General features: G+C 38.9%; 4 protein-coding genes across 4 annotated transcripts; 3 read left to right on the forward strand and 1 right to left on the reverse strand.

The window, feature by feature from the left end:
- Positions 1 to 3,882: 3,882 nt before the first annotated feature.
- umps (uridine monophosphate synthetase) lies at positions 3,883 to 10,733 on the forward strand. Its single transcript, XM_067603161.1, has 10 exons — positions 3,883 to 4,125; positions 5,901 to 6,054; positions 6,401 to 6,525; positions 6,656 to 6,843; positions 7,002 to 7,099; positions 7,380 to 7,540; positions 7,624 to 7,741; positions 7,872 to 8,047; positions 8,151 to 8,265; positions 9,142 to 10,733. Exons 1-10 carry the CDS (start codon positions 3,964 to 3,966, stop codon positions 9,318 to 9,320), a joined length of 1,476 nt encoding a protein of 491 aa, XP_067459262.1. The 5' UTR covers positions 3,883 to 3,963; the 3' UTR covers positions 9,321 to 10,733.
- A 12,149-nt stretch (positions 10,734 to 22,882) lies between these two features.
- cryba2b (crystallin, beta A2b) lies at positions 22,883 to 25,923 on the forward strand. The gene is made up of 5 exons (XM_067602621.1): positions 22,883 to 22,975; positions 23,839 to 24,024; positions 24,926 to 25,067; positions 25,306 to 25,448; positions 25,557 to 25,923. The coding sequence occupies exons 2-5, from the start codon at positions 23,867 to 23,869 to the stop codon at positions 25,702 to 25,704; spliced, it is 591 nt and encodes a 196-aa protein (XP_067458722.1). The 5' UTR covers positions 22,883 to 22,975; positions 23,839 to 23,866; the 3' UTR covers positions 25,705 to 25,923.
- A 5,482-nt stretch (positions 25,924 to 31,405) lies between these two features.
- fev (FEV transcription factor, ETS family member) lies at positions 31,406 to 34,597 on the forward strand. The gene is made up of 2 exons (XM_067603163.1): positions 31,406 to 31,651; positions 32,909 to 34,597. Exon 2 carries the CDS (start codon positions 32,968 to 32,970, stop codon positions 33,448 to 33,450), a length of 483 nt encoding a protein of 160 aa, XP_067459264.1. The 5' UTR covers positions 31,406 to 31,651; positions 32,909 to 32,967; the 3' UTR covers positions 33,451 to 34,597.
- Positions 34,598 to 42,250: 7,653 nt separating this feature from the next.
- On the reverse strand, positions 42,251 to 45,830 carry cdk5r2b (cyclin dependent kinase 5, regulatory subunit 2b (p39)). Its single transcript, XM_067603164.1, has one exon. It carries the CDS (start codon positions 45,079 to 45,081, stop codon positions 44,188 to 44,190), a length of 894 nt encoding a protein of 297 aa, XP_067459265.1. The 5' UTR covers positions 45,082 to 45,830; the 3' UTR covers positions 42,251 to 44,187.
- Positions 45,831 to 72,089: the final 26,259 nt, after the last annotated feature.

Below are 72,089 nucleotides of genomic sequence, written 5' to 3' on the forward strand. Positions count from 1 at the left end.
TTTAACGGGTAGAAACCTCAAGCAGACCCCGGCTCTTGGTGGGCGGCCATCTGCTTTGACCGGTTGGGTTGAGAGAGAGAAAGAGAGAGGGAAAGGGGGAGGGGGGACAGAAGAAAAACAATGACAACAACAAACAACAACAAGCACAAGCAGCAACAGCCAGGGAAGGATGCCATCAGGACTGTGAAGGACCGCGAAGGTTCGGCCCGGGAGTCAGGTTTTTCTGTGAGATGAGAAAGCACAAAAAACTCCGGGGAAGAAGCAAAGTTAGTGACATGCATTGATGTTACATGAATGCATACAGATGGAGAGGAGGAGGAGGAGAGAGGAGCTCAGTGCATCATGGGAAGTCCCCCAGTAGTCTAGGCCTATAGCAGCATAACTAAGGGCTGATCCAAGGCGAGCCTGGTCGGCCCTAACTATAAGCTTTATCAAAAAGGAAAGTTTTAAGCCTACTCTTAAACATAGAGAGGGTGTCTGCACCCCGGACTGAATCCGGTAGATGGTTCCATAGAAGAGGAGCCTGATAGCTGAAGGCTCTGCCTCCCATTCTACTTTTAAAGACTGTAGGGACCACCAGTAAGCCTGCATACTGGGAGCGCAGTGTTCTAGTGGGATAATACGGTATTATGAGCTCTTCAAGATATGATGGTGCCTGACCATTAAGGGCTTTGTAAGTTAGGAGAAGGATTTTAAATTCTATTCTAGATTTTACAGGAAGCCAATGTAGTGAAGCTAAAATGGGAGAAATGTGGTCTCTTTTTCTAGTTTTAGTCAATACACGTGCAGCTGCATTCTGGACCAGCTGGAGAGTCTTTAGAGACTTGTTAGGGCAGCCTGATAATAAGGAATTGCAATAATCCAGCCTAGAAGTAACAAATGCGTGAACTAGTTTTTCTGCATCTTTTTGGGACAGGATGTGCCTGATTTTTGAGATATTACGTAAGTGAAAAAAGGCAGTCCTTGAAATTTGATTTATGTGGGAGTTAAAGGACATATCCTGATCAAAGATAACTCCCAGATTCCTTACGGTGGTGCTGGAGGCCAGGGTAATGCCATCCAGAGCAGCTTTATCATTAGATAATGTGTTTCTAAGGTGTTTAGGGCCAAGCACAATAACTTCAGTTTTATCTGAATTTAGTAGTAGAAAATTGCAGGTCATCCAGGTCTTTATGTCGTTAAGGCATGTTTGGAGTTTGTTTAACTGATTGGGTTCATCTGGCTTCATTGATAAATATAGTTGGGTATCGTCTGCGTAACAATGAAAATTTATGGAGTGTTTCCTAATAATATTACCTAAAGGAAGCATATATAAGGTGAATAGAATTGGTCCAAGTACAGAACCTTGTGGAACTCCGTGTCTAACCCTTGCCTGCACGGAGGATTCATCATTCACATGTACAAACTGAAATCGGTCTGATAAATAGGACTTAAACCAGGTTAATGCAGTTCCTTTAATGCCAATTAAATGTTCCAGTCTCTGCAAAAGGATTTGATGGTCAATTGTGTCAAATGCAGCACTAAGATCTAACAGGACAAGTATAGAGACAAATCCTTTGTCTGATGCAGTTAGGAGGTCATTTGTGACTTTCACCAGTGCTGTTTCTGTGCTATGATGTGCTCTAAATCCTGACTGAAAATCCTCAAATAAACTATTGTTATGTAGAAAGTCACATAACTGATTAGAGACTGCTTTCTCAAGGATCTTGGATAGAAATGGAAGGTTAGATATAGGTCTATAATTGGCTAAAACACCTGAATCAAGAGTAGGCTTTTTAAGAAGAGGTTTAATTACAGCTACTTTAAAGGACTGTGGTACATAGCCTGTTACTAAAGACAGATTGATTTACCAACTTTTATGTAAACAGTGTCACGGCTCTTGTCAATCAGATGTAATTGTCTTTTTAATAATGTTAGATTTCATTTTTGTTTCGAGTCAATGCGACTAAACAAGATGATGTATCGTCTCCATAGCAACGACTCTCTGTGCTTATGTTCTAACTGCTGGCTTTTCAGGGTTTTTTTTGTAGCTGGATATAATTTGCAGCATCTTAAAATATGAATGAAGACAGTGGTAGTGAGTTACTTGCTACAGTTGCATTTTTTAGTATTGATGAAACGGTGAAAACATGAAATAAAAACAAAAAAACAAGAGGGTCGAGGCTCTCATTTCCTCCATCCAAACCATTTCAACCAGCAGACAGTTTGTAAATGACTTGACCAGCTGACTTTGCTACAAGCTGATTGACTGTTGAAACAGGTGACGTGCCTTATGTTCTAAAACCAGCCACCGGTGACTTGCTAAGCTGAGTCACAGGTGATGCCACTAGCCGGCTTCAGTTGAGCTAAGATGGGCCAGTTCACACGGTTGCAACTTTTCCCTGCAACGTTTTAAAACAGTTTAATCTCGTCATGAATCTTTGGCCTGAACTGGGCTTTGGGCTTCCATTACACATTCAAAGGGAATCTATTAAAGATACGGTTTTTGAGGGATTGAAATGAAAGTAAAAAGTGTGACTACCAACCAAGCGGGTAGCTCCTGGTCTGAAAAGTGAAGCCAATGCGGAAGTGCCTTAAACCTGCATTCTCTCTGTTGACAGGACACCTTGAACTGCAAACAAGGTCAGTTATGACTCTTTCTATTATGACTTTTTGATCCATGGAGATTTTATATTTGTAAAACTTTCCTCGAGCCAATCAACAATCTGTGATGTCATCACAATGTAAAGTCTATGGGCAGAGCGGAAACTTGCGGGCGGAGCCAGCGGGAGAAACACTACTACATATTCAGTGGGCCGCACAAAACACAGAAGCAAATATGCCATGCAAGCAATTCTTCTAGGATTGAATGGGTGCCATTTTTGGTCTGGTATCCAGCTCTTATAATACATCCATGGTGACATCACATTGACTACATCCATTTTTTTTTTTTTACAGTCTATGCCAGCCATTCTCAACCACTGGGCCGTGGCCCACAGGTGGGCCGCAGAGTGCCATCTAGTGGGCAGCGCAGTCAGTGGTACTGCCAAATGGTTAAAAATGTATTCATTTTTGGTTAATTACAAAACTAGATATTTTTATATCTAGATGTGCTCAAGAATTCACAAAAAAAACGTCAAATTAAAATGCTTAATTTCAATGACCAGTTACATGTTAATATCACCACGCCAATCATGACACATCATTAGGTAGAGACAAACGTGTTTGCCACTGTTAGCTAACTAGCTTTCTCTGTGGATCCTGCTTCAGAAGACACATCTCTATCCGCTGTGTTGGGAAATGAACTGATGGAACTATCAGCAGACAGCAGCCGGAAGCTTCAGCTCACACAAGTTGACCTTGCTTCACTCTGGATACTGGCTGCAAGTCAATATCCCTCTCTGTCAAAATGGTCAATCAAATTTCTGCTGCCTTTCACCACCACCTATTTAAGTCAGGGCCTATTTATGTGCCACCTATTTATGTACAGTCAATGTGACTGTCACAAAATCAAAGGCAAGGAACAAACTGAAAGCAGCTACTGCACGTCAGCCTCTCACCCATCCGACTATGACTTGGAAATTTTTTAGAGTTACAAAAGGTTGAGAACCCCTGGTCTATGCTGCCAACCCCATTGTTCCCTATTTAAAATCTGTGAAATATTAGTATTAGTTGTTTTATTTATTTTTATTTTCATTTTACTCCCTTTTATTTATTTAATTATGACTATTTTGTTTATTATTTTGATTGTAATTATTTGTTTGGTAGAAATATTAGAGATAGAAAGATTAGAAAGATAATATCTTTAGTCCACACTCCAGATCAGTTGGTGGCGCTAATGCACCCGAAAGCTAATGCCAACTGCCAATAATAAGTGAAAGAAGAAGAAGGAGGAGGACGTGGTGACGTTGCTGCCTCAGAGGAAGCTCAGAGGAAACGTAGAGTGGAAATCAGAGTAAGAGGAAGCGCGGGCCAACTCTCCAAATGGACAACAACACGGACAACGTTTGTATCGACAGTTTAATCCTGAAGCTGCACGATGTGAACGCGGTGAAATTTGGAGAATACAAATTGAAGAGCGGCATGCTGACACCCATTTATATCGACCTGAGAGTGCTCGTGTCCTACCCCGCGCTCATGAACCAGGTAAGCACGTGCTGGTGTCCTACGCGCCGCGCGACCTGATGTTGGACTTTAAATAGTGTTTGATAAAGGAGACAAATTAGTGACACCCTGCAGGTTACGTGGCACATACTCACGTTATAAATGTCAATTACAGGGTGTTGGGTGTGATTTGGTTTTGATACGCACGTGGGAGCTTATCAGCACTTAAAGTTTGAAAGTCCAAAAGTCACACTAAAAGAATTTCAGTGAATTCAGTGAGCAAACTAGTTTTTACAAGAAAACTATAACTTTACGAATTTTGCAGCTGTTGAATGAGCCTGTCAATAAATTGCACAATAATCTAGAAACTTCCATCAATGTAATAACGCACTCCAATACAAAACCACTTACTAAGCTTTAATAATGATCAGTTAGCTGTATCAGCATCTCTTTAACACAGTGTCAACAACATTGAACATTATTACCTGTACAGATATGCACTTTATAGAAGGGCTATTGCAATAAATTGAACTAGACTGGGCAACAAGTTTGCTTTAAACTGGTAACTCTTTGAATACTCTCATGCAAAATGTTATGATTTCTCTTATTCAGTTAATTGATAAGTTATACCTACCAACCTTAAATTAATATAAGGTTGCACAAATTACCCTAGTTTTGCTGAAAGTAGTTGAATTTATATCCTTTTAAAGGTATCAGTTTAACAAGTTACAACTAATCATTAACATCCCCTTTTATAGTGTTTAAACATTATCAGGGACATACAATGTGTTGGAACTTGTAGGAATGATGGAAAAATGATACGTCAGCACATGTGTAGGTGCACTGGATGTTCTGGTCTCCTGTGTGACTTGCTTTTGTCATGCAGCCACCACATTTACATTTACATTGTTTGTCATTTGGCGCTTTGACACTTTTATCCAAAGCAACTTATAAATGAAGCAAGACAATCAAGCGTTAAGCCTCTTTCACACATAGTTCCCGGTAAATTACTGGGTTAACCTTTCAGGTACCGCTAGTGATTTTCACTATTCACACATGCAGTTACATTCAGGAACATTTCCATCTTGTGCTTTTTCACACAAGCCATGGCAATGCCGGAATAGATGGGGCAAGGGACAGTTCAGTAGATGGCTGTAATGTAACACTTATGGATGCCAACCACCATAAACTCAGCAGAAGAAGAGGGCAAAACTTTGAAACTAGTGATTCATATTAGTGCTGATCTAATATGAATCAAGATTATGTTACTGCATTGCCTGTTTCTCGCCTCAAATGTTTCCAGAAACATATTTTAGTGTACTGTTTCAACTCGTAGTACGTCACCCAGACGTCAAGTCTTGTGATTGCTTCACTCGCTCCATGTAAAACTGTCTTTCGTCAGATGAACGTAACCCTTTACATGTTTGTCCCTGCAATCTTACTGCGTTCATTGACAACACAGCTGTACCGGCATTTTCCCTGAAATGTTACTGGGTCTTGAGGTGGGAAACTGGTGATACAGATTTCCCTGAATATCAATCCCTGCTCCCATTCACACATGAGCCCATGCAGGAAATGTTCCTGAACATTTCAGGGATAGACTGCATGTGTGAAAGGGGCTGACGAGTTACAAGTGCAATGACACAGAAGATGCACTAGACAGAAGATTTTTAAAATAAATAAATAAATAAAAAATCAAAGTTGGAAACAGCTGGAAGTAGACAGGTCCATAAGAAATAGCATAAACAACAAGAAAGTAGTGCATCAATCAACTGCTGCCACTTAAAAATCTTGTTTTTCTCTTGTTACATCTCCAGGTGTCAAGCCTCATCTACCAGAGAGTTCAAGACGAGGGGCTACAGTTCGACTCGGTGTGTGGCGTTCCATACACAGCCCTGCCTTTAGCTACAATTATCTGCTCTAGACATGAACTGCCCATGCTTATCAGGCGCAAGGAGGCCAAGGACTATGGTAGGTGGCAAGAAGGATAGTCAGACTTTAACAAACTTTCAGGAATGCTGACCTTGTTGAACTAGTTATTACACGTGAAAATATTTGTGTTCAAGAAGTGCCCCATTGTGGATCACTTGACTTTTAATCTGGATGGCTATATCTGTCATTGCAGAAGCTCATTTAATAAGAAACAACCTGATCTTTGTGTTCACTCTCCACAAAGTCAGTCTGGCCACATGTGATTGAAGCAGTTTCAGGAACTTTTTCCAGGAGCTTCTCTGGGTTAATAAATAGTCGAAGAGTCAAGCATGTCTGTTTGTTTAGGATATTAGTACTGATAAGTTTCCTCATGTAACCCCGCTAGGGACCAAGCGTATGGTGGAGGGCCAATGCCGTGAGGGGGACACATGTCTGATCATTGAAGATACGGTGACCAGCGGCACCAGCATCCTGGAGACTGCTGAAGTGCTCTACAAAGAGGGACTGAAGGTGCAGTAGCAACATGAAAACATTAGTTATGATAATATGATTTGGTTGGCAGTGAGTCCTTTTCCTGATCTTAAAAACTGGCCACAGTGGATGTAATTCTCTTTTAACATAATTGGTTTATTTGTTAAAGGTGACAGATGCCATCGTACTGATGGACAGAGAGCAAGGTGGGGTGGAGATGTTGGCGTCTCAGGGAATCAAGCTCCATCCTATCATCTCCATGTTCAAGCTGCTTAACGTGCTGCTGGCCGCCGAACGCATTGACGCTCAAACCGCCCAGAGTGTCCGCAAGTTCATCCTGGACAATAACACTTTCAGGTACAGCGTGACACAAGAGGGAGAGGATCTGCTTCCTGGCATGTAGTGTTTATAGATTTGTCCTGTTATTTATTGTTGTTGTTTATTTATGATTACAGTGAGTTCATATTCAAAGAGGTCATTTATGATTATAAAGAATTTGATTATGCCTCTTTCAGCCCGAAGGAGGAGAATGGCAATGGCATTCCTGCCACCAAGAAGCCATGTTTGGAACAGAACCTGGAGCTGAGCTACGCAGACAGAGCCAAACTACCAAGTATGTAGTCTTCAAACTTAGTCAAATGCTCTACCAGTATGGCTATCTAAATATAAAAGACAGTATTTCATTGTTGCATATGAAAATACATTCCACTTGAAAATATTATGCTAGTTGTAATATTGTAGTAAATGTTTTGAAAGTATAATTTTAATTTTATCATCAAGGCTCTAGACAAAACACTTAATCTTGGACAGTGTCAGTGATACTTTTCATTTGTTGCTTCATTTCTTGAACGAACCTCTTCATATATAGTTTTCTCTTTTCCTCTCGTCTTCAGACATTCATCCCCTGGCGTCAAAGCTGCTGAAGATCATGGAGGAGAAGCAGTCTAACCTTTGTGTGTCTGCTGATGTTACAAGCAGCGAGGAGCTGCTCCAGCTGGCGGACTCTCTAGGTCCGAAGATGTGTGTGCTGAAGACTCATGTAGACATCCTGAAGGTAGGAGTGAAACCAGTCCGTTTCTCACAAAGACAAAATCGTCAGGACAAATAAACTGATGCTTTTGTTCTGTCTGCTGAAAGGACTACACTGTGGCCTTCAGCCAGAAACTGCAGGCTTTGGCTGAGAATCACAACTTCCTCATCTTTGAAGATCGCAAGTTTGCTGACATTGGGAACACAGTCAAGCATCAGTATGAAGGTGAAAAGATTAACATTATTTTTGTCATTCCATGTTTCATGTCATCTGTTTTTTTTAAATGACTCTTACAAACTGTGTATTGTTAATATTTGAAGTAACTTAGCGGTATGTACATGTATCTCTTCTCCAGGTGGTTTGTACCAGATCTCATCTTGGTCCCACATAGTGAATGCTCATGCAGTACCAGGGCCTGGTGTTGTGAAGGGTCTGGGTTCTGTAGGAAAGCCTCTGGGCCGAGGCTGTTTGCTCATAGCACAGATGAGCTCCCAGGGGTCTCTGGCCACTGGTGAATACACAAACACAGTGGTAAGCATGTCACTAACTAACTTCAGCAAGTTCCTTTCCTCAAAAGTTGCAGTCTATCTAATTATTTACAGCACTATTTTATCTCTGCTATCTGTCTTTATAGGTGAAGATGGCGGAGGAGCAGTCAGACTTTGTGATTGGGTTCATCTGTGGCTCTAAGATCACCAAGAGGCCAGAGTTGATCCACATGACCCCCGGGGTGCAGATGCAGGCTGGAGGTGATTTAAATGCTTTTTAATTTCACTTCCTTGGCTATTTTTTTTAAATGCTTTTAATTATTTTCACAGAAATCTAGCATTTTACATTTACAAGTTAATCAAAGGAAACTGAAAGCATGTCTGTAAAGGAAAATTCCACCTAACATGTTATACCAATAATCTGCAATGTTCATGACTTTTAGGAGTTGATTCATGATGTGTTGTAATGAACCTACTGCGTCTCAACCCTAAAGGCACATATTGGACTGTGTGGTCCATTAGTATTTGGACAGTGACTCATCCCACCACATGAGCTCTGAAATAAAACAATTACTATAAGGTTAAAGTGCTGACTATCAGCTTTAAGGGTGTGTGTGAGCTGTTCACACCCAAACAGTGATCAGGGTATGACATATTAGTCCTTGTTAGACACAGTACTCCAATTTTAGGACAAAACACAGGACAATAATACATTTTTTAAAATTTGTGTAATTGTCTTTGTGGACCAGTGTATTAAAAATGGCTAAATTACTGTTTATTTCATACGGATGTAAGGATCTTCTGACTAAACCTGAGTCAGCAGATTAATGTCATTGTTTCATTTTAAATCCAATGCACTAAAGCCAACACAACAATACAATGTGTGTAAATGTTAGTGTTCATGGATAGATTTTAATTATGTAACTTCTCTTTGAAGCCTTGAACTTAGACCACTCAAGCAGAAATGTATCAATGATATGTTCACTTTTCTGTATGTTGTGATGTTGTGATTCCTCTTGAACACAAGGTGGTGCCGTAGTACAAAAAATGATTGCTGGCTTTGCTCTCAGTAACCAGTGACTGAACAGTTAGCACCTCCTTCTCATCCATCCCTCTCCCTGTCTCCCTCCACACCAGGAGATGTTTTGGGCCAGCAGTACACCACGCCAGAGGAAGTTATCTGCAACAAAGGCTCTGATGTCATCATCGTTGGACGGGGTATCCTGGAGGCTCCTGATAGGCTGAAAGCTGCTGAGGCGTACAGAAAGTCGGGCTGGAAGGCTTACATGAAGAGACTGGGTCAGAGTGGCCAATAGGAGCAAAATATCTTCATCTTTACGTCTAATTGAAAATTTAAGCTACCACGCTAACGAGGACTGCTGCAGATGATCAGGGTTTTTTTGTTTTTATTTAGATTTAGATCTTCCAGGAACACCAGTGTGCACATAATTGTATACATAGAAATATATGTAGACATGTGCGTCTGTACATCACACTGCCACATCAAAACACGGGTTCCTACACAGTTTAACATGCAAGGGGGCAGTTGAGGGGAATGTAACACTTTACCAGTGAACATTTTTATGTATACTCTTGATTCTGTCCTATTAATAAGCTGCTCAACTTGACCCGGCATCTGATTTGCTCTGCTCTGGTACTTCTGACAAGGTCAAGTATTTTGGTGAAGGGTTTAGTATTATTTACAGGTAACCATGGAGAGTTGCAAATGGAAATAAATCCATGATTGTTTTCTAAGTGAGTTGTACTGATAGTGTGCAGTAGCCTGCTAAACGCTAAATGCAAGGTGTCATTCCCTTGACAAAGACTACAGCTTCCAGGCAAACTGAGGCTTTTCTTTGTCACAAACACACCATTCCTCTGTCTCCTTTCTTATGACTGCAGTATTAAAGTTAAAATTCAGGGCATTTTGCAGCATGCAATCAAAAATATTTTGTATTCAGAGTCAGCCAATTGGGATTTTCAGTAATACTGTAGAGACAGACATTTTAATTCCTCAAAACCTTATTTACTTGTTACATAAACATTTCTAGTATACAGAACAGGTCGATCAGTCACAGTTCAGTAGTGGATGAAGGGTTTCTTGACTTTTTGAGGGAACACTTCACATTATGAACTGAATAGGTCCACTACAAAATGATGGCTTTTGTTTTGCCTGATTGCTCGAGATGCCCTGGACCCTCTGAGCAGTGAACAGTCTACTTGATATGTATTTTTCACCAGCTGCAATAATTTAAATATTAGTTTGAATGATTTGATGAGTGTAGCCCCATTAGATTGTGAATTACAAGATGTGGAAGTGTTGATTTAGGCTTGGGTTAGTCGACATAAGTGTGTCTTGATTACGTCCAATGTCTACCGTCCATACTGATAACTTAAAATGACAGAAACCCATGTGAGGCATTTCTTTTTCTATAGAGAGATGAATTCTGATATGTGATATGATGCGTCAGCTCAAACAACCAGTCTGGAAGTTGTTCTTCATAGTTTGAAGTTTTGGTTCAAAAAAAACAGTTGATAAACAAGTTTCAGTCCTTCAGTTTGTGACCACTCCCTCACATGTAGACAGAAGTTGCATTTTGCAAACAGTGTGTCCTGAAGCCATGACTGTTGTGCTTTTACTACTGCATGCAGTGAAATGGTTCATTCATGTTTGAGTCAGTGGGTTTTCTTCTTGATTTGTTGAATATATGTTTCATCTTCTTCTCTAACAGGGACCCTCTTTGGCTTTTTAGTTTCTTCTCATAACTAAAGAAATGCAATGTTGTCGTGTTTTTTTTGTTTTTTTTGCATAATGAGCCTAAAACCTTCAATAAAATCTAAATGTCAAAAAATCCCTTTTACAGTAAATATTGCTCACCTACTGAATATGTTGATGCTTACTGTAATTCAATGTAAATGTTGTGTTTTATGTGTTATGTGTTTTGTTAGATGATATTGGAACACTCCAGCACCGGCAGTACGGTTGAATTTAATGTTTTGTCTGACAGTAATATACATCACAATAGAGCTAATGTATTCAAAATATTTCTTCAACTATAACATGTTACATTGAACAAGACATTTTACACCTGTAAGAACTTTTGCAACAAATAATGCTAGTTTTAAATCACAGTTTTCCTTTTATATGATCGAACATATAGTCGTAACGTCATTCTAGTTCTCAAGTCTGCAAAAGATAATTTTCATCCATCACTACATTACTGCATTATAGATCTATTTGTTTATGGGCTATGGAGTGTTTTTTTCCAGAACAATTAGATTCTCTTTCAGTGATTAATGCACAGTCAATTTAATGCATGCATTTTTTCTTCTAGTTCCTTCAGTTAGATGTTTGAGCTTCACTGTGCAGAACGATGTATGTGCAGAGTTTGACACCAGAAAACTGTTTACACATTCATCTGCTGAAGGAGGAAAGTTTTTCTGTGCTCACCTTAAATCTGAGTTAAAGTGTATACCTACCAGCATGATTTGTGACATTACGTCTTGTTTAGACACCGATCATGGTCCAGTATGCAACTTACAACTACTTGTGTCCAGCAGTTAAACTTCAGAAATGAACATTATGTGCATATCATGTATTTTTCAATTTTCTTTTCTTTTTTTTTCTGTATCTTTATTTTTCAATCAGGGATTTTGCACACTTAAGTCTGTTTACAGGTCTTGGGGGGAAGGAGGGTTACGATTACATATGTGCTAAAAAAGTATATGAAGCCTTTTGTGGCTGTGTGAATTCACATAAATTACCTCAAGGGATGTCAGACTACAACTTTTAAAAATGAAAACAAAATCTGGGGGTGTAGAGTTAGAAAGAAGTGAGGACCTCTGTAGCCCACTTCTCATTTCTGTTTACGGATTAATGGCTCGAGGATACATGAATCTATAACATAACCGAAACTGTACAGTTGAGTGAATCAAGTCAAGTCACATAATGTTATGTAATGTAGACACCAGGTTTCGACAAGGAAGAAGAATGTCTGAAATTAAAAAAAAGATGGTTCCGCTGCTCTGAATTTTTTTAAAACTGTTCATTTATTGAATTTTATAGGAGTGCAATGCTAAGTCTGTGCTACTGTGAAACATGGATGGTCCAACTGGAGCAGTGACAAGAGGCCATGTTGTGTGGAACAGTTTCTGTTGTTAGTTGACAAATTAAATCTACTTTTAGCCTACAATCATTTAAAAACTAATTTCAAATATTTATGTAAGTAATAAGTTATTCATGGACTGTTATGTTAATTAACAATTTAATAGACTGATCATAAATATATACCCAAAGACTCAAAAGGTGATTTTTCCTTTTTGGTCCAGTAAACCACATAATGTTCATAGTCATTGAGACCATTCAAGTGAAAATAATTAGCTTAAACTTCTAAAACAACACACAGTCACACTCTATTTCATCAGACAGTCTCCCAAACTGTCACCTTATCATGTCATTAATTCAAGTTTTGATTTCTTGACTGGAGTGATGTCTGCTCTTAGTCAGGGTAGATTTCCCCTTTTTGCTGTTATAGAGCCCCTGCCTGGTCTGAGGCTTGCAGAATCATCTTATCTTTTTTTATTTTTTTATTTTTAAAGCTTGTCATTAATGCAAACACACTTTTACTTGCAACATGTCTTATCAGCTTATATATCATTGTTTTTATGTTATATTATTGTTAGGTAGGCTATTTTATTCCCTTTTGTATTATTTTTAATTGTCAAAATTTTGACCTATTTGCCTCATTGCAGTCCCTGAAATGTTTTCATCCTGGTTGAACATGTAAAGCGCTTTTGCAAAGTGCTGTATAAATGAAGTCTATCATTAGACTGATCTAATTGGAACCTCAAACATTTTCCCTTTCGCAACACCAGGTTCATTTAAGGAAGATTCCACAACCAGCTTTCCACAAAGTTGCAGGGCAAGGTCAGCCACCAGCAGCAGAAATATCATTTGCAAGGCATATGATATGGAAATGATGCCTGAATAGGCGCCGAATATGACAAATTGAGCAAGTCGGCCAGGTAGCTACGTTACAATGAGCCTTTTTTACTGATCACCGCAGGCATAAAGGTCAGACACGTTGCCTGGCACAGAGGAGGAGGGAAGGCGCTGTGGATGGAGGAAAGGGTTGGTAAGAATAATTCATCTCGTGTGTGTGTGTGTGTGTGTGTGTGTGTGTGTGTGTGTGTGTTCACCTCCCCCTTTATGTCAATATTGGATCAGAGCAACGCACCGTGCGACAGGTGTCTGTGCGCTCCCTGAGGATCCTCTCTCTCTTTTTTCATCCATAAGGGGTGGAGAGAGAGACAGAGGGAGAGTGAGTGAGTGAGTGAGTGAGTGAGAGAGGGGGAGAGAGAGAGGGAGAGCATGTAGAGGTATAAAAGGTGTATACCTGTTACAAACAGCACGCATTCAGTGCGCGTAAAAGGTGAGCCAAACCTGCTCAAGGTTGCGCATACTTACCTTTATTGCCTTGCTTCTTCTCCTAAAGGTAGGCTATAATGCTTTTCATTCATTTTCCATTTCTTTCAGAGTATCCATTCTAACGTGGGTTCACTTTTGTTCGCTGTTCTAACTTTTCCAAATCTCCTCCAAAGGTGTTCCTGAGAGCAGAGAAGCCAGCTGTTACGCGCTCAGTAGCTACATCTCGGTCTGGACCAACTTCTCACTGTGATCGGTTTTGTGACTTTTTCATGTCCGTATTTGCTTCACGTTGAGCCTCACGTACAATACCTGAAGATGAAGTTTTGTTCGTTCGGCTCGCGTTATGCAGGTACGGGTTGGCAACTGGAAAAAGACACAAAGTTTGTTTTTCGTCACCGAAGAACATCGCTGTTGTTAACATTGCCTAATTCAGACAGATTATGGAATGTTAATTGTTTTTAAGGAGTCTGTTATTTAAAAAGATCCCCCCAATTAAACGTACCCACATGGGTAAGGCCAGGTTTTGCGATTTTTGTGATGAAAAACAAAAGTCAAACTTAAAAAAATCTAAGAAAACACATCAGCTATGGAATCAGGACCATTGCTCCAGCTCATATGACCTAAAAAATAATAATAATGTAGTTTCAGTACCTGAAGCACCAGGTGTAGAGAATATTTCACTGAATAGGTAGATGGCCTTATTTGCATACAGCTGCCAACAGACAATGCTCTAAAGAAAGCAATGGCAGCCCTGAGGCAACATGTCGTTTGACCTGTGGGGTCACAATCATTTACCCAAAAAAGAAAGGAAAGAAAAGCAAAGAGCAAAAGGCTGCAGCAGGTGAAATAGGTTGACAGAAACAGTGATGTTATCAAGGCATGAAGTTTAAAGAAAAAAATGCTCCAGTTTAAATCCAGCATGTGTTTTCCTGTTTTTGTGCTTATTAAAAAAAAAGTAAAATTATTAATTCCAGTCTCACATAAATCCATATGTTCATCTAAAACCTGTTGGGTCTTAACAGACACACCTGTCTGTTCAGTTCAGTAGTAGTTCTGCCAAATAGACAGCAGCTCAGCGACACTACTGATAAACCTGTAACTGACATTGGGAGCGTGCCCAAGTAATAATTGTTCACTGTTTAATTTTAGTTGCTTGTTTAGTTTCTCGTCTGAATAATCCCTGCTTTATATCATATCATTTGTGTTCGTAGGTTGACATTTACAATAGTGAAGGGAAGATTATCTCAGTATCTCCCTTTGGGTGCTCTTTGGATAATCATTTTCCCATTGGCACATTCATGATGACAGCATGTATTTTCCACTGGGGGCCTATTCATTACTGTCCACTTCCTACGTCATGAGCTGAGGCTGCAGGCTAGCACCAGCGAGCAGAGAGATGGCTTAATGGAAGGTTATGTTAATCATTAACTAAACATTAACCACACACACACACACACACACAGCAGACATCTGATATGGGCCATCTGTCATGTCATTTGGATGCAATGATGCAGCATTCAGCCATCACACTTTTACCATTCATTATTTTTATTGTTCCTTATGTTTAAGGGCAAACACTTTTTTCTCTTTTTTTTTATCCAACTCATTAATTAAAAGGAAATTGTCTAAAAGTTCTGTATTTCATAAAGACAATAACTTGATGAACCCAGTGTTGCAAGTATCCACAGAAAGCAGTACCATTCCATCTTACTAAAGAGTAAACAGCCCTTTTGACTTTTATGAGAACTTTTTAAATTTTATTTTTCATTAATCCTTTATTTAACCAGATAAAAGTCTTATTGCGATTAACATGTTCAAGAGTGGCCAATAGGGCAGCATACACATTGTTACAACAATTTACAACACTTTTATTCAGCAGTGGAACTGAAGTTGCACTATTTTCAGAAAAAATGACATCCAGACATCCAGAGCAACATACTCTGCACCAAAACACCATATAATTCAACCTTGAGCAACTTAACCATTGACTAATTGTTAACTGTCTGCCCAATAAATTCAGTTCTTTAAAACTTAAACACTGCCTTATGTTTGTGAGCCAACAGTGACATACAAGTTACACACAATCATGCAATCTCAATTTTCCGATCTCAAAAACTGCTAATTTTACAGCCTCTTTGACTAAAAATCAAACACATTATGTTATACGATTAAAAGTAATCTTGGATGTTGCTTCTGTGGCGTTTGGATACATGAATCTTATTGTAACTCTGACCATGTTGTCTCATGCACAATATATAGTGATAGTGATAGTTTGATGCACATATTTTTGAAGTTTGGGTCACTCATGCAGATAATTTCCTTCACGTTGTTTTTGGTAAATCCCCATGACTCTTTATTATCTCAAAAAATATCTCATGTAGTTATAATCATCTTACAAGAGACATCATGAGAGAGTCTGTCCTACATGTCATTCTTTACCTGAGAGCTTATTTGCCTCTGCTTAAAGCTCTAGTCAATATTTGTTCAACGGCAGAGGAAGGGAAAGCTCACACTCCTCAGTATCCTGGTTACCTTGCCGCGATTTAAACTGACTGTCCTAACTGGTCCTGCTGCTGCTGTTACACCCTTTCTCCCAGCTCCAGGAGCGGTATTAGCTTGCAGCTATTTTCTTTAGGATTCAACGTGGAAGCTTAGCTGCCAGCTTCTCTCTGTAAAATAGAAAAGGGTCTGAATTGTATAGTGTGTTCTAATGTAGTAAACGGTTTTAAAAACCCACCAGTTTACCAGTAAATCATCACCTGAAACACTGTGGCACAGGCAGCAAATATTACACTGAATACCATAAAGTAATGATTTGTCATCTTTAAAAGAGGCCTTCCAATCAACACTTCTCTGTGTGAGTTTTCAAAGCAACATGAGACAGACCGACAGAGCTCATCTGTGTCAAACAGCAGGAACACTAGTTTAAAATAATGCATTTTCCTGCAGAATTTAGCTTTTATATATATATACATTTTTACTCTTTTCACTTGAGTACACACAAAAAGAAAGACTGCTATAGCCCATATTTGGAACAGATGATATCCTACTTAGATTAGTTTACTCTGTTTGATAGTAATCTACAATACCTGTGAAGTAGCTCATCATAGCAAACACAAGGTGAATTATATCCTTCCTATTAGGACTATTAGTCAGCTAAAAGCATACACACTCTCAAAATGGTGTTTCTACAGTTCAGAACTGCTGACAACTCAATAGAAATGACAAATATGCAGTTTTGGAAAAGAGGCATAACAAAGAGGTTGTGAGAAGTTTTTAAATGTGCAACATTTTTAGCACATATTATCCACCAGCACTGAATTACCTTATGTTATGCACTTTACTTGATAATCTCATTCTGTTTATCCATATGGTACATCTATTACTGCTACAACAATCCACTCTGTGTATGGGACACTTATTGCGTGCCTGAAAGAGGGATTCCACCCTGAGATTGCTCCCTTCTTTTTCAAAGTTGTCAAAGGTTTAGCCATCTGAGATAAATTAGTGATTGTAGGCTATATAAATAAAATTGACTTCACTTGACTTGACTCGACAACCAAGTGACCCCAGAGCTTAGTGCCTGGTTCTATTTCAAGACTCCTGCAGCCCCATATGTGACCCTATGAACTCTGCTCTGCAGAGCCACATTTGTGTCCTCTTTGTATCCGTATCATTAAGACCACTTTTTATATCTGTACAGCAGGAACATGATTACATTTGTGGTGCCTGCCAAACTGTTTTCTACTATCTGTAAATGGTGGAGTGAGTGCTTCCCAGAGGCTATGTCTGTGTGTGTATGTGTGTGTGTGTGTGAGTGTGTGTGTGTGTGTGTGTGTGTGTGTGTGTGTGTGTGTGTGTGTGTGTCCGCTGCCTGTATGCTGTGTGCTGTTTCCTGACAGTTACTGATAATCAAGAGTCATGCAAATGCCTGAGGCTTGTTCCCTCGCCTGGTTGGCTACTTCTTACCTTCCCTCTTTGCTAGTGATGATAACATTTAAGATCTCAGAAAAAGTTAGCCCAGAGAGTTGTGAGGTGTTAAACTCTCTCTACTCTAAACTTAGAGTATCTTGTTCATCGAGCAGCCATGGAAATAAGCTGTTTTTTGGCACAGAAAATGAAATTAGTGACAAATATTGGTGGCAACAATTCTTGCTTTTGCCCATCTGGTTCTCTCTTTTCTGTCTCCATGTTCTATTTGCTTGTACACCAGACTGTCAACTACAGTTTGTCATCAAAATTCAACACCAATTATCTTTCTATCTGCTTGTCAACTTCATCTCAGTGATAATTCACGGCCACTAGCACAGAAAACATCATAATCTTCATTTTCTTTCTCTCTGTTTCCTACAGCTAAATCCAGCTGCTTGGGTGTCCACTCAGATATCAGCGGAGAGACAAGTGGAGGCGGTAAGAGCAGATGTCCTGCTCGCATCATCTTTACCTGGATTAGTCTCCACGGCAACCTTCCACCTGAAGAACAGCATTCAGGACAGATACACAAACAGTCACGTGTGTGTGTGTGCTTGTATGCAAACACGTTTGTATGTGTGTGCAGGTGCGTTCACTGACTATTCAAATAGTCCTGACTCACACTGACACAGAAGACAGCATCTCACTTAGTAGTGTTAATACATATCCTGCACCACAACCAACCAATCTACAAGTATACAAGTACAACACACCATTGGCTGAATATCACATTATATCCCGAAATATTGCATCTTTTATTTGCATTAAGAGATGAGGATGAGGGCTGTGTTTATTCTCTGCATTTGAGATGTGCACAAGTGTGTGCGTCTGCCTATGTGTTGTGTTACAGCCTTTTAAAAATGATCATGATCATATAAAATGTATCAGTGGCAATAAATAAATGTTACTGGTTCATAAATAGACAGTAAATGACTTTTCACTAAATTCCTGGAGAGTGAGACAGTAGTTGGACAGCTATTAAATAATACAAAAAACAAACAAACAAACAAAAAAAAAAACACAATTCAGCTCATTTGGCTACTGAGAAGAGTACAGTACATCCACATGTGTGAGAGTATGGGAGCTTCCGATCAAATGTGAGTGCACTGTATGATTATGGAGTTGCGAATTAAAATCTTGATGTAATTTCAATCTCAAATAGCTGAACGTTAATCAAGATGGACGAGCTTGAAAGCATGAAACCAAGATGATGGAAAAGGATTCTAGAACTTCCCAAGGATCAATAGTTTTTGTGAAACCTCCCCTAAAATTGTAAACAGGCTCATTATTACTATGTATTGTCTGTTCGCAGTATCGCCTCATAATTAGTCTGAACAACAAATCAATTTTTCCTTCATAAATATAATACCAGTCAAATGTTTGGACACACTTTCCCATTCAGTCGAATGGGAAAGTGTGTCCGACCTTTTGAATGGTACTGTACCTCCTCAGTCATTAATAAATGGGTGATTAATCCTTAATTAAGCTCTGGTTGGGCACCAGGGTGAACCAGGATGAGTCAGGACAGCGTTTTTTTTTTTCTCTCCCCCTCTCCACTCCTATCCAACCACATCTTTGTATAGTTTTGGTTCGCTCGTTTGTCCATACTCCCCTTTCTCTTCTCCTCCCCCTTCCTTGTTCTCATTACTCCCTCCTGCTTTAGGTCGCTCCCAGACCCGTAGGAGCTTGCCCCCACACCTACAGGAGGGGTCCAGTCATTTGGGTTTGAGGAGCATCTTTCTATTTGAAAGGGGGGTTAAATGGGGAACAGACCCTCAGACACCAAGCTGTCCAAACCAGTCAGGACCTCCGAGCCCCCTCAGCCACCTGGCGCAGTATGAGATAGGCCCGTTATGCAGAACCACCTTTTAGTTTAGGGAAATGAAACTTAATAGAAGATAGATAAATAAGTATACAAACCAGTCAGTAAATAAATAAATAAAAATAGAAGATAAATGAATAAATAATAATAATAAAGAAAAAGTAACATCATCAAAAATAATATGGATCTAATTTGACATGAACAGTATGTAAGAGTTAAGAAACATCACAATGAAACAGTGTTTGCACCTTATTGCATGGTGCACCTGGTATAGTAAAACGATCTGATATTCTGTGACCATTACACCACCATGCAGAGCAATCATCAGATAATGGCTCAAACCATTAGAAAATTATCACCCTAATGTGTCACAGTTGACTGCCTCAGTCAAATGTAGAGATGAACTTTTGACCTGCTCCGAATATAAATACATCTGGTCCCCTGCCAAGGTGGATTATGAGTTCTCAAAATAAAAGATGAAGACAAAAATGTCCTAGAACTCCTGATGCTAAACTAGATTCTACTAGCTACACGTCTGTATATGACATGAATCAGATCATCAGAGGAGTTAGTGACCACAATGAGACAGTCTGTCTTTGTGTTAGCTGATGTGCTTAACACGCATGAACGCACACAGAGGTGATGTTTAACTTTTACTGAATCCCACGCATTACACTTACTGTAGATAGTAGTAGTAGTAGAGTGTAGTAGTGATGATAGTCAGTCGAACATATAACAGTAGCAGTTGTTTTTTATGTCTAACTGTATAAAAAATAGCATTAAATGGGTGTCAAAGTGTCCAAATTTGCTGTTGCAGCTTGTAGATCATTAGACAAACTACCCTATTTGTTGGTGCAGTGCAGCAGTGCAGCATGATTTTAGTGTTGCTGCCGATGCTTCAAAATGAAAGTAGGAATTCAGTAATGATTATATTTGAAGAAAAAAACAGATATAAAATGATAGTGACCAGTCGATGTGCCCAGTAGGTGTCACATGACCACTGAGAAGAAGTGAATGGATTTGTTATACAGTGAGATAAGGATTCAAAGCAGAACTGTGCCAGCTCTGTGCTGGTCTGGACTACACTGTCCCTGACGCATGCAAATACCCCCCACTGCATTTAACAGGGAAATTAGTGTGTGTGTGTGTGTGTGTGTGTGTGTGTGTGTGTGTGTGTGTGTGTGTGTGTGTGTGCATGTGTGTGTGTGTGTGTGTGTGTGTAGTGGGGGGGAGGGACCTACAGCTGATTCAGCTTATCAGACCTGGAGAAGAAAGATGAAAGACCTTCTTTATGCATCCACCCAAACACACACACACACACACACACACACACACACACACACACACACACATTTGTCTTTCTATAAGTGTGAGGTACCCCACTGATGCCAAAAGCCGAACCCCAACCCCACCCTAACCTGAACACAATTTGAACCTTATCCCTAAAACCAAGTCTTAACCCTCAAAAAGCCCACACACATGCACACACACACACACACACACACACACACACACACACACACACACACACACACACACACACACACGCACGCACATACAAACACACATGCACACACACACACACACACACACGCACACACACTAATAGTTCAGGTAGTAGCACACTCACACAAACACACGACATCTGTGTCTATAAAAGCCTGTCCTTTCACCTGCCCATCACCTGCTCAGGGGGGCACACACACACACAAACACACACACGTAAAGAAGAAGAAGAATGAATGGGTTAACAGAAGACAATGAGAAAGCTGTTCATACACGCGCACACACACACACACACACACTGACTCACACACACACAGTCATAACCAGACAATCCTCCCACACATGGCTGGACTGTTGTTATCACTGTCACAGATGTTTCTGGCATTAGACACTTCCATCAAAACGTCACTTTAGTCCTTTGTTACTTCCTGTCATTGCTGTGCTGCAAATCCAAACTATTGGCTGATGTCTGAATATTAAACCAACAATATATTTGTTAATCAATTTTTTTACCATGATGATAAAATTTACCATTATTTTAAATAGAGTAGGCCTCTTTTCCTGGTGTGTGCCACCCTGAATGTAATAAATGCCTTCACCACTAGATGTCACCCATGATGAAGGAAAAGGTATCACTAATGTTGTTTCTTGCTTGACACATCACTCTGGGTGTTGTCACAATGGTATTAAAACATTTGCAAAATATGCAAGGCAAAGTCAGAAAAAAACATGACTACTCTGACAAGAAATACCTGATTTTTAAACCCTATATGTGATACAGAACCAGTGTTCAGAGAATGAAAGAGACCAAACAACATATGTATAAATAAAATGTTTGTTTTTTCAAATTTCCTTAATGCAATCATGTATATTAATTATTGGATTATAGAAATAAAGATGTGTGTCTAAATGTTTATCAGCAAGAATTCCGCTTTACACAAAGACAAAGAAACAATACTGACAGACTGTAAATGAACCCACAAGAGGATGGTAGTGTACATGAAAATGAGATGATTTTCATTTGTAATGTTAACAGTGCCAATGTGACCTTTCTCAGTAGCTGTTTGCTAAAATGTAACAACAAAGGCAAATCTGTAATCACTGTAGAAATGGTAGCCCCGACAATAAGATTCAAAACATAGGATTGGAACCTAGTATCACCCCCAGTTTATTTCACAGATCTATTAATATATCACTGTATAACATACAGTATTATACAGTACATACTGTATAATCATTCATGTTTTCTGACGGTGTAAATGGCTTCTTTAAATAACACATATCTGTAAGTACAGCAGAAAATCATTTTTAAATATGATTAGTTGAGAAAAATGTTAAAAAGGCTGAAAAGCCTAAAGACTTGTGATGTTTTAATTTTCTATATTGAAAATGTTCTCAGTTCTTAAGACTATTTTTTCCCTCATTCGGTCTTTATATTTAACTCTCATGATTATTGATGTTAAAAGTCAATGAAATGTGAAAAAGGATGATATCCCTTATATTTGCAGCCAAAACTACATCCAATTATGTGTATTTGCTGTCTTTCAAAGACTGAAATATATGTAGTTATGTAAAAAAAGTACAGACCAAACAGACCTGGTCAGAAAGTTCTTGTTTTACTAGTTCAGACAAAGCTACTGTAGCTTTTTATTTTACTGCAGCACTTCAACCAGTTGACTCTTTCCAAATCGCCCAAGAGAGAACATGGAAGATAGAATAGAAAATTATAAGGACGCCCTCTAGATAAGATTGGCACAAGTCATGGAGCTTACTTTGTGGGATGTCTTGTCCCTTTTGCCCACCTCTCCTCCAATTTACCTACAGTGTGTGTGTGTGTGTGTGTGTGTGTGTGTGTGTGTGTGTGTATGAGAGAAGAGAGAGAGAGAGCGAAAGAGAGAGAGAGGGGATCAGCTCCCAGAATGTGTCTATTATCCTGCCACCCCAATCAAACTGTTGTGTCAGTGCGTTACCATTGTATAGTCCTGGGTCAGGTTGCCACTGACCATGGCTGCCATATTGATGACTAAGTCAGTTTGGGGCTCTGAGGACAATGGTGCTCTGAAGCCTCCACAAAGCACGAGGCTAATGCTCCCTTTTCAGCAGGCCGCTCAGCTGCTGAGTGTGCAAGGCTGCTGGGCAAATGGAGTGGCGTAGGTCCAGGGGGCCTGGCCCTATAAAAACACATGCAGGGGTCCCCTGTCCGACATTGATTATACTGGATCTGTCCCACCTCAGTACTGTCTGTAAGTATATCAACACACTGCCTCAGACTCAGCTAAGAGACTGCAATCAGGTGACAGCTATGTGTACTGGGGTGGAGCCCAACAGCCACCAAGATGCCGCAAAAACCCTGCTTGATAGATAGATAGATAGCTATGGGTGCATTTAAACAACTAGGCTTGACTTGCTACCGGTTTGCAGAGAGTAAAAACATAGAAGCCACTTCATACTCTGCTTTTGGGGTTAACTGGTTTAAACCTCACCAGCCCTTTTAGTAGGGAAAGCTGGCAATATGATGCCTTACTGGTGTTTGGCCTACAAACATTATGCTAACATTTCTCAAACCAGCTCATGTTTTTTTTTAACAAATTGGGCTTAGGATAGTTTTCAACTCTTGTTAGAAATGAAATGCCCTCTGGCTTTCACTTGCAGATATGTGGTTTGCTTTTATGTAGAACTGCTTCAGTACAGTTATCCAGTACAATTTATGGGCAGGAGACACATCTGTGTATCTCCTCAATGAAAACAGAGACCATTTGTACTGTGGGGAAATGGGAAAATGACAAATGAGTAGAATTATTCACTGCTTGTGACATCTTTGGAGAGGGACCTTAACAGATATTCCTCTCCAGAGCAAAGTCATGATAAAAGGGCACTGGCATAGCACATTTTAACCTTATTAACCAGTACTTTATCTATTTAGCTAAAATACAAAGATTGTAGTTGTAAGATAGTAAAAACATGATTGACAAATTTGGTTAAATCTGATTAACCTGTATCTGTTTTAATCAAGATGAGGGTTGTCAGGAACTATCCTGATAAACTGATAAATTGCTTTGATTTTCCATCTCTGAACTTAAAAAACCCAACTCTCTACTTTCCTCAGATTAACTCCCAAGGGAATATCAGCAGCCATGAACACTCAACAGATGGAGCAGATGGGCCAGTTCAAGATCACTGTCTGGGAGGAGGAGAACTTCCAGGGAAAGCGCTGCGAGTTCATGCTGGAGTGCCAGAACATCATGGAGAGGGGCTTCAACAAGATCCGCTCCATCAAGGTTGAGAACGGACCGTAAGTCAACCTTGGCTTTCTTCCTCTTTTCTCTCGATCATGACATCTTTAGTTCTGCATATACTCTTCCATACATGATCACTTTCACTTCCTGACCTCTTGACTTTTGCAAACTTGGATATTCAAGTAAAGCTGATAAATATTATCTTTATAAAGAATGAAGAATGATTTAAATGCAGGCATGGTATCAGAATAAGTTTAGAGTGAGTTTATTTCTACAGCAAGTTGATCTTTGGTCTTCCTCTTGGTTTTTATGAAAAAAACAAAACTGTGTATAACAAAGACCCATTTATTTGCCATAATAACATCTAATAATGCCATATTATTTATTTCTCTTCCAGTTCTATTTTATCTGCTTGGATAAAGTCTGATTAAAGCACACATGATCAAGAAGCAGAAAAAACAAAACACAATATAAATTACAGCCTTCAGTGTTATTACACTGCTGGTTGGCATGTACGGTTTGCATGTGCGTGCACACGCATCCAAGTGTGACCCTGTTGCGATATGAGTTGGCTGTGTGCAGCTGCCGGCTGTGAGCCAGAATGGCTGGCTGACTGACTGGCGATCAGATAAAACGCCCTGGGTGCAGCAGCAGCAACAGCGGCGGCGGTGGAGGCAGGAGCAGCAGTATTTAATGTTTGCTTTGTGCTTCCACTGACAAAAGAAGCTGCATGCTGTTTTCACTCGAGGCCATACTGTGGGTGTTGGGCGGTACGGAACAAATTTGAGAGTTTTATTCTTGTCACACTGAAACTACTTTGCATTTAGTGGTTCAGTATTACTTTATGAGAGTATTTGGGAGCTTCTCTGGTTTTGGTTTTAATGATTTCACCTAACCTAAACATTTCTATCCTTTTCTTCCTTCTTTCTCTCTCCTCTGCATCTTTTCTCTGTCTAGTTGGGTGGGTTATGAGTACCCCGAGTTCCAGGGACAGCAGTTTATCCTGGAGAAGGGAGACTACCCCCGCTACGAGGCCTGGAGTGGAAACAGCAGCTACAGAACCGAGCACATGCTGTCTTTCAGACCCATCAAGTGCGCCGTAAGTTCCCACATCCTTCCACCTAAGTCACCCTCTGTCAACTGCCATTAAGTGGCTTATTTTCCTGCCCCACCCCTCCCCACAGGAACCACCGCCTATTCCTGTCATCACTGTGAAAATATATTTGCACACTTATTTTTATTTAATTAATAGCAGCTTTTGCAATGTCTCCCATCTCCCTCAGATTTGGCTGTGATATAAGCCTCCACACTGACAGTCTTTGTCTCTTTTTCCATAGAACCACAGTGACAGCAAGGTGACCCTGTACGAGTGTGAGGACTTCCAGGGCCGTAAGTTCGAGATGTGCGATGACTACCCCTCCCTACAGGCCATGGGCTGGTGCAGCAAGGAGGTGCCCTCCATCAAAATCAACTCCGGAGCGTAAGTTATGCACCTTCCACTCTGTTTATTGGTCTGTGTCTCCTATTTCCCCCTTTTCCAGCATAAAATCTCATCCCCATTCTGCTTTTTCCTCTTCTCTCTCTGCAGCTGGGTGGCCTACCAGTTCCCCGGTTACCGTGGCTACCAGTACATCCTGGAGAGAGACAGACACCAAGGCGAGTACAGAAACTACAACGAGTACAGCACCCAGGCTCACACCAACCAGGTGCAGTCCATTCGTAGGATCCAGCACTAAGCCTCCACTCTACCTGTCTGACTCAACCTGAAAAAAAGAACTTTTCCTGATCTCCTTCCTCAACTTGAACCCGGACAGACCACTGTCACAGACCAGTAGATGGACAAACTCTTTCTATCACTCTGTGGCTTTGCATGTATGGATATCTAAGTACCTTCTTCTACTACCATGCTAAGGCATGTTCTTGAAATAGGAAATAAAGGCTTTTCTTCAAAACTATAGACTGTTTGTTGTTATTTTTTTTTTACATTGAAAATGATCATCCCAAATAAATAAGACAAAATCAAAAGCTCAGAAAAACTGACAGCAATAATTGGCTACATTGAGCTAGCAATCATTTTGCACCTTTGGTTATGGCAGAAACATACCACAGATGCACAAGTATTGCAAAATCAGAGTCCCTTGTTCTCTTTTAGCTACATAGACCAGGCTATTATCAGAAATAGTTCTTAAAACGACATATTTAGCCTTATAATGAGGATACATGGAAAGATTTGATTAAAATCTCTCTGTTATAGGCTTTAGGATGTGTAATATTGTGCTTGTCAGACTGTATTCTTATTTCCAATAAACAAGAGCACGAGATCACATTTGTTTCTATTATTTGTTGTTCAACTATTCGACTATAATTTGCAAAAATGACCCATTAAGTGAAGAGCTGTATGAAAAGCAGATAAGCAGAAGTTGGCCTTTGTGAAGCACTCAACAAGATATATACACCTCAATAGGACATATTGCATGCAAATCCTCTTTTTAGTAGAAAAATACAATTAATAGAATAGAATGAACTCAAATTGACATTCTCTTGCTCTTGCTTGCTTATCCTACTTGATGTCACAAGAGTACTGTGCAGCCTTAAGAGTTAAAATATCAACAAACCCAGAGGCATTATAGTTTGCACAGGCTGCTGCTCCATGGTGTTAGCACACATGCAACCGTCCTCACTTGAACTGTTTAATTACTCTTCAAGTCGTTCAAAAAAAAAAGGTCAACAGAGGTCCTCTGAGAAAGAAATGACATCAATGTGATGTTTTTAATTATTAATGGAAAGGAGGTGCACAAGCACTGTCCAAGGTGCTGAACCCTGTTTGAATATTCAGCTTACCCTCAGACCCTCTGTGAAGGCATACTCAGTAATATTGTTTATACGACTTATTATAAGAAAGTGAATGTGGAAAAAAAATTGGGTTAACCCAAGTGAAAGTCATCATTCTTAACTCTTGTAGATGTCTATATATCAGTTTATACTAATAGTTACATTGTATCTATACAAATCACAAAGGGGGGATGTAGATATACTGTGCAAAACCCTTAGGTGCTTTTTTAATTAATAAATTAACTTCATACAATGTTCAGTAAAGAGAAGAAACCCAAATGAAATCAATATTTGGTGTGGCCATGCTTTGCCTTAAACACAGCACCAGTTCTCCTCAGTACACTTATGCATAGTTTTTCAAGGTACTTGGCAGGTGGGTTGTTCTAAGCATCTTGGAGAATGTACCACAGTTCTTCTGTGGATTTAGGTGTCTCAGTTGCTTCTGTCTCTTCATGTGATCCCAAACTGACTCCATGATGTTGAGATCACGGCTCTGTGGGGCCCAAACCATCTGTTGCAGGAGTCTTTGGGGTCATTGTCATGCTGCACAATAAATTTGGGACCAATCAGACACATTTCTGATGGTATTGCATTATGGATAATAATCTAAACATTATTAAAGAGCAAGTGCCTAAATCTTTTGCATAGTACTGTATGTAGATGTAATAAAGAGATGCAGAAAGACATTATTTACCTGCAACTACTAAACCCTGAAGAGGCCCTCAGCATTCTGAACAATTTTTGAACACTATGACTTTCCACTCTACAGCATAATGATTTCTGATTTAGGTATAAAACATGGTTTATATATTTTAATGATTTAACCACCAGCCACAACTTTGCTCGTAACAACAGTAGTTCATAAGTAAAGTCAAGCAGCGTAGTGTTTGTTTGGTTATTCTAATATGACACCATCATGGATCCTGGAGTGTGTTTACCTCCACGCACACTCCTCCTGTTGTCCAGGACGTGGGATTCCGTGTTACACACCCACAAACCTGCACCCGATCACAGTCCCACACCCAAAAGACCAGGATCTTTTGATAAATGTGTAACTGTGCGCACACACCCTTCTCAAACATACATTCCTCTGCAGGCTGATTAAAACAGCTGCACCATGGCTTATAGAGGAGTGACACCTGAGTAGTCTGGTGAGCTGCAAGTTGAGGTACTTTGGCCACAGAGTTCAGAGCAGCAAGGTAAGTTCCAGGCTTTACAAGGGAACTTTGGTGACAGCTATAATTTCATGGCATTGTTATGATTGGTTACACCACTAATATGAATTATGATAGATTTTTCTAATCGTAGAAATGTGGCTGAACATCCATCCGGTCTTAAAATGACTACAGATGCCATTAGCAAAGGCAAACCAATTGGATAAGACACTCTTAGATGTGGATTTAAGATTTTTGGGATATATGCTTTCAATTTTTAAATGTCTTAGTTTTACTTGCAGGCTACTGATTTGACTCTTTGTGATGTAAACACTTCTATAAACCCAGATTAATATGCAGCAACAAATTGATATAAATGAGATAACAGTAATAGAGTTTGCAAAGGAATAAAACAAATCACTTCTTTTCTGAAAACATGTATTTGTTTCTTCTTCCTGTCTGCGGATTTCTTCCCTCATGTTGATCACTGACTGCAGTTTACCCACCGATTTATCTACGTCTCCGTCAATGGATACTGTCCAGCTTTCGAGGCTTGTTTTAAGTTGCCTGCGACTTATACTTTGACACAGGCAGCTAAAGCAAGTCTGGGACGCCAGAGACACACTAACCAACCCTGAGGAATCGCCACCATATGACTGAAATCCACCTGTCAACCCATAAGGATGGACCATAAAAAATGTGCTTTTTCCTACTTTGGTTAGGTTATTATTGACCGTTTATGCATTTTCTCCCCTTTTCCGGGGCAGAAAACCTTGTAATAATATGTTACAATTAAATTCTGTAAACTACTGTAAAATGACAATCAAAGGCCTATGAGGCCATATGTTATGTAAGAACCTTCATGCTGTTATTGACTATGTAGTAAGAGAAAACACAATACCTTGTCATATGAATATAAAGCCTTATACTCTACTTTTTCTGCTGTAGGTGCATTTGTGCATGTCTGTGCTCAGTCAGGTGACACGTCATATAGATGATGAATGATTAGCGGATGATTCACTTTCACTTCAGAGAGCTGAATGTGCCAAGTATGATTGGCACTAAGACTTTTTATGCTGCGTTCACTTAATTTTTGTTTGACAGTAAGTTTTTCTCATACAAAGGGTAAACATTGATAGTCGCTGTTGGGTAAATGTGTGGTGATTTAATTTCAAGATATTCAGAATTTTAGTTTTAAAAGATGGGATTTATTGTTTGGGTGTGGTTCAGGTAAAACACAGGTATTTTTATTTGTCAGTTATTCTTGGTGTCTCTGGTGAGACTTAATGAAACAATAATATGTTCAAGACTTTTTTCAAGATAACTCTATGAGAATCCAAGTGATCTCACAGAGCAGAAAGTGAATTTATTCTGATGTGTTTACAATCCATAACACAGGGTTGTATGCTTTTTGATTCCATGATAGCAGACCTGCCATATTACTGATCAACCTGCTCTGTTTCCTTATGTCATGACACGTAAACTACATTTTACAGCAGGAAACACAAGATGCCAAATCACACACAAGCCCGGCAGAGCTGCACATTAGAGTTTTCTCTTTAGACAGTGTATTTCATTGTCCTTTCTTCCTCTAATAGATTGCTTTCAGTGACATGTAGAGAGGCAGACATAGGGAGAGGATGCAGCAAAAGTCTCCAGAATTAAACCAGGGACGAAGCAGTTACATGATACACATCTAAAAACCCTAAGTCACCAGGACACCCCCTCCTTTTAGATATTTATGGGCAAGCTTTTATCATACCAGAGTATCTGACACGCTCATAAATTACAAGAATTTCCACTTTAACTTTGTATTTGTTACTTTTAAACACCTTAAAAGTGCTTCAGATATAGTTTGTCTTCACTGCAGTTTTCACCAGACTTTAAGCTGTAACAATACAGGTATGCAGTGATCACACTGAATACTCAATTAATGTATTTAATCACAGTTCAAATTACATTTAAACACTGTGTTGTGCTGTATCATCACTCTCATGTTATGTGTGTATAACGTCTTCATTATTTGCACCTAAATAAATGTTTGTTGAGTTGTTCTGTCTGAAAGGAAGACTGCTGTGAAACTGTCATGACTGTGTCAATTCTATTATCTGTCGCCCTAAAAATAAATGTACAAAGGGTGTGTAGACTATATAGTGACATATTATATTAGTGACAAATATTTTCAAATGGACTTCTACTGAATCTAGGGTTAAAAGCTGAATATAGGGCAGCAACTCACAGTCCACTGCCTCTAAAAAACAAAATGATTAGAAAAATATGAGTCAAGCATCAGTGACCATCAGAAACCATGGTTTTAGAGTTACAACCTCATTACCCTCAGATTGAGGCTATAACCTTAAACCCACAAACAGAAGGTTAGAGGGGGAGAAGGAGGGGTGAGGGGGATGAAATGTTCTTGTTTTCTCATGTGCACTGAAGCGTGTTTTTCAAGGTAAATATTCTTTTCCAACGTGAAACAGGTCTTTGTTGTTTGCAGAGAGGTAAAGAGGCGGAAAAGTGAGGAGGATCTGAACTGGTTTCCATGTCAAACACTTCAATTCACCATAGAAACTCAGATCTTAACGCGGAAACTTTATTAAACTGTGATGGTGGATTGATAAGGGCCGAATTTCTATCGTCCTCTTTTTATTGTGGGCACCAGGCGGGCTGACAGAGGTAAATTGCTCTTTTAATTAAAGCAATGCACCAGGGGAAATTGCTGTCTGAATATTGTCTCAGAGATGGGGGCCGGTGACAGTTGCCGGGAAACTTCAATCTGTCCACCCGCATTTATTCCAGATCACAGTTATGAGATAAAGTTTAATAAAAATCTTTTCCTCCGCCACCAACGAAATGAAATCCAACCCTTTCTGAACAACTGAACACAATGAGACAGGACTGCGGAGGAAACCTCATGTTCAACATGTATCTCTCAGGTTCGTCATTTAGTCCCGTGAAGAATTATAGAAATAACCTGTTATGATTTAGGTTTTTTTTTTTTTTTTTTTTTTAAATTCTGCTCGGTGTCCAGAGGCTGTGGTGCTGCTCCGCTGCCAGGGCACAGCATTGTTCAGCCTTTTCAATCTGAAAGCCCGTCTGCTCTTTTGTCGGAAATCGGAAATCCTTTTTCCTGGACGCGTTTCCTGGCTTCTCGGAGAGGAGACCGCAATGAGAGAGGGAGCCCGCATGCTTCACGCATTAGACTCCGACTGGACGGGGACACAATGAGGATTTTAATCTGTTTGAACTTTTATTGAGATATTCTATATTTTAAAGATTTAATTCCAGCTTTAATCTTATGCAATTTTACACCATCTTACAACAAATCACCTCAACTGAAACTGCTTTTTTTTCTCTTTTATTTCCCTGAAAACAGATTTCAAGAAATCCGTTTAAAGATATTTATTTCACCTTGTTCTTTATCTGGCAGAATTACAAGAAAATTCCGTGGATGTTTTCTTTTTAGATTAGAATATGAAAGCAGCATAAATGTCTTGATGATTTATAGATATAGATATGAAATAGATAACAGGCCTGCTGTTCCAGAAACCCTCTTGTAATAATTTTATGAACAAGCAGGTAAAGGCAGCTGATGATGCTTAAAATGTGTCTGTTTTGATTTCAGATCCAACAGAAAATCTGTTGAAAGAAAGCAAAGGAACATCTTGGGGTCCAATAAATACAGGAGTACAGAAAGGTAAGAAAATGGATACAAGAGTCTGCAAGGAAAGATAATAAACACTATTATCACCATGTAAGTGCGCAGTTATCTAATATTAATCATCAGCTTATTGCATCTTCCAATTAGCTATATTCCATCACACATGTACTCATTGTTTGGTACCATTTTTAACTATGGTATGTAAAAAAGAAAAAGAAAAAAAGAAGAAAAAACGACAGCTTACAGATACATCTCACCATAATAATATTAAAATAAACCAACTATTATAGCAGGTTTAAAACGCGTTTCAATGATGTTATGTTGAAGAATATTATTTCCTTAATTAATAAACTCAAACTCCGAGTTTTTACATCTCTTTATGTTTGTACGTATGTATTAAATAACGGTTTATGTGATGGAAATATGCATTTTTTTCTTTCAGTCATAGCAGTGAATATATGTAACTTCATAACGCGCTCTGCTCCCCAAATCATTTTGTCTTACATTTTGTCTCATCCGTTCACAGGCTCAAAAATGAATCATATCGAGAAAACATACAAAACAAAACAAATAAAAAATTAAATAGAGATAAAAAAAAACCAAACTAGAATAAAACCTGTTATACAGCAGAATCCACCTGTCATTCCTCCACAGCTCCACTGACACATTTTATTAGCCTGCACTGATATAATGATGTTGAACCGGCATGAACAGCTTCCAAAAGACAAAATCAAACAGGTTTTGACATTTTTCAATTAAAACTTTTGAAAAATATTATCTTTGGAATGTAAATAAATATGTATCCTGTAGACTGAGATGATTGCCCAGATCAGGACTTATATTTATAATAAACATTATAGGTCCTCATATAGATAAGGAATAAAGATATAACTAACAGAAACAACAATAACGTAAGGTTTGAAAATACTATTGGATGATGATGTCTATAAGATGCATTAACATATAACATGCAATGTTTTAAATAACAGAAAACGGATCATGTATATAAACTAAAAACGCATGTAAATGTAGCCTATATATGCGCCTGCATTGGAATTTTGTTGGCAGTTTGCTGACAAAATCCAAACAGCTTGATGGTTGAAAATGTATTATTTGATTAAAATGATAATATGTTATGTTAAAAGCCACCAAATACCGTTATATTCTGAATGCTGCTCAGATATGGTTTCCATTGCTTTAAACAAGGTTATTTTTCTCATCTTGCTTTGAGACAATTATCATTATATATTTTTTTTTACTTTGTTGTTATTGTTTTCATTTGTTTTCACTCAGGCAGTGGGCAGATTCAGCTTTGGCAGTTCCTGCTGGAGCTCCTCTCTGACAGCAACAACATGTCGTGCATCGCCTGGGAGGGCACCAACGGCGAGTTCAAGCTCATCGACCCGGATGAGGTGGCCCGGCGATGGGGGGAACGCAAAAGCAAACCCAACATGAACTACGACAAGCTGAGCCGGGCGCTGCGTTACTACTATGACAAAAACATCATGACCAAAGTCCACGGAAAGCGATATGCCTACAAGTTTGATTTCCACGGCTTGGCGCAAGTATGCCAGCCGTCCACCACGGAGCAGGCCATCTACAAGTTTCAGGGTAACTTCTCCCCGATTCCCTTCTCCGGGATTTCCAAACTGAACCTCGTTGCTCCCGGCGTGGGGCCGTCGGGTTTCTCCTACTGGCCAGGTTCCCCATCTGCGGCCCTGTATCACAGCCACAATCTCCAGACTCCGGGTCCTTTTGGCACCGTGTCTCCGTCCCACATCAGCTGTGTCAACAACATCAACACTTTGACTAACATCAATAACCATTACAACTGACTATTTCAGATAAGCTGGAAGAATATAAACACCACAAGTTATGATATAATGACCGAGGTCAGATGGAAAAGAGCAGAGAAAGTCGATTTTGGTCATTTTTAGCTGAAAATATGTTTGGCTCAATTTGGTTACATATTGACGTTTTCAGACATACACGCGTAACTAATGATCCATATGAAATTAGATGCTGCTGGAATTTGTAATTAAAACGTCTAAAACTTGTAGTTAAACGAACAGAGAATAATATAGGCCGGTTACACTTTAAACCAAGACATATTTTCACGAGCAAATTATTAAATCCATCCTTTTTATTAAAATACACACAGTGGTTTGAACTTTTACGCGTCGTGTTTCAATTGTTATAGTTTAATTTAAACCATGAAGAGCCCAAATTTTTCACGATTTCCCTAAATTTCATGCCAGGATTGGTCAAATTAAATCGGAAATCAACAAAGGTTTCCTTGTATGAGACCTTTTTCTTTCTTTTTTCTTTTTCTTTTTTTAAAGAAATGAACAAATTATATTTAATAATTTGAAAAGATAATGAAAGACAGATTGTCGGTTTTATACCTATCAGTTCTCATCCTTTTCTGTTCCTCTGCTGTATCTCATCCTTCCTTCAGTGGTTCGTTTTTACATACAGGTGGATGTATTTGCACCAACCTGGGAGCAAATCACCAGTTATTATTAGACTACTGGCGCCATCTCGTGGTGGCTAAACGCCTGTTGGACTGCTTGATTTTTATTTTTTACTAAATATCACCACTGCAACAGTCTCCTGAATATACTATCACTATCATTTACTCCCTGTTTGCGTAGAAATCAGATTACGTGTAATAAAGTTACAACATGTCCTTCATGAAAACTCTCATTGAAATAAAATAAAAGCATGACCCACTTGCAATAAAATGTATAAAACCATAGTACAGAGGTACAAAGTTGTATTTTGTGTGAAATACTGTAGGCTATGACGTAAATAGTAACAGAAACTGTGAATTCATGAACTGCTCTGTAAATACTGAGTCTGGCTCAGACTATAGCTGCTTTTTAGTGATGTAGAATGCATTCATTCACAAGCGCTCAGCTAAAACAACTGCATCAATGAAAATCAAATGAAGAAAAATAATAAAAAAAATGGACTGATGAATGTCTTTGTCAGCATGTGTGTGAATTCTGTCTGGAAGCATATAAACACCACAGACAATGTGTTGTTACTGAATGTGCTGATTGGTATTGAATAAAGTGATGATGATGATGGAAAAAGGTTACACGGCAAGATTAGAAACCACAGAAATGTTCACTCATGGTGAGCAATATCATGCAGTGTTGGTGAGTAATTCTGCCAAGTAGTAGTAGTAGTAATAGTTCAGGCATGCAGTTATTAGATTTACTAGCAGAGTGGAGCCTGAATTATTTGCCCTTTTAATTTCTCTAGCTCAGCTGTAAATGGCCTAACAGAGTTTTAGTGACTCATTTTATTTATCAATGCTAAAAAAATGATTATAGTGATATATAGATGATTATTTACTGTAATACATTTAATACGAATGGTCCACTGACATCCAGATGCCATGTAGATGTAGCTTAACTTTGATGAAAATGATACTTGATAGGTTTGTAGTTACATTGCTGAGGAAACCAGGGGAAAAGTCAAACAGCTATAATATTTTTTAATTAAATATAAAATAAAATTAGAACAATTCCCATTCAATGTAGGGTACTTTTTAAATGTTAATATATTTTAGTATAATTGACCACATTGCTAAATAATCTTTAAAATGTTTTTTTTGTTTGTTGTTTGTTGTTTTTACTTCTTGGTATCATTAGCAACACAATGACACTGACCCATCAAACAATAAATCAAATTGTCTTGCTGCTGCTGCTGCTGCTGCTGCTTCTGATGGTGTAACATCGATTGATGGCAAATTGAGACAGTAAAGCTTGCAGCCACATGGGGGCGCTGTAACTCCTCCAATATCAGAACACTGCTTATATAACTAGGTGTTAACAGGGTTGGTCTAATATAGAACAGAACATCTTCAAATAGCAGATTAACCCCAGACATCATTTTATCACAGTGCGGGTCCACAGAGACGTATGTACAGTACAGTATGTCTGGACACAACATTATCCAGCAGTTCAATGGACACAAGAGTTTTATGCCTATATCATAAAAGATGGAAATAGTGCATCTACCTGTATAATAATCTTGAAAAGACAATTCTAACTGGAGAGGTAATGTTTGCTTTGATCAGTATAGAGAAACCCCAGCATGAACCAACTGAAAGTGATAGTGATAGTGAAGTGAGAGAGATTCAGTTGTCAATAGCGACCCCAACTCTTTCCTATTGCTATGCAGGACACACATAAAGACTGTTGTTGTGAATGAGTGACCTTTTCTCTCTCTCTCTCTCTCTCTCTCTCTCTCTCTCTCTCTCTCTCACTCGCTCTCTTTCTTGCCTATGTCTTTTACAGACTACTAGCATCTCTATCTCTATCTTCATACAGTATCTATCCTTCCACACACACACACACACACACACACAAACACACACAAACACACACACACACACGCACACACAGGTGTGTATAACTGATATGTTGTTCGCCCCTTGTGGTGCTTAGTAGAAACTCCACAGGGATTGAGTCACTTCCTCAACATTGTAATCGTCTTCTCTGCCAACTGCTCTGCTACTAATCTGCTGCGCCTATTGTTGCTGCTAAGCAGCACTCATCCTCTCTCTTCTTCTTGCATAACAAACTTGGTGGGTGTTTTCCCTGCAAGCCACAGGATTAACAGTGTGAATGTTGAAGCCAGAGGAGCAAGATGAAAACAAGAATGAGGAGGAGGAAGAGGAGGAGAAGAGAGAAAGACGAGATAATATCTTGGTACTAATGTTTCTTAGGACTAAGAAATGATATTTGATATTTCTGTGTAAATAATTTTGAAAAGTCAAAATTAATGAAGACAAGGAGTTTAGACTTAAGACAGGATCAGTTTAAAAATCTCTGAGTTATGTCTAAATATTGCTTGATGAAATTGCCAACCAAATCAGTGCAAAATTCTCTCAGATTATCAATTGTTTATGGCCATATGGACATAACTCCTTGTTATATAATCATACAGGATCATGCAGGTGTTTCTGCATCACGTAAACTATCTTCTACAATGCACATAGCCTGTGGTTTACATCCCCACAGGTCTTTTTCCAAAGCATGCCGTCATTTTTTATATTTTATGAATATACTATATTCTGGGCAGCCTGCGATTTCATGTCATGTCAGTGTAAAAATCAACTTAAACTGCTTGAGGTAATCCATCACACACTGAGCATGTGGCAATCTTTACTTTTTGTTATCATTGCTTTGTAAAGTTTCAGACATGACCTTCTTTGAGAAGCTTTCTAGGAGGTGCGTTCAGTTGATGGTGGAAAGCTCCGACATCTGAGAGCTAACAGAGGGTTACAGTGTTGCATTCATGGACAATGAGCTGTGTTGCTGTGAAATCTTACTATGAATAAATTAAGAATAATGGTCATTATGAAAAGGATGATGTTAATTTTGTTGTTTTAAACGTTACGCTGTCAGGCAGCTGGTCCTCAAGCCTGCACTTCAGTTCGAGTGCATGTAGGCGGAAACTGGAATTTACTTGGCTGAAATTCTACCCTGTGGCGATACAGAATATACATGGCACTGTCAAACAGTGTGGAATAAGAACCTTAAGGGAAATAAATGAGACAATTTTGAATGTAAAACACTTAAAACTGCAGATTGTAACTTTTCTTAAAATCACTTTTCTACATCTTATTTTTATTATAATTTTCATCATATCCTGACAGGTATTCATAAGTCCTATATCCAGTGAAAAAATAGGTCTCACTATTTTAGACACAAGAGCATTATTAGGATTCAGGGCAAGGCAGTCAGTGGGTTTTGTGTGAATGTTGAAGTCAGTGAGTCATTCTTCCAGCTGGAGAGAGTGGTAATGAAGGCTCAGCTAAATTAGTACAGCACACCTACGTGTGGTTCTGAAATAGACTTGAGAATAAGAGGGAGGGAGAAGAAGATGAGGGTAAAGGAGAGGGAATCATAGAGTTAAAGAAAAGAAGAATGAAAAGAGAGAGTAGAGAGGTAGAAGAAGAGCAATTTGGACCACTGCATGTGACACCCACCTGTCTAGACACAGACCTACATTCTGTGAACTAAAGAGACAAAAACAACCGAAAATAACCTCGGCCAAATCTCCCATCTGTATTTATGTCATGCTTGGGAAAGTTCATGCTTTTTTCATATAAATGAATACAAAACATGACATTGATGAAGTGTTTCAGGGAGGTTGGGATTAAAAAAATAAGAAATATAAGAAACTTTCTGTTATGTATCCATTTCATCATGAGACTCGGAATATCCCCTTTAAACATTTGGGAATTGGTTTAATAATTCATATTCTGCTCAGAGCTTGGTAGCTTTAGTCCTTGTGAAAATATAGTAAGTATATGTGAACATAATAATAAGTGAAAAACTCAAGAATCACCAAACCTCCCTGCTGATAATGCTAAGATGGCAAGATAGAGAATCATTCAACACAAACTTCTGATGAGCTGTTTAGTACAAGACTCTATTACAAGACTGTGTTTCCAGACGTTTCCAGATATGAGTTAAACCGTTATCAAAAATCTTCCAGGCTCCAGGCCATGAAAGCTACAATTTTGGTGAAATATGAGTTTAAATTCAGCGAGTGTCCCAACTGTGTTAAATATTAAAACTGGAGGACGGGAAACCAGTGATGGTTTGCTTCTGAAATGTTAATTTGTCAATTTGGTTAATGGTACTCGGATTGGATTACCTCTATATAAAATCCAGGGTGGGATTTTGGCTGTTACGTAAAACTAAATGGATGAATAATCATGCAGATTCATGCGGTGTGAAATGATTCACTTGCAAATAAAGAGCAAAACAATGAACACTGTGTAGGTGTGTGGTGAATGAAGGAATTAGTATACAGTTCTGTGTCTGTTACGTATTATATAACAGCTAAATTTAAATATAAAAAGTGTCATATAAGCATGACAGTATATAGTTATATAACATATACATCAAATGGCAGTACAAGAAACAAATCACTATAATCAGAAACAAACAATGATCTTAATTAAGAATCTTTGGCCTAAGTTTCCCTACTAAGCCTGACTTCACCCTGCTGTGTAAAAGTGTCAACCAACTGTGTCTCAGTGTAACTTGACGCTGGGGTAATCTAGTTAAAGAGATTAGCAGGGGGGTTATGTCGCAAGAGGACGGCAAAATAGACATAATCCCTATAGGGTGTTCCCACAGTTGGTCCAGATTTGGTCTTTTTTTCCACTCAGCTAAAGGTGATGAATGTTAGACCAGACAGAACATGTTTATAATGTTAACTATCAGCAGATGAATGTGAAAACAGCCTTCTAGTGTCAAACTACATCATTCTGCAAACATTCAACGGTAGGAACAAGATTAAACACATTTTTGGGTGGAAGGGGACTTAAAACTATACTCAGGTACCCAAATGAACATTGAAATAGGTTTTTCTTGTTGTAATTATTCCTCCCGCCAATAAAAGATCCCCTCATAATGCACTTACAATGTAAACGATGGGGGACAAAATTCACAGTTCTGTGCGAAAATTTATTTATAAGTTTATCTGAAGCTAATATGAAGCTTCAGTCATCCAAATTAGTCAAATCAAGTAGATATCTTTCAAAGTTACAGTATTTTTAGAGCCAAATGTTCTCTTTTTGTTACGATCCTTCCACTGCAGCTCAACAGGGACACACATTTATACTAAAAAGACTGTAACTGTGGAGGGTATTAACTTGATTTGATTAACTCAGATGGCTGAAGCCTCATATTATCTTTTGCACAAAAGGAGGGCTGTGGATGTTGTCCCCAATCACTTATATTCATACAAGTGCATTTGGAGGGGATCTTTTAATGGTCAGAACAGGAGGAATGATTACAGCGAGCAAAGCCAATTTCAGTGTTCATATGGTCAGCTGAATATTGCTTTAAGACTTGTAAAATTACAAGTTACAAGACAATAAAAACATCTTTTATTTCCTTGTCTTGCACTAGCATTGCTGGCAACTGAAGAGACAATTTAACATCAATCTTCATTTTACATCATGCAATTTATTTGGCCATCGCAATCAAGAAACTGTTGATCAACACCTACATAAAATAAGGCATTATGCAACCATCAGTTTTCATGCTCTATTTCAAGGCGAGGTGTGTGGTCTAAACATATTAAATCAGGAGACCTTTAAAGAGAATGACTCCACTGTATTATGTAATGGAAAATAAAATACAGAATGCAAAATGTATTCTTCAATAGGACAGCAGCCTACACACAATGAGTATGTTTATGAGCAATCTAGTTTCCTGGTTATTATTAGGTTTTTGGTGTATTCTGGTTATGTGTTTGTGCAGGTAAACAACCTGGATTAAACCTCATCCTGCATTTGAGAAAACCAGAATATGCGGGAGTATTTCTATATGACCGAGGATACTGTGGCATGATAACACCTTTCCTAGGCTTCTGAACACTGTCTGTTATATCTAAGTTCTCAACTCTAGTCAGTACGACACAAAAATATAATGAGAATCTGTACACTGAAATGTAATTGAAAGCCTGACATTGGTAAAGCAGAGGATAAATTGTACTGTTGCTCTATTTTCATTACTAGTAATAAGATAAAGAAGGTAAATGCAGGTGAGCGGTAAATACAGCAGGCGCTGAAGCAGAAGTGACAGAGTGGCTGGATGTGGAAGGGTCACAGACATGCCCGCGCCAACAGACATTCAGAAACATTGTGTGCATGTCTCGTTATTAATCAGTCTGCATGTGTTGTGCAGTTGTTCAACCCACGTGCAACCACACACAGCTCACTCTCAGTGCAGCTCTCATTCACTTACCTAGCTGTTACTATAGAGACACAGCAGAGAAGAATGCAGAAAGCAGGCTGGCAGACAGATATGTAGGAGACCTGGGTTGAATCTTAATAGTGAGGAGAAGGCTGGCTACACTGCACTGGGAGAATATTACATAACACTACTGCAGGAGTCTACCATGAAGTCAACCTGTTAAGACTTGAAAAAAAAAAAAAACTATGACAAGAAAGACCTCACAGGTCATGTAACTGAGCGAGTACTTTTCTTTTCAGGTTGCAAAATTAGAGTTTTTGTCTTTATGCCACTAAAAGTGGATCAATCATTTGACAATTTGTAATGTTTCTGCCAACAAAAACAAAACTGGTACATGTAAGACTTATTCAAAACATAACTTTCCTCTTTCCTTCTTTCCTTCCTTCCTTCCTTCCTTCAGACATCAAAGAGCTTAGTTGGGTACAGCATTAGTACTTAATGTGGCTTACGTTTCACCTTTACATAGCTCAATTTAAATAGTTCAGATGAATAAAATTAGGGTTTGATCCTATTTTTTTATTACCACAGGACTGACATAAGATGGCAGTAAATTAAAGAGGAAGTTTGTCTATGTCTCTCCTCTCTATCCCTCTTTGTGTTCTCATTTGCCAACCCCCCCCCCCCCCCCTTTTTTTCTGTCTCCCCGTTCCAGTTTCTCTCCCTCTCTCTCTCCACCTGAACACTTCTTAAACTATTTCACTCCTGCTCTCTTTCTGTCATGATTTTTTTTGGTCATTTTTCAGTCTACCTTTCTCTGTTTCTGCTCTGTAAATAGATACAATATGCTCCAATAACATAGACAGAGAGAGAGAGAGAGAGAGAGAGAGAGAGGGAGAGAGGGAGAGATAGAGAGTCACAGACAGTTCTGAGACTGCAGCAGATTCTAGCCAATCATATGAAGGAACCCCGCAGCCCACATGGCTTATTCACAAAAAACAGGAGGAAACCCTTATCAATCCAGCCTCATTCTCACATACAGTACATCATCAATGTACAAATGCTCAGATCTTAGGAAGCTTTTTAATCTGTTACATTTTAATGTTAAATGCAATTAAGATTAAAAGAAATATTTCATAATTTCTCTTTAATTCTTTCCAATTTTGCACATACCTAAAATGTGTGAGCCCAGTTTATGAGATGTTGCAGATTTTGCTTCAAAGTGTGATTTTTTTTTTTTTTTTACAACTTACTTTTTTTCTTTGTTTAGTGTCTGTGTTCCCATTTCAGTATGTGGCCCCGTTTGAAATACCCAAGACACTCAGATAGGAAACTAAATATATCCTTTATATGTGCCAGCATGCTTCACTGTGTCCATTGTATCACACTGCTACATGAACTGCGACATAATCTGGAAAAGAAATAGAGGTGGTCTAACAAAGATATACCTGCCATTTGCTTATACGCGTAAACCCCTGAGGATGTAAAACCTCCAAACATTTTGTCTTTGTGTCAATATCTCTTTAAAATGTGTCTTAGTACAAATACAGTATATTAAAAAATCCTTTCTAAGTGAAAATACTTCTCTCTGATGAGTTTCAGTTTCATGGCAACCAATGAAATCTCCTGAGTTTCTGTCTCATGGCAACCTAAAGTAACATCCCAGTAAGCATATTCGTCATGGACTTATTTTATTGCATAAGCTTGTCTCAAGAGTTCCCTGCAAATCAAAGGATTAGTGGGTGGTGTGAGTGGATAAGAGGCTGTCCAAGTTGATTACTGCTTCAGCAAACTGCATGGTTTGTACAAACATGGGCCACAAGCCAATAAAGATATATAAATAAAGTATGTTCTACATTAAGACAGAAATACTAAATGAAGAGAATGCAAGAGAGACAAGAGATCCTACATAAGTTTGGATTTATTTAAATGTGGTCACCATAAACAATTATTGTATTGACCTTTTATTGTAACATAACATGTAGAGGGAGTGAAATCAATGGTGGTGCAACACCAGAGTGCATTATCAAGGAACCTATTTTATGACAACACACTGGTTCAACTTTACACATTTAAATACCAATTTCCATCGATGAAACACAGGAAAAAAAATAACTGTACTAAAGATCTAGTTCACAGATGATCATCCTAGAACCATTGGTGACATTAACTGCAAACTTAATGGCAAACACTCCAGCGCCTGGAATAAAGCACTGGTACATGACCATTATGTTATAACACTGTGCAAAACATCCAAAGCTTTGTTCACAGCTGTGCAAAATAGCAGCATTACATTCCACTCTCCAAGCAATGGGTTCACAACACAACATCACAATGAGCTTTTAAAAGGACCATAATACTGAATAGTGACTGTCAGGTTTGCCCTGTAAGCTTGGTTTCAGAGTAGGAGTCAAATCTCTTTTAGCTTATAGTGTCTGACACGCAAGTGCAAATGATAGTCTTCTGTCACTTAACAACAAGACACCCTTCACATTCAATATTTACATTTTGAGAAATTGTCTTTGCTGAACTGAACCCAGCGAAACGAGCCCTAGAACACATTTACAGAAAAGGGCCAAAAAAGACTATTTGACCATTGACCTCTATTTGTTTTTATGCTTGAACTACATCATATACAGCCATCTTCAAAACAAGCAGAGGGAAATAAAATAAAGAGTCAATGTGGGATATGTACATGTAAACCATACAGTATCAGGCCAAGATTAATTAATAGTTGGCACACGTGAGATTTTGCAAAAATCTCTTGAAAAACTGTACATTCCTCTCAGTCTCTAGTAATGTTAGCCTCTGCAATATATTATAAAGCAATACACAACAGAGGCCCTAGATTGATACTCTTGCTATATGGCCAGCTACAGGCCCATTTAGTTTGGTTTATCTCATTCCAGAGAGAAGATACTCCCTTCACTACTTTTCCATTTTTGCCCCCTACCCTTACACTAAATTTGAACCCACTGCCTACTTACAGTGCATCATTACAGTGTCATCTTGGTAGGCAAAACCAAGTCGTTTTAATTCAAAGTGAGGTGGTCGTTATGGAGACATTGGTGGTTTTAATCATAGAAGAGGAGCTGAAACATATCAGATATGCAGATAGCCATGCAGCATAGTGTTTTATCATCTAGATAAAGTCTGCAGATGTTTTCTTATACCCAGAGAGGAACATCTACAGTGTTTTGTCTGCTTAAAGAAACATGCTTCGATATCTGTTGCATGTGACTGTGTTGACAGGTGGCTCAGAGTTTTTAAAAGTACAATATACTGTAGCTATACCTCTTCTTACAAGGCTTAGGCTTATGTGCTGAAGGTGCACTGGGCTGACTCTGGTCCTCTTAAGCCACACTTGGCTCTGTTGTGGGGCCAAGTGACTCAAATAGCAGGGAGCAAAGGGAGAAATAACTGCACAGGTCAGTACCTCGGACAGCTCCGCCTCTCCACTCCTCACAAACACGGGTCTATTCTAGTCCTGCCTCGGTCACCTTACTGCGACATTCACTCACTAACCCAGAAAGTGGGCTAATCATGAATGAAATGGTGATTTGAATGTCACCTAAGGAGAAGTTTGTAACGCGAAGTCAATCCCTGCATCACTCAAGGGACAAGACAGAAGAGGACAATATTACCATTGGCATGCATTTATGAAAACTCCTGTTGCCTAAACACCCTACTGAAGTTGTGTAACACCATTAGAGAGAGATTCAGCCCAGATGTGAGAAGCCTTCAACGTTGGCCTTTACATTCAAAACCATCCCAGTTATGTGATTTTGCACATAACATTCATGTTTTAAAAATACACACAAGTGTCCGTTTGTTTCCATGTCAGCGGTCCAGGATTGGCTCGCTGCTATCCCGTTGGTTTTTGAGGTCCTGGAAGACCTCGGTGAAAAAGTGCGGGTCTGCGTTCAACTGCAGCATTTTGGCACTCATCCTGTTGATGATCCGGAGCGACGTGTCCCAGAAAACGTCCTTGTTTGTATCGTTCATGAACGGCTTGAGTGGGTAGGAGATCTCGTTGCCCATGTAGGAGTATGCGAGGTAGAGGCAAGTCTGAAAGGTGCCCTGTAGCTCGGCGGGGTTGTCAACGGTGTCCTCTATTGTATCATCGCAAAGCAGGTACACGAACACCACGTTAGCCGGCGTGATGAACCCCTGGTCCTGCCAGCCCTGGAGCAAAAGAGTCCGGTCAACGTTTCGAAACCAAAGGATCACCTCTCCGCTGTTTAACTCTTTCACCTTATAACACCTGCGGCACATAAAGTCCCCCAAACAGCGCAGTAGCTCCCCGGTTGAAGCCTGGATGACTATCCGCCTGGGGGACAGCAGAGACAGGCGGCTGGGTTGTTTCTGGACCGTAGAGAGCCTTCCGTTTTGGTTGACAGCCTCGTTGTTTTGCGTAGGCACCGTGGGCACCGTGGGCACCGGGACTGGGATCGGTGCTTTGGGTTTCTTCTCTTCGTTTTGGTGCGTTTTCTTGATGTTTTCGTTGTTGAGCTGAGCCACCTGGCTGGATGGGAGCTCACGGGCGGGCAGCGGATTCGGAGTCACTTTCTTTGCGCTCTTCTTGGCCGAATTGGTCACCAGCTTCTTCCAGGACAGAGAGACGAACATAGAGTGCCGTTTAAGGCTCTTATCGTTTTTTCCATCTCCTGCGACGTCGGCATCCATTATAGATGCCTTCTTTGACGCCGGGGATATGGAGAGGACGGTTCCCATGTCTGCACAGGAAAGAGCCGCGAAGGTATGGATGCTGCTTCAACTTCAATACGCAGTAGTCTGCAAGGTGCGAGGCGGTGAAGAATAGTCACGACAACGATTTAAACTCCATTTACACGTCTATTCATTCCAAGTAATCACTCCTGTGCGGCGGGGAACGAAGATGGAGCTCGTCTTCAAAGTGAAGTTGTAATCCAACAGATGCTCTGTCTGCGTCTCGGCGTGGAGACGCTGCGCCACAATCCTGTGAATGTAGTCTGAGCGAAGATTAGTCGCCCTGCGTAAATCAAGGGGTTTAAACAAACCAGCAAGTGCAGCTCCTGACTGACAGCCGAGCCAGCCAATGAGAGAAAACAATCAATGATCCAATCAGTAGGAGTTCAGTACAAGGTTGCCATTGATGATAGCCTAAATACAGGTGTCAAGTACTATTCTTGTTCCCTCTCCACTAGTCCACTTAACTTTGGAAAATGGTTGCTATCTATAAATCAGACTATTTTCCCCTCACCAAAATAGGTCCAACAACGGTGAGAGATGTGGCATATGTTCATTGGCCTATTGTATATTACTATACAATAATATATTACTATACAATAGGTGTATTTGTTTTTGTTTTTAAATTAATATAGTCTATGGTTATGGAATAATTGACCTATGCTCTCTTTGGAGAAACGTTGATCAACAGTTAAGTCAGTTCAAAGTAACACTGTCACTGTGTTGACATTTCACACGTTTCACACATTGAAATCAAGAATAATCATTTTATCAATGCTGCAGAGAGCAACAATATTTGGGACACCTTTAATATCATTTGGCAAGCCTTGTTTGACATCTGAACATCAGTGTAAAATTTTTTTACTTTTTACTTTTTTTGGGCAAAAACTTGCGTAAGACCTACATTTTCATATTGGATTATAACTTGCAAATTATGTAGTTCACACTTAAAATATATAGTTTGTCATCCTTTTGATTTCTCCACATTGTGATGTGGTGCACCACTAGTCCCTACACCATGGTGTGTCACCTGTTAGACCAGCATGTATACCAGGAAGTCTAACTATATACATATAAATGTTATTTTGCTCCTGGTATCACTGACCAGCAGCCTTTGTTCAAATTCAGTTGCTCCACCACTGGTGTTGTTTATGTAGGGATTTGTTGAGCTGGAGACATTACCAATCACATATTGCATGAGAAGCAATTTTCATACATGTTTCATATATGAAATGCTTCTATTTTCATATATGTGCCATGTATGAAATGCCCCTCAGACAAGCAGACTGTGAAGGTCAAACAGCTGTTTTCTTCCCAGTCAAGCCGACCTGGCTTTATTATTGTTGCCATAGAGACAGCGCTAAAGTAAACAATATTATAGCAATATTCTGATAGGGACAAGGTCGCCTGGAGTCTTTTCCTTCAGATTTGCGGTGGCATTTTACTGGGTCTATACCGGCACTTTGAATTGTAACTGCTATATCCTTGGTCGATCAAGTTTGTTTTGGTCAATAAATCTTTTTGCACAAGACATCCATATCTCCTGGAGTTTCTGAATTGACAAGCTCAAGATTTTCATAATATTGCAAGTCCTTTGTTCTCTGATGTACAAACAACAAATTAGAGAGCGAAGAAATATCCTCAGTCTAATCATACTGTGTGTAAACAAACCCAGTGCTGTTGTGTGTGTTCAATAAAGGTTACAAAACTTTTCTTCTGAACTGGTTTCAACATATTTGAAACCACACAAACACTTCATTCTTCTCCCTAATGTTTATAAAAGAATGTTCCCTGAAGAGTTGTTGGAAAGAAATGTGTACAAAGTGTTTGTGCCGCAGCTTCCGAGTATTTGAACTATGCATAGTACAATTTAAATTGCCAGGTACTGACAGCTCTGTACATCTCAATACATATTTTGATCAGGGCTTGTCTTTGGGATGTTTTATTTTTTATTACTGAGGTAAAAAGTGTTTTGTAGCAACTGTGTAGTAGGTCAGTTTTAATCACACACCCGGCAACTGTAGGAGTGCATGCATGTCTCAGGAAACTCAAGGGTCATCCAATTACCTTAATCAGAACTGGCATTCCTTCACTAAGTTACATGACTGCTGTCTGATCTTTCCATTCAACTTGAAATGGAAACAGATACTAATAGCACTGAAAGCGTAACACCATGGAGTCATCAGAAGTGAGTTAACTGTAGAGGATTATGGGATGAATTACTATCAAACTGTGTTCCAACCTACTTCTTCTTATAGTTCCCCAAATCCAATTTATTGAAATGCCAACTACATTTGCGAAATAAATATGAACTGTGCATTTTTTCTACTCTGAATGAAAACTGTAGACTGCCCGGGGCTGAAGATCATTCTCTCTTCTTCTGCTGATTCATCCGTAGATAATCACAGTAACTGACGAGCAGTGGGAAGCCTCAAATCCTCAGTTTCTTTTTCTGACTGCAAGTTTTCTTTCAGTTTGGTTACTAACTAAACAAGTATAATTCCAGCTTCATGGAAAGTGTCGTGGTTGTACTGTATTTGTCAGTGATCTCAACAACTACAGTCCAATATCTGAACTTCTTATTGACTCACTGAATTTTCTACAGCCACAGATGTCAGGTTTCACTGGGGTCCCAGCACAATAACATCTGCAGTTTCAGTAATCCATGACATTGTCTCTCCTATGGATAAAGAATCATTTTGTGCTACTCTCTTTATTGACGTCTCAAAAGCATTTTATACTGTTGATCACAAACTACAATCTGTAGGCCTGGTTGATGTCGGACTCAATTGGTTCCACTCTGACCTTACAGGGAGAACTCATCCTGTTGCTGATGGTCCTCTTATCATCAGTAATGGGATGCCACAGGGCTTACATCATGATTTTCATTATAGTGGTACCTCCATTTTCACGCAGATTTCCTATGCCTCTGGCTCCATTCTAACCCAGACCCATCTTCAATCTGCCTTTGATGCTCTCAGGTAATCACTTTTTAACCACAGATTATCTTAAATGCAGAAGTACATGTTATTCTCCACATCCACCAAACCAGAACTTTGATGGTACTCATATCACTCTTATTCAGTCATACAAATACTTAAGAATTCAAAGATTCATATTCAACATTTGACTCACAAAAATCAAATTAAAACCAGTCTTTCTGTGTAGAATTAAAGTTTTTTTTCTAAACCATAATATTATTCGGTAAACATTTATGTCACTTTATTATGGAGATATTTTGTACTGTCAAGCTATGCCATCATTACTTTAGCAGTTAAACTCTCATTAAGTTGGATGAACTTCCTTACTGACAGGAAGGAATAATCATCTCATAATATTCATCTACATCTATAAAGCTTTACTGATAAAGCTTCCAAACTACCTCACATCTCTCTGCTCGTTTAGATCTTGGAATTACAATACACAATCTGATACTTATCCCTAGATATTTCATACATTATGTATGATCTTGGCTGAACTGGACTCAGGTTGTGTGCATTTTTGACTGGAATGAACTGCAAAATGCACTCAAGCTAGATTCTTTTATTCTCCTAAATCTTTATGATCTTTTTTATGACTTGTACTCGCTTTTATTGACTCTATCTCAACAAGACTAACCTGATTAAATAAAGTTTTAAAAAAAGAGGTGAATCTTTTATAAGTACATAGAGAGAAATAAGAGTATACCCAGTTGCTTTTTATAGCTTCTCTTTCCTTCTCTTTCCTTCTCCCAGGAGCTTTAGTGGAGTTTGACTAAATTCCTGGCATTCTCCACATGCGTTTGATCTCTTGTCAGTTCGGATAGTAAATGGTGAGGAACCATGAGGCCCAAGGGATGCAGTGCAGTCAATCACAGTGTGAATGTACTAAGTTTAGCATAATACAGCTAATTTATTGGCAATGTGAAATATCTGGAATCCTGCAGCAATTTATCTGCAAGGTCTTGTCAAAAGTTAAGAGAGGATTCAGTGAACTATCCGAAGCTTGCGGATAAAACATTTTGACAAGCAAAAACACAAATATTACACTTGGATCTGATGATTTTAGCTGCAGAGAAGGTAGATATGGATACTACAGTAACCTAGTTAAATGATACTACAATCTTACTAATTATCCCATACACATTACTTTCCCTCATCATCATCATCATCATCATCATCATCATCATCATCATCATCATCATCATCATCACTTAGACAATAGACACAATAGACACCATCAGCATGATCTAATCATCATTACCACCATCATCTATGTGTATCATAAGGATGATTAAACTCTGGCATGACTGTCATCACCAATAAGCTGTCTGTTGAAACTGTCAACCAAAGTGACTGTGAAGAGATGAAAGATCGAAAGGTAATTTAAATCAAACTCAGCAGTTTACGATGAAAGACAATAATGTGCCATAACTGTAAAGTGCTACCCATTTCACACAAACTCTTTTGATCATGCCAACGTTTGATCAACACATTATAAATCAGATGCTGATCAAACAACACTCTTTCATCACAATCAAACAAAACAGAGCAGGATGTGACAGAGGAGAAGCATAATTTCAATATATTAGACATGGAGCATCAAGCTGGCTCTGTTAGATATCACTATCCAGATACCAAAGGAAACCACAAGAGTCCATGAATCATAGGTTTGGGTGATTAGGGTGGTGAGAGGAAGACAACACTTGAGAGAGCCGTGGCAAGTTGGGTCTGGTCCTGTGTGGGAGGATTTTTGTCTTTGTCTTTAATCTTAGTTATTTTTGTTTCTGGACACTTTCATAGCATATTATGCTTATGTAATTTTGCAAATGGGTAGTTAGGTAATCAAATGCCTCACACAGTAGGCCTATATGTTTTGAATATGAAATGCAAAGCATGCCATTACAAAATTCAGTGATTGAGACCATAATGACTTGTTGACCTAGTATTTCTAGAGAGAAGTTTCTAGAGAGGCGTTTTTTGTATAGGAGTCAATTAGAGCCAGGGTTTTTTTTGGCATTGCACTTTAAGATACTTCTGCATTGGCTTCAGCCTCAAGCTAAGGTAGTTGCTGATTGGATTACAGCTGCATTAACCGATTTTTCAGGCCACTTGGGGACAGCAGAACAAACTGTAAACACAATGTTGACATACAGTATTATCATCTTATAAAGTTGTTATGTGTTTGCAAGGCAAACAGTTGCCTATTTGCTCATCCAACAGACACAGAGCAATATTAGCATTTATTTGAAGTCATGTTTTTAATGACTTGATGAATGTAAAGCCCCTTTCAGACATGCAGTCTATCCCTGAAATGTTCAGGAACATTTCTTGCATGGGGTCATGTGTGAATGGGAGCAAAGATCAATATTCAGGGAAATCTGCACCGCCAATTTCCCACCTCAAGACCTAGTAACATATCAGGGAAAACGTCGGTATGACTGTGTTGTGAATGAAAGCAGTAACATTGCAGGGACAAGCACGTAAAGGGTTATATCTGTCTGACGAAAGTTGCTTTCACATGGAACAAGTGAACCAATCACACTTAACGTGTAGGTGACGTACTGCAAGTTGGGCTAAAATATGTTTCCGGAAACATTTGAGGTGAGAAATAGGCAATGCAGTAACACAATCTTGATTCATATTTGATCAGTATTGCCTAGTTTGAAAGTTTGATCTGAGCCTCTTGAGGTTTGCCCTCTTCTTCTGTGGAGTTTTATGGTGGTTAACATCCATAAGTGTTGCATTACTGCCATCTGCTGGACTATCCCTTGTCCCATCTATTCTGGCATTGCCATGTTATGTGTGAAAAGGCGCAAGACGGAAATGTTCCTGAATGTAGCTGCATGTGTCAATAGTGAAAATCAATTTTATTTTATGGAGTTGACAATCGTGAGAGAAACACTGTAAAATCTTTGGTCGACAATCCAAAACTGTTGATCATACTGTGAGACATGTCCATTGACGATTGATTTGGAACTTTGGTGACCAAAGATGGTCTGCAGCAAAATTTGGACAGAGTCAGAAATTTTAGAGCAAATTTTCACAATGTGACTGCTGTTACAACCAATATCTACAAACAAAACATCAGAATATGACATGAAATGATACAGAATACACTGGCTGGCATGACATTTCGTAAGTGCTGTTTTCTGAATAAGGTTTCCACCTTTCAGCCATTTCCAAATTGTTTCAGCCTTTTCAGCCTCAAATTGATATCATACAGTTTGACACATACTGTAACCCAGATTTTATGAAAGGTGTCTTGCGCAATGTAACATGCAATACACTTACATGAACAATGTTGTCACACAGTCTAAAGGTGCCTTTACTCTTTTAGCTCTGATTTTGGTCTCCACAAACTCCTGAGGGAAAGATCTGATTCTTTAGCTTGTTGCTAACCTTGTATGTCTGCTGTTTACTGCTGGGCAGGTTAGGTTGTGTGCAGTGGCCCTTTGGACAAGACTTTTCACTCCAACTGTGCTCACAAAATGTAAAAGTTATATCACAACTGCAAATGTAGGGCAGATATTCTCCTCAGAAGAAAAATTTGAAAAAAACTTGGAAATAAGAGTATATAAGAGTACATCAGGCTGGAACAAAATTAATTTCAACTAACTGTGCAAGGTTCCTGCGCTGGTTAGGTTACTATTGGGGAAGTTTAATAACATCAAATATTTTGACCATTAATTGACATAACTGCTAATTTCTGAGTCATAGAGGAGGGGTGAAAATAGCAGGAGAGGAGGTGAAAAGAAGAGGACTGGGAGGTAAGAGAAAGGTGTCTTGTAAGTGATGGAAGAGGTTCAGGAAAGAAGATGGGAGCATTTATTTAACAAAAAAAATCCTGCGGTGGTGAAGACACTCACAAAGAGAAAGATGGAGGCAAAAATGGAAATTCAAGGAGCTAGGTGAGACATTAAATACAATATAGAGCCATAAATAACAATCAACCACAGTGCCTGGCAGTGCAGATGCAAGGCGTCTACATTGCGATCCCTACATCAATACTTTATGTAGTGATAACAACAAACACACACCATGTGGAGTTGTTTTGTATTCCAGATGATGATCGCTAAAATGATTCATTCCAGGATGAAGGGAACATCTGATGAGTAAATTAACCAGACAGACAGAACATCCAGTACTATCTATCAGCACATGGGAAAATAATGAATATAGCAATTTTGATACAATTATGAATTCTGTCCCATTGTTCACAATGTTATTTAATCCGGTATGTCATATTATGCAGAATGAATAGATGTTGAGGAAGATTGAATCATAACAGCTACTTAAACTTGTCATCTACAGTATAATGACTGGGTTATCAAAGCCTATTGCTGACTGAGCGGGAAGGAAAAGCTAAAACATCAAAACTGTCAGCTGCTGTGTGCACATATTATGCAAGATGATGTAGGAAGGGAGGACATGGAAATTTCTCTCTCCACTTTCTGTGGTAATGTGCCCCCTGGTGGTGTTTTAGTTTAACTGTGGCAGCTGCAGCAATTGTTATTGTCTTCTGCGGTCCTTCACAGTCCTGATGGCATCCTTCCCTGGCTATTGATGCTTATACTTATTGTTATTGTTATGATTGTTGTTCTTCTGTCCCCCCTCCCCCTTTCCCTCTCTCTTTCTCTCTCTCAACCCAACCGGTCAAAGCAGATGGCCGCCCACCAAGAGCTGGGTTCTGCTTGAGGTTTCTACCCGTTAAAGGGAAGTTTTTCCTTACCGCTGTCGCCAAGTGCTTGCTCATGGGGGAATTGTTGGGTCTCTGTAAATTAAAGAGCAAGGTCTTGACCTGCTCTATGTGAAAAGTGCCTTGAGATGACTTTTGTTGTGATATAGCGCTATATAAATAAAAATTGATTGATAAATTGATTGATTGATAGTTGTCCCGTTAATTTATCTATTTTAATTTCAAGGAAACAAACTGTGTATGTAAATAGGATAATAGTGTGTTTTTCTACTTGTGTCTGTCCAGCAAACATACTGTATCTATTTGACAAGAGTATAATTTAAAGTCAAATCAAAACATTATATTTTTAACACATACAGTACATACAGTCAAATGAGACTAATCAAGATGCTGTTTTGCCCTTTTTGCATTTATAATTACTGGAAACTGAGCAACATAATTTCAAAAAAAACAGCCAGTCTAAAACAATCTTGTCTGAATCTGTCTGTATAGATGCCTTTTTCACTGAGGACATTTTCACATTACAAAGTAGGAAAAGCAGTAAAACATGATGGATGAATTCCATTTAGCTACTGTGGTTTCAGGGTCCTGTTATTGTGCATGGAACAGAGCTATCATTAATGTTATTGGACAAGCAGCAAGGCCTATTCAGGGTGGACAAGTAGCAGGTTGACCACTGGAGGGCAGTCACATCCAACTATCTGCAAATGTGGAAATATTTGTCAGACAGGGCTTGCTGGTGACATTTCCTTTTAGCAGGCAACTTCACCACCTCATCCTAGCATTTAATTAGTTCTAGTGAAAAGCTGAGGAGAGAAGGAGTGAAGGTTTCTGAGATATCTGTCTAATATTAGCTTTAGTGACAGAATTCTCCAGTCAACTAAGTCAGGGTCTGCCAGCAGGACAGTGGGAGTAAGCAGGGAGACAGTGGATGGTGAAACCACCTCATAACACTGATACTGTAGGAAAAAAAGATATTGCAATGCTTTAAATTCCTGACTTTTAATGTTTGTACACATGGTTGTGATATATGACACAGGCACAAACATGGATAATATACAGGAGATAGAAAAATAATGCAAAAATTTCCTTTATTTTCACTCAAGCTCAAGGTGAAACTAGTCAACATGGATTTGGTTTACCAGAAAGTGTTCATGTTGTTCTGAGTGCCTCCTTGTATTGTATACATACTCATAACATTGTAAAGACAAATATATAAAGCATAAGTATTGATTCACCCACAGTGCAAATAAATATAGTAACACAAATCTTATATGATAGTGATTTATTGAGTATTGATTCCTACATGGATTTTTTACAGCCCAGTAAAAAAAGGAAAAAAGAAAAGAAAACAAAACTGCTGCTTACAAGCAATGCATATATATACATTCATAAAAATACAGTAAATGGTAAATTATAAAAGCTTTGTTGTTTATGTTGTTTGTCTTGTTAGTAAGAGGTGGACTTTCTAAAGGAAATTGTAGCACTCATTATTTAATGAAACACAGCTGGAATCAATTTGTTTGTATTGGAAATTTGCCTGTGTGTGTGTGTGTGTGTGTGTGTGTGTGTGTGGTGCTGAACACATACTGATACAACCGAACATACATGGCAAAGAGAAGCATTTTTGCTTTTAAAAAAAACTAAAACGTTAAATTGGTTATCAGAGACAAATTTCCTGATGATTGATTTATCGACTGATCGCTGAAGCTCTATATCAACACTGATTCATCAACAAAAGTCAAATATCAGCTAGAGCCATGAATCTTGAGTGCTGGATTAGATAATATGTTTGTGTTAAACGCGAGTGAGGAAACACATCAGCAGCTACAGAGAGCAGAACTAGACATCGATGCCTTTCAGATTTACCTAATCTCTGCAGAATCTTGCTGTTCTTTTTTAAAACAACCTTTATTAAATCCCTCTAACATCTCTTTTGAGTCTGCTCAGTTTTTTCTGAAATCTCTTAAAATATGCCAAATTTCCTGCATCTCTGTCAAAAATATTTCAACACTTTATATTTCCTCTCTGATTTGTTTTTACATGCATAGATTGTGTTTGTTTGTGTTGCTGTGAGTCTGGTGTATTGATGATGTCTGATCTGACATTTCAAGTTTTCTGCTGCATTGGAAATGTCAGAGATGGTGCCTGCTGAAATGCTAAACGCTGTCTGACATCTCAGACATATGATTAAATGATAAAAGCACCGATTAAGCTTTATAAAGATGGGACATGTGTACTGTATTTAAGTAAGTAGCAGCATTTGTGCAAGTGTTTGCAGCATGCATCTCTCTCCACACTAATGCATTTAATACTTTACATTTCCTTCATTTATAGTCTTATGGCAGAGTGACTATACTGTATGTGTCACCAAGGCATGTCATATATTGTTTTTTCAGGACAAGTTAGACTATTCATAAATTCCATACTATGCATGCTCTGGGATACTTTTTATAGAGAAAAAAAAAAAATGTTGTATTAATGTATAGAACTTTTCAATCTAGCACAAATATCCACATATTATGAAAGCATATGAAGGTTTGGCTCTACACATTAGATTTGATGACAATAAGAAAAATATAGAATATTGACGGCTATATCCTTCAGAGATTTGATGATTCTCATGCAATTTATGAAGCATATCTTTCAATGATTTCTAAGTGAGTTTATGGAGGTATATTGGCAATGAACATCAGACATAATGATATTCCCGGAAAGTGTAAGTCACACTGAATGATATCAATATGTGTTTCATGTCTGTGTGTTAAGATATGACTGAGTTATGACTCCGAGAAGGATTACGATTTTTTGGTATCAGTATATTTTAGTGTCTTTGCCTCATCTTCAGTACTCCGGCGCCCCCCCCTTGAGATGCTTTTGGCTTTCTCTTTTGGCTTTGTCCTGCTGAATATCCATGTCTTTTACAGACCATATCCTGTCATTTCCCCATGGTTAAAATGCTGTCCAGAACCATGACTTCAATTACAGAGGAGCACAGTGAATAGTTCATTCTCCACTGTAATTTTCCTTCTGTTTGAATAGAGCTTTAATCTTATTTAAATCATAACTTAGAAACATAATATTTGATAACACAGCTCCTACTTTATTACATTCACAGTATACGGTCAAACAATTGTACTATTATATTTTTACGTAGAGAGGTAGTCATATTTATTTATTTAAATTTTAATGGATACAGAGAGAATTCAGGGATTCCTGTCAGCCTAACCTGCATGTATTTGGGTTGTGGGAGGAAACCTGAGTCCCACGAGAAAACCCACATAGACATGAGGAGAAAATGCAAACTCCACACAGAAACAACCAGCTGGACAGATGGAGATGGAGGTGTCGTTGTGAGTCTTCAGTGCTGATCACTGAGCCAGTGTGCTGCCCTGAAGATGGAAGAAGAAGATTAGGTAGATGAGGAAGGGTGGACAAGGGAAAGGAGAGAGGGTGGGGGAGGGGGTGAGGAAGATGGAGGAAAGGTAGATGGGGAAAAGAGAGAGGGTGAGGGTGAAGAAGATGGAGGAAAGGAAGGAGGGTGGGGGTGAGGGAAAAAGAGGAAAGGAATGAAGGTGGGGTAAGGAAGATGGCAGAAAGGATTGTGTGGATGAGGGAAAATAAGGAAAGGAGGGGGTGAGGAAGATGGAGGAAAGGTAGAGGGGGAAAGGAGGGAGTATGGAGAGGTGAATGAGGGAGGAAGACGGAGTTACTGCTGTCCGGCCTGCACCAAACAACCAGCAGCTTCCTCCATCTTACTGTCGCTGTCACTCTTCTCCTTGTTATGCATCCAGCTCCAAAAACCCTTCTTTTTCTTCTCCTCCTTTTCTTTCAGTTTCTTCTCAGTCTTTCTTTTCTTCACCTCTGTCTGTCCCGCCTCAGCCAGACCGGTTTTGGTCTTGGCCTTCTTCTTGAGAGACCAGAAACCTTTCATCTTCTTCTTGTTTCTCCTGTTGATCCATCCACTCTTCCATCTTTTTCACTCTGGCCTCCCACCTGTCTTCATTCTTGGCTAGCTCCTTTGTGTACTTCTTCTCCAGAGCGTCGCACTTGATTTGCCAAGATTTCTCACTCTAGAGGAGTTCAGTCTGTTTGGTGCTCAGCTGGTTCAAGATCTCCATGAGCCTCTCAGAGAGATCCTCCTTCTCTTTCCTTAGCACCAGCTGCTCTTCCAGCTGCTTCTCCTTTTCCAGGCCCTCCTCCTGAATCTGCAGCTTCACCTGGAGCATCTGCTCTTTCTGCTGAAAGGCAGTTAAGAGTTTTTCTCTCTCTGCCTCACATTTTGCGATCATCTCCTCCTTCTAGAAGCTCTTGATGTTGTCTGCCTCTTCTGTCTTCATTTTGAGACTTTGCTTGAGGGAGGAGATCTCTGCATCTTTCTCAGAGATGATGTTGCTGTTCTTTTTTTGAGTTCTTCTGTGAACTTCCATTCCTGGCTCATCAGACGTGCCTCCAGCCTGCTTACTGTCACTTTGCAGTTGTGTATCTCTCGCTCTTTCAGCCCTTGCACCGTCCAGAATGGGCCTCACAGTTTCATACCGCTGTTTCCAGTCAGCAATCATCCTGTGTGCATGTCGGAGGGAATTTCTCAGATGGCTGCAGAAAAGCATTTCAGCTTCTGGTCCGCAATGATATGGACCCTGCTCAGGTGTGGCGTTGGCAAATCCTCTCTTCGTGGTTCTGAGAAACAAAGATGAAAGCAGTAGATGTTTGTTGGTACTGCAGTTGTCTGTTAGCAGACTGTAGTTGTCTGTAGTAGACTGTACTTGTACATAGAGGATTATAGTGGTCTTTGGTAAACTGTACTTGACTCTGGTACATGATAGTTGTGTGCAGTTGATGTGACTTAATGTTACTTTCTTCTCAGATACTCTGACAGCAGAACAGTCTATGCCAAAACCAAGAAACAAGAAATAATTTCATGGGCAAGTGATTACTACATTCAAGTAGTAGCAGTAGTATAGAATATAATCCATCCATAAATGTTACATTATCACCATCTACTGGAAAGCGCTTGGTCTTCCCTACATTTGTGGATTTTGTGTGACGCACATGGCGCGGTACAACAGTCTCAAAAGGATCCACATGAATAAGTCGAGATTCACAAATACATTTCCTTTTAAAAATGTTAAGTTGACATACAAATGATGATATATGAGTTGTAAATCAGAGGCACAGATAAAGATTTACAGATACAAATCACCCTGCATTTATATGTGCATTGTGTTTTACAATACTCGACTCACGTGACATTTTGAGTCTGGTGCTCCCTGTATTTGTGGTTTTTGTGTGAAACAGCACGGCAGATAAACAACATATATAACAAAGAGAAGCATAAAATCTCCACTTTTAAGAAGTTGGAGCAAGTGAATATTTGGTATTTTTGCTTAAAAAATAACTAAAATGATAAATTGGTTATTGGCAATAAATTTCCTGATGATCAATTAATCAAAGTTTCTCTGACGCTGTTCGGCAGACACAGGACGTCCAGGAGGGGCTGTTAGCTGAGCTGCTGCTAATGTTTGCACAGCTTGTTTCTCTGATAACTTAAGATCCAGACGTCCGATGACTAAAATCCGTCATCCGGTTGAAAGATACAGTTAAAAATGACCAAGATCTAAAAAGTTCATTGAAAAACGTGGCTTAAAACTGAATAAAAGTCAATACATGAAAGTTTCTGGTGGACAACCACAGTGCCGACGCATGCGCACAAGATGATTATCGTCTTGTAGCTACAGATCAGAGCAGCTACGGAGAGCAGAACTAGACATCAATGCCTTTCAGATTTACTAAATCTCTGCAGAATCTCGCTGCTCTTATTTGAATTCAATCTTTATTAAAGTCCAATAAATCTCTTCTGAGTCTGCTCAGTTTTTTTCTGAAATCTCTTAAAATACACAAAATTTCCTGCATCACTGTCAAAAATATTTCAACATTTTACATTTCCTTTCTGATTTGTTTTTACATGCATGAACTGTGATTGTGTTGCTGTGAGTCTGGTGTATTGATGATGTCTGATCTGACATTTCAAGTTTCCTGCTGTATCGGAAATGTCAGAGATGGTGCCTGCTGAAATGCTAAACGCTGTCTGACATCTCAAACATACAATTAAATGATAAAAGCACTGATATACAAACAGTGACATTTAATACTTTGAATTTCTTTTATTTATAGTCTTATGGCAGAGTCACTACTGTATGTGTCACCTAGTCATATATTTTTTCCTTTCTTTCTTCATTTCATCCTGTAGATATCCATAAATATCCATATATGAAGGCATAGAGAAGATTTTCAGGGTTTCCAGGATATAAGAACCATGCTGATGGGACATTCTGAGCCTTAATAATGTCAAAACATGTATAAATGTAGTGCCGAACATTTGCTGATCGTAATTGTTGTATCAGCTAGCAACGATGAGTTTAGTGACATCATTCATACATGCAGCATTCGCTTCTCAACACTTCCAGTTTATACACAGGCATGGATATAGCTGTAAAAACTTTTACTGGAGAAAAAGTCAGAAATATGATGGTTTTTGAAGATCTCAAGTTATGAGGGGTATATTTTTTCTCTCTATGATTTCAAAGTGGATTTACTGATACTTATCCAGTATGTGATGTTTGTGTGTTCTGGTTTGACACAGTTATGCACTGTTAGCCTTTGCTGTATTTTTTACAGTTAAATACCACAAAATGCCCAATAAACCTACCATAAAATGAACTTTCCCCCCCATATTTTTCATCACTGGCTGACAAAAAATCAGTGCTGTTTGAGATTAATTCTAAAGAAAACTTCTAGAGTGAAGCCAAACCAGCATTTTATTCTAGTAGTTTGAGGTAAGTAAGGGATTTGTGTGTTTATATCTTATAAATAGACCAACACACACCCTTATTTTAATTCAATGTGAGTTATTCATTGCTAATTATAGTGTTTTTTTCTGTCAACTATACTTACTGTGTTTTTAACTGCCCCATTCAAGTGAAAAAGAAAAACAACTGAACAGGCACCATAGGGTCAGTGAGCTGCTAAGGAACATGGAAAGTTTTCTGTTGTTTGCTAAAATGTACCTGCTTTAAGAGCAAATGTCTTCCCCTGACCTGACTGCTTGGCTTTACCAAAGGAAGTAACTTATGAGCACTAATCACTGGCAGTAGCTTAAAGTTAAAATGTGTGATATTTGGTTAATGTTAAGCCTAATGGTAGAAGTTAGAAGTCGACATTTGGACTAGTAAGCTACTATTTCGTTGTTTTATTGTTGGACCACTTTAATAGCCACTTTATTGAAAAGGGGAAGGAGTGCTCACGTCTGTTGCAGTTTGTGTGAACCTCAACACATACGGTAAGCAACGCCATTCCTGTGCCTTGCTGTGACACCGACACCCCGTCGACTTGGTGTTAATTTTTAAGAGGGAAAGAAGGCGTGTCTTTTTGTTTTCTTTACATCCTAGTTAATTAATTTAGCTTTGTTTGGTTCTGAGGGTCTGTCTGGCTTGGTGTTTCAGTGTAAAACCATAGTAATATCAGTGTTTATAATAAGTCTTAGCTTGTACAAAAGAGCAGATTAGCTACGTCAGCGTAGGTTGTGCCTATTTTGTTTTTTTTGTGTTTTTAAGGGCCAACGTCCCTCCCAAGTTTTTTCCCTCCGAGTGCCAGTGCAGGTCTGTCGTGCTGAGTGCTACCATAGCTTCAACTCTTCACAAGACAAGACAACTGGTAAAAGACATCTATTCAAAAGTATTTAAAGCCAAAAATTAGAATCTGGAAATTTGTACGCAGATGCAGCTAACGTTATGTTAATCTATAGCTTTGAGCTTGCTAGTGCTGGTTAGTCTGCTAAAATACAGTTAAATTAACTTTTCAAAAATAATGGTCCATCCCAAGTTTTGCCAGTGCAGTTCATCTATTCAAAACTATTTGAAGTCAAAAATTAGAGTCTGGAAATTTAGAGACGCAGCTAAACGTGATCTATAGCTTTCAGCTTGCTGGTGCTGTTTTACCTGCTAAAATACTGTTATATTACCAACTGTGGTGTATTATTTAATAGTTAAACTTTAAAAAACAATATCTCTAACATAGTGTATTGCGTCTGTAAATGAGTTAAAAGGTAAAAAAAACCATAAAAGGCTTTTACAGTGTTGTTTTTTGAGTTGGTTCAGAATTAACTTTAACTAAGGTGCTATTGTTTAAGATTTTAGCTTGACTTTAGGTGCTTTGCCTCTGGTGACATAGGGGAGAGAAGTCTCCATACATGCAGTGTTTGAGTGTCTGTTAGGGTTAGTGTTATAGTCAGAATCAGTTATCTTAGGGTAGTTTTTCTGTTTTGCATTTTTTTAAAAACACAACTTAAGCTATATAGATCCCTTGAGGGGTGCAAAACTTGTCACATTTTTGTTGCTGTTTGAATCCAAAATAGGTAATTTGTGTGAATTGTGTAGATACTATGAGTTTTTGAAATTGAGGGGTGGGAGGTGGGTGTTAAGAGAGTGAGAGATAACCTCCCATTCATTCTCTCTTGTTTGTGGATGTCAATGGTGTAAAAAAACCACAAAAACAATGAGCGCTGCACCCATGTTGCCTTTCTAAGATTGTCCCTCTCACAAGCCAATGGGATTGTTCACAGACCAGCATAGAGGATTATAGTGGTCAGACCAGTCTGGAATATCTAAACACAGAGTGTCACTCAACTTTAGCTATTGGTTCCGAGTGACTTTTTTTCTGACAGTTACACCGCACGTCACTCGTCTTCTGCATTATCGGTTAATATATTTTTAATCAGTTGAATTATTACAACAGCAATTAAACAATAATCAATGAATCATTGACATCCCTGCTTTATATAATCTATTTTCTCTGTACTAGAAGGCCCAATTCGCAACATAGCCAAGCCTATGTGAAATTTCTTAACATACACATGGTTGTGGGTGGGTGTGTTTAAAGGCCAGGCACAACAGCTGAATAGGGACAAAATAAATCTTGTTCTTCTATTACTCTCTTGACTGTTTTTTTTTTGCTTTTGTTGTTTTTATGTGCCTGGAACTGATGTCCTCCTTATGTTACTTTTGTAGCAGTAAGATTACATTAATTCTAGGTTGAGTTTTTCCTTATATCCTCATACTAAAATCGACTTTAAATCCACATTTTAAAGCTGATATTTAAAAAAAAAAATTCTTCCCAGGGGCATGCCTCTGGTTTGCATCTTTGTCACCTTTTTCACCCTTGATGAGTTTGCATCCCTGTTCCTTATTGAATAATATAATTGATAATTGAGACATTTCGTGGTAAGCACTTTAACGTGTTCAAGGGTTACAAATTTAAAATTAAGATAATTCAGTGCTTTATTGCCATTTCAACAAGTTGATTGGAATTTGGAAAGACAAGTACTGACACATGCAACTGCAATGAACATAACTTTGGAAAAATCTCAGTGACTCAGTACACTTTGTTTTGGACATGCTTCAGTCTGTCTTATTGATTGATCTTGGACTTCACTGCCTACAAAATTCTGAAAAAAACATTCATATGTGTTCATGCAGACAGTTTGTGTGATTAATATCCTCTGCCAGTGTATAAATCTTCAGCCCCGACTGTTGTCTCCTTGCATCATTCAATGTCCTCCCCTTAAACCATTGCAGATATGGATGATGACAGCTTACAACGTGAAATTAACATGGCATTACCTGAACTGCATGAAGAGACAGCAAGGATATCTAGTGGGCACCTAAGAGACATTATTGGTGTCAGAAAGAGAGAAGATCTCCTGTTTGTCGGACCTGATGACATTAACCCTTTCCTAATTCCAACACAGAGTCGAAGACTCATCAACGCATTCAGAAAAGATGAGAACATATGTTTAATTAATGGTTGAAGACCTGTCTTAGTCATAAGTGTTGAACATGTAAAAAAAAGAGAAAAATCTTGAAATGCTAGATTTCATTGCCAGGGTATGATTTCCCCAAGCTCTCTGAATTTGTTTCTCACAGAAACTTCAGAGCCTGCATTTATTACTCTATAAATATTCCATCTGTGCATAGTTAATGTAGAATTGTTCTTGGAGTCAGATTCTTCAAACCACCCGGAGGAACCTGAAACTACCCAATCCCTGTGCTTCACAAATTTCACTCCATTCTGCACAAGCATCAAGTCAACTTCCTTTCACACAACCATATACTAACAAAGCCTCTTGGATCAGCAGTTTTCCATTTCCATGGGAGAAGATGATAGGAAGACTTTCACAGGCCATGGCGAGAGGTGACTTGGCTTACCCAGAAGACACAAGAACAATGATTAGGACTATTGTGGAAGCTATGCGAGCACACTGCTCCAACCCCAACAGAGCTGCTTGTGCGGAGTCAGCCAGAGCTATTGTATCTTAGTATCCTTATATTATACCTTTGCTGATAAGACTGTGGACGGTGAGCAGTTAGGCTGCGGTTATTATTTCCTACTCAAACAATTTAAGAGAGAATCTGACAGCCTAGGAAAAGACCTACCAGTGAAAACGGTGATGATGCTGCTATCAAAAGGGGGAGATCTGAACCGAATAGTTACGGCTGCATCAACTGGCAACCAAGAGCTCTACCAGAAGGAGAAACAGCAGAATCCTCGGAGACAAAAAGACAGACTGCCCCTACCTTATGTGAGATTGAAGAGTGGTAGCCATTTCTTTTTACTTAAAGAGGCCTCTGCACTCACTTCCACACACTCACAGGTACTGAAGTCTAGTCTAGTCTCAGGGGTGAAGATCTTAAAAACTTGCTTAATCACAACAAAACTATTAGCCCCATCAGGGGCAAGTGAGATCTTCTACCAAGATGTCTGTCGAGATGGAAATGAATTTACCCACCACACCCAGGGTAATCATGCTTGGTAAGAGAAATATTTTCTATCATATTGTAATATTTTTTTGTAGAAATGTATGTCGTTGTTGTGGTATTCTTTACTTTTACCCACTACAGTTAGCCTGACAAGGGTTTGTCTGTTTTAGGAAATGGTTTTATGTCTGGATGGTCAGTATGGATGAGAAGATATTTTATGAGCCTCAGGAGCTGCATGCCAGCGCAAAGTTTGACTGCAGATGAAGAACCATATAGCTAATTCCTGTGCTATATGTCTTAATTTTAAAATTCAAGTGCCATTTTTTCTGTTAAAAGATTCTTTGTGAGGACCAATTCAGATGTGGGTACCTAATAGGGGAAGAATTTTGTGTTATGAGTTTTTTGTGTTCCTTCTTATTTGTGTAAATAAATGAACTATACTAAAAAATCTGCTCGGGTGAACAAAATCAGCATTATTATTTGTGTTAATGTACTCAAGATCTTCTGATTCTGCTAAATCTCTACTGAAATGTAAAGTTTGATTGATTTAATGATTCAGCTCTCTGCAGGTGTGTTTCCATTCACCTGCTTTTATTTGCTTTTTTAATTTCCGCATTAAAAACAGAAAAATCTGAATTTGTAAAAGAAAGTCTAAATATCTAAAAAAAAGTTTTTGGTGTTGTCTGAGGTGTAAAAGTTAGTGTAGATACAAAGAAAGAGGAAACAGTGAATAAGTGATGATATACATGAAGCATGTGACTTGTACGTCACTCGTTTCCACTGAAGAGACGAGATCTGTTTTATCTGAACAACGAGGAGACTGTAATTTTCCTCAAATTAACACATGAAACAAACACATTTTCCACGCGATTGTACAACATTGTAAATTTCTCAAAGAAGTTAAGTACAAAGAGGTTGTGATATGTAGCACAATAAGCTAGTGAAGCTTTGTAAACAGAACCGCGTTCCTGCACATGCCAACTGCAGCGGTGTGCCTCAATGATTTGTGTTTTTAATAGTTTTTGGACAATAACAAAGGTCTAAGGCACAGAGGAAGATATATCAGGCTTGCTGGTTTGACTTTGCATGTTAAATTTGTTGACAATAAGCAAAATATAGAAAATTGATAGCTATATCCTTTAAAATTGTGATGATTCTCATGCAAGTTATGAAACATATTTTTCAATGATTTCTAAGTGGATTTATGGAAGTATATTGGCAATGAACATCAGACATAATGATATTCCAGGAAAGTGTAAGTCACACTGAACAATATCAATATGTGTTTCATGTCTGTGTGTTAAGATTTGACTGAGTTATGACTCCGAGAAGGATTTTTGGTATCAGTATCTTTCGGTATCTTTGCCTCACCTTCAGTACTCCGGCGCCCCCCCGGGGAGGCTTTTGGCTTTCTCTTTTGGCTTTGTCCTGCTGAAAGTCCATGTCTTTTACAGACCATATCCTGTCATTTCCCCATGGTTAAAATGCTGTCCAGAACCATGAGTTCAATTACAGAGGAGCACAGTGGATATTTCATTCTCCACTATAATGTTCACTCTGTCTGAATGAAGCTTTAATCTTGTTTAAATCATAACTTAGAAACACAGTAATTGATAACACAGCTTTTACTTTATTACATTCACAGTATGTAGTCAAACAATCTACTTTTTGCAGAGGCAAATTTATTTATTTGAATTTTAATCAAGTATTTGTATTGTAATGAGATTGTTTTAATCTCATATAGTAGTGATGAGGCAGTAGTGTTAATAGTACTGTCACTATCAGTAGAAGTAGCAGCAGCACTATTAGCAGTACTGTTAGCAGAATTTCATTCTTTGCATGTATTTCAGTATTCAGTCTTCCTCCATTAGTTTCAATCTGTATTTTCTAAACTTGTTTTCAACAGGAGATCTTCACATCACTGTGTGTGTGTGTGTGTGTGTGTGTGTGTGTGTGTGTGTGTGTGTATGTGTGTGTGTGTGTGTGTTGGGCAGATCAAACGGTACTAAAGGGATCAAGTGTCATGTCTTATCATGTGTCTGTCAAAGCCGGTGGGAGGGATTAGCATGGCTGACACAGGCAGGTGGAGACAAAATACAATCCAGGGAGAGAGCGGAGTGAGAGAGAAGCAGGTGGGATCATACAAACACACACGCACACACACACACATGCACACACAGAAACAGGTGGGTCACTGTGAATGTCACCGACTTGTAAAAGAGCTGCCTCTCCTCCTCTTGTCTGCAGCTGCATGGCCATGATATTCACATATTTTCCCATCCATGACAAAGCAGGATTGTTAACGCCACTGAATAGGGCAGTTTATAATATATCCCTGAAAGACTCATCTTCTCTTTGAGAAATATGAAGCTGGTATATATAGCTCTGTCAAACAGCTGTTAGCAAGTCTCTAATGTAATATAATAATATAATGTAATATAATGATAATAATATAATATGCACAAACATAAGACACTTTAATCAAGGACATACAATCGTGTGCATGTTTACTGTCCATGAGGATCATATAAAGCTGAGTTGATGCATCTCAATCAACAGACATGCAGTGGTGAAAAGTAACTGAGTACATTTACTCTCCTGTACTTAAAGTCCATGTAAAACAATAACAAATATGTGTTCTGAGTTTGTCAGACCACAGATAGCACGGCCCATCTGAACAGCCTCTGAGTTAACAACACTAAAACCAAACTCCCATATAAAGATATACAATTTAAAATAGGCCTTGTTTGTAGGTGTAAGGCAAGCAACATGGATGATATTTTAAAAACAAAGTAATGTTAGGAGCCACTGTTTAATTCTGCACATATTTTGATGGTAAATATGGACTTGGTTCAGTAAATATGTAATCGATCCATCACCAGTCATTGGTATGTTAAATTGTCATTTTTTTCAATGGAGTTCGGTGCCCTTAACTTTACCCCCTCCTCTGCTGAAAAGCAGCTTCATTGTGGCCGTCACCCTCGGCGCAATTGCCTCTCACACCATGCTTTCTGATGAAGTGTTGACCGGCAAATGCTCTCCCTCTGGCCAGAGACCTCCCAGCTGCACAACAGGGGGTCATGTCAGTCACAACTCAGAGTCACCATTTCAGGTCCTGAATACAGAGATGGTGAAAAACAGTTTAACGCTCTAACTCCACAATTCAGTACTACATTTTCAGCAATTACTTTGTAACATGTATAACATGCTTGAAAAGAAATCTCTCATTTTCCTTTTCACAGACTTTAAAGGATAGGTTCACAATTTTTCAAGCATGTCTTAAAACAATAGTCAGATGCCCAAATGAACATTGAAACAGGTTTTGCTCTCTGTAATCATTCCTACTGTTCATACTGGCCATTAGAAGATCTCCTCCAAATGCGCTTACAGTGTTTACAATGTGGCTTCAATGAGGCTTCAACTGTCTGAGTTAGTCAAATAAAGTTTTCCACAGATACAGTCTTTTTAGTAAACTTTTTGTCTCGACAGTGTTTTCCTGTCTAGCTGCAGTGGAAGGATATTAACAAAAAGAGGGGATTTGGTACAAAAACGCTAAATTCTGAAAGATATTACTAGACTAGAAGAATGACTAATTTGGACGGCCTCATATTAGCTTCAAATAAACTTTTAAAATACATTTTAGCACAGAAGGAGGACTGTGGGTTTTGTCACCCATCACTTACATTGAACATTATGACATCATGAAGGGATCTCTTAATGTCCACTATGAACAGGAGGAGTGATTACAGCAAGACAAACATGTGTCACTGTGGATACGGGCACCTGATAACTGTTTTAGAACAGACTTGAAAAATTGTGAACCTGAGGAGTGAGGAATCCTATTTTCTGATACTTTACACTTCTCCTCCCCAAATTTTCAAAGGGAAATATTGTATGTCTTACTCCACTACATCTATCAAGCTATATTTGCTTGTTACATTTACAGATTAAAATTTTACACATCCAACAGTGTATAAAGTAGTTGAAATTAGCTTCACCTCCACCAGCTACAACAGTAAAATGCTTCTTATCTGTTTACACATTGATAATACATACTCCAACTAATAATAGTATAATTATAATAATACAATTATAATGTGATTATAATCATAATACGTATGCATTCATTTTGATGTAAATGTTAGTTACATGTTCCTCTCTAATTGTGCTTTTTGTAATTTTGTCCTTTACTACCTGAGTAAAAGATCCGAAAACTCCCTACTAGAAAAACATACTGGATTTATTTACAGTCTTTAAAGCTATTGTCATATTCTGCTGGAGGAAGAGATCTGAAACTGATACTTGATTAAAGATATGATAAAATAGGGTTTATTTTCCTAAAGGAAATTTGTCCTGGACACACACAGTGTCTGCTGTTAAAAAACTCAAATAACATTGCATTACAGTACGTACGGTACATACACAGACCGTCACCCATAGACATGCACAACACAATACCTACAGTACATGCACAGACTGCCATCAACCAACAAACTGCACACTGCCCATTGTACAACACACCTGTAGTCATCATAATGGTGTACATCAGAGGCTTTCAAAGTGGGAGGCGGGCCTCCCCAGGGGTGCTCCAAAAAGTTTCAGGGGAGGCTCTGGTTAAAGAGAAAGAGAATTATGGGGACTTTTACTGTTTTTCCAACTTTCCCAGAGTCAGAAACTAATAAATGCCTTAGGACTGACTTTTTTATGTATTTGGTGTAGTCTGACGTTATGTCAAATAGCAATATTAGGTTATCTTGGCTCAACTGATGAGTGTCTATGGGATCAAATAACATAATCATGATCCCATAGGCATCCAGGAACTGAGCGAAACTAGGCAAGTAAACTAAAAGGGGGTGAAGGGGCATCTTTTTCCAAGCTTTGTCTGAGGGAAGGCCACAGTCTCAGACTTTGAAAACCTGTGGTGTACATAATATGTGCAGTAAGAGTGAAACGTGTACATGTGCACAATTTTGCTGTGGGAAAACACAAACATGGTGTGAACTGGCTCTGCATTGAAAAAGCTTCTTTGTAAATATCGAGAAGGATGAATTCAACCCAACAAGCGAATATCTTCAGCCAGGTTTGAGTGTTTTATGATACTACACAGTTACATATATTAAAAATTTGTCAATGAAAAAACAAACATGATCGTTGCCAGCTTTGAAGCAGCTAATGTGGGCATCTTGTTCAGACACATGTAACATGTAACAAGACAAAAGCAGCATCTGGTGTTAAACAACCCCACCTGCTGCTTCCTATTGAATTATGCAACAAAAGAAAAAAAAAACAGCAATATCAAAACAAGGCTTCAACGCTGTACCAATTCAATCAAACACAGCCAGGTGATCAAAGGCTATGATCTTTGTCTCACACACACACACACAGACACACACACACAAACACGTGGTTATGGGTGGATGTAGGTCTTTCCTCTCATGTTAAACCAGCCTGCAGTCCTGTCCTGTGCTGTTGTGGCTCACTGCTATAATTAGAACAAGGGACGATAAGCATTCAAATGCTTTGATGTTCTTATCTGGAGCAGCCAAAAGGCGGATGGGGACACTCACACAGACTTAATCTCAGTCGCTCACTCATATACACGTGCACAGACACACACATTGAAGTGGAAAGAACACTATATCTTAATGTATTATCATCATGTAAGTATGTGTATGGAACATATTCACACACAAAATCAAATGCACATACTCATCTGGAAATAATTATACAATCCAGCTAGTGTACACTGTTAGCTCACTGTGACTCCTTAAAGTTGAAATTAATGTTCATATTTGTCACAATAACAAGAACAGCCATTTTTCTCCCTTTGAGATCCAGATCTTGTTAAGTTTGAACATGGAGTGCTCATTCATTTAGTTGCGTTTAGTGTTTCCTTATCGAAATCCCAAAGTCACAGGTTTAATCCTCAGGCCAGTCCAAAGCAATCTGTTTTGTAGACAGAGGCTCCAGTGGTTTCATCTTGACAAACCCATGTTATGGCCAAGCATTGTGCAAATCCACAGAACCAAAATATCCAGAGTTTGCAACTGAACGACTGGGGAATGTGTCTAAAAGGACGATTGCAGACATTGCTTACCCTCGACAAAGTGTTAGAAAAGAGGAGACACAGAATATACCGCAAATACTGTCATTCAAATTGGAAAAACTTATTCTAGAAATTTAAGGGAGAAATGTTTTGGGTGTAATGTAAACAAGTGTATTTGCATGCAACATGTTCTTTTTAGCCCAAATGCTGTGATACATAGCACAGATTATGTGACACTACCCTTCATACCCACCAGAGTGCACCCTTGTCTGGCTGTGAGGCAATATTTTGTGATGAGGAAAAACGGTCTTGTGAGTAAGAAAGTGTGTGTATGTGTGTGTGTGCGTGCAAGCATGTACGTGAACATGAAAAGTGTACATGAATGTATGTACATACAGGGTTGATTCTCATTGCCCGGTCCTCACTAGACAAAGCCCACTTCATAAAAATGGCTGAATACTGTAGATAAAACCACGACAGGCACACGCGCACACACACACACACACACACACACACACACACACACACACACACACACACACACACACACACACTCTGCTTGTCATCAAATCCCTGCCTTTGATGGCATGCTGTGTATCCTACCAACCACTCTTTGTTCTTCCAAAATAAACCCATCTCTCCTCACCTTGTCCTCTCATCCTCTCCTCTGTGTCTGGAAAACCATGGCACACATCTAAAAAAAGCCATTTCTAATCTTTAAAAATGAAGTGAAAATAACAACAGTGACAAGTGGTAACAACATACAGAAGGGCAGAAACAGATTGCTTTAAAAACTCCAAGATTTTCAACAAGTTATTTTACAAAGATGATCAATCCAAAATAAATTCACGTATAATGAATTGGAAGCACTTGTGCTACAGAGCAGTGCCAATGTGTTAAAATACTGACAGGGATATTACTATTCGTGTCTAGAAAACTCACGATCAGTCTCTCTTCTAATGCTTTTCTTCTGCTTGTGACTGTAAATTAGACCCAAAAACAAGATAACTCTCTTTCCACCCACGCCCCAATTTCCCTTTGGCTGAGTGGTACAGTATAGATGTTAAGGTTCACACGCAGGTTCAAATCCAATCTGTTTCACAGTGGGAAAGGACTGGAACCCTGTTTACACAGTAGAGAGATTCCTGCTCCGTAGGAACAGAGTGTGGAGGCTTTGATGCTCAATAGGAGCTACTGAAAGAGAGCAAGAGGAAGAGAGGGAGTGAGTCGGGGTGGAAAGAGACAGAGATTGAAGTGATGATGACCTTCTTAGAGTAACCTCCTCTTGGAAGGATCACAAAATATGGGTAACAGATGTTTTATGTTTTTGTCTCCGGGCTTATCATGCCAACAGGGCAGAGGAGCTGTGATCTGTCCAGGTTTATGTGGAATTTCTGTGTGTAAATTTAAAAGAAAACAGAGACAATATATTTACATTATTGCATTGAGTAAATCCCAGTGACTGAAACGTTGTTGTTATGTGTACATTAATTGCGGGCTCACCACACAAAGTAATGTGTTTGCAAAGTTGCAGGTGCAAGTCCAACTCACAATCTAGCAAACCCATTTGCTCTTCAACTGCTGCCAAATAAAATACAGACAAAGAAAATACTCTTAATATCCATTGTGACTGCAACAAAAAACAACTGCCCTCTGAGCTCCACTGCAGACCCTTTTCAGCCCCCCTCTTGCCTCTGGCTGTTGTATTTTCTCTGAGCCAGAGACCAGGGAGAGCTCCGCAGTCCTGCGGCTGCTGGCCAGCTGGCTGATACATTTCTATCAACTGGTGGCTATCTTAACTTCCCCTCCCTCCTTTACCCCCCCCCCCCCCCTTTTTCTCTCCATCCCACTGTCACATTAGCACAAAAACACACTTAAAGATACACATACAAACATGCTGACAAGTATTCTGTGTGTCTGAGAATGTGAATTGAAAAGAAAAAACAAAAAAAAGTCACTTTATTGTGAGAAGTATCCTCGTTTGATTGATCACCACTGGTCTCCTCTGAATCCCTTGTTGTTGTCCAAGCTTTCATAATACAGATCGGCGCAATGTCTGATTTTCAATAGAAAGCATGTATGAGTGATTCAAAATTGTAAAGTCTTGTGTTTCACTGTTATTTCTGGAGGTTACATTTGTTTTGTTTAGGGGGAGATAAAGCGCAGATGAACTCATGACAATCTGTGAGAACAAATCTTCTGAGAGAAAGAGATAACATAACGTAAAAAATATGGGTCAGGCGCCAAAATTGTCTCTGGAGCGTCTGTGGCTCCAACTGGAAGTACAATCCAGGACACACACAGGGTCCAGAACACACAAAGGACCACATCTCCCAGGTTTCCAGGGAATGCCAGGCTGTTTCAGGAAGAGCTGAAAGAAGATTGTAGGAAAAAGGACAACTGTGCTGCTCATTTCCTCCTGTTGCCAATGCAACAAAATGGCATAATACTCATAAATCGATTAATAAATACTCATG

Source organism: Thunnus thynnus, chromosome 11 (genome assembly GCF_963924715.1).
Source record: "Thunnus thynnus chromosome 11, fThuThy2.1, whole genome shotgun sequence".
NCBI lineage: Eukaryota > Metazoa > Chordata > Actinopteri > Scombriformes > Scombridae > Thunnus > Thunnus thynnus.

Excerpts from the sequence above, each read along its gene's own strand:
- umps (XM_067603161.1), top strand. The coding sequence starts at position 3,964 with ATGGACAACAACACGGACAACGTTTGTATCGACAGTTTAATCCTGAAG. Across the intron at positions 6,526-6,655 it reads TCTACAAAGAGGGACTGAAG|GTGACAGATGCCATCGTACT; the intron begins GTGCAGTAGCAA and ends TATTTGTTAAAG. Across the intron at positions 8,266-9,141 it reads GGTGCAGATGCAGGCTGGAG|GAGATGTTTTGGGCCAGCAG; the intron begins GTGATTTAAATG and ends CCTCCACACCAG.
- cryba2b (XM_067602621.1), top strand. The coding sequence starts at position 23,867 with ATGAACACTCAACAGATGGAGCAGATGGGCCAGTTCAAGATCACTGTC. Across the intron at positions 24,025-24,925 it reads ATCAAGGTTGAGAACGGACC|TTGGGTGGGTTATGAGTACC; the intron begins GTAAGTCAACCT and ends TTCTCTGTCTAG. Across the intron at positions 25,068-25,305 it reads TCAGACCCATCAAGTGCGCC|AACCACAGTGACAGCAAGGT; the intron begins GTAAGTTCCCAC and ends CTTTTTCCATAG.
- fev (XM_067603163.1), top strand. The coding sequence starts at position 32,968 with ATGTCGTGCATCGCCTGGGAGGGCACCAACGGCGAGTTCAAGCTCATC.
- cdk5r2b (XM_067603164.1), bottom strand. The coding sequence starts at position 45,081 with ATGGGAACCGTCCTCTCCATATCCCCGGCGTCAAAGAAGGCATCTATA.